General features: G+C 40.3%; 1 pseudogene; it reads left to right on the top strand.

The window, feature by feature from the left end:
• Window positions 1-34,134: 34,134 nt before the first annotated feature.
• Window positions 34,135-71,069, top strand: LOC133751457 (UBX domain-containing protein 6-like; annotated as a pseudogene).
• The last annotated feature ends 1,020 nt before the right edge of the window (window positions 71,070-72,089 follow it).

Raw genomic sequence — 72,089 nt, 5'->3', positions numbered from 1 at the left:
ATGCCCTGAGCCAAGCTAATCTAAAGCCAGGAGCCAGGAGCTTCTTCCAGGTCTCCCACATGGCTGCAGGGTCCCAAGTGCTTGGGGCATCTTCTGCTTTTGAAGGCTATAGCAGAGAGCTGGATTGGAAGAGGCACAGCAGGGACTAGAACCGGTGCCCATATGGGATGCCTGTGCCACAGGCAGAGGATTAACCTACACATCAGTGCCAGCACCAACATAGTTATTTTTTTTTTCTCATTACAGTTGACATGAAAAGGGATGACCTGATTGGGACCAACCAGGAAAGTCGGTGACAAAAGTCTGAATTAAGGTGTTATGAAAAATAAGAAGACATTTGCTCCCAAGGGAGTTGAATTACGAAAACAACTTAATTTAACTTCTAGCCATATTCCAAGACTGATTATGAAAAAGGGAAACTATTCAGGAATGAATGTGTATAATGAATGTGGAGAAACCACTTATCAGAATTCAAATCTCATTAGACATCAGAAAATTCACAATTGGAAGATGCCTCATGAATGTCATGAGTGTGGAAAAGCCTTTTTCCAGAAATCATACCCTATAACACATCAGAAAATTCATATAAGGGAGAAAATTCATGAAAGTAATGACTATGGAAATATTTTTCACCATAATTTAGACTTCATTCAACATCAGAGAATTCACATGGAGGAGAAATCTTATGAATGCAATGACTGTCAAAAAACCTTTTACCATAAATCACAACTCATTAGACATCAGAGAATTCACACAGAGGAGAAAACTCATGAATGTAATGTCTGTGGAAAAGCCTTTTGGTATAAATCACATCTCATAAAACATCAGAGAATGCACACAGGGGAGAAACCTTATGAATGTGGTGACTGTGGAAAAGCCTTTGGCCATAAGTCAGGCCTCATTCAACATCAGAGAATTCACACAGGGGAGAAATCTCATGAATGTAATGACTGTGGAAAAGCCTTTTTGTGCAAATCAGACCTCAACAAACACCAGATAATTCACACAGAGGAGAAACCTCATGAATGTAATGACTGTGGAAAAGCCTTTGTGTCCAAATCAGACCTCAAGAAACACCAGAGAATTCACACAGGGGAGAAACCCTATGAATGTAATGAATGTGGGAAAGCCTTTTATTGAAAATCAGACCTCAACAAACATCAGAGAATTCACACAGGGGACAAACCTTATGAATGTGATGAATGTGGAAAAGCTTTTGGCCATAAATCAGAGCTCACCAAACAGAGAATTCGCATGGGGGAGAAACCTTATGAATGCAGTGACTGTGGAAAAATCTTTTATTATAAATCAAAACTCATTAGACATCAGAGAATGCACACAGGGGAGAAACCTTATGAATGTGGTGACTGCGGAAAAGCCTTTGGCCATAAGTCAGGCCTCATTAAACATCAGACTTCACACAGAAGAGAAACCTTATGAATGCAATGACTATGGAAAAGACGTTTTGTGCAAATCAGATATCAGAAAACAGAATTCACACAAAAAAGAAACCTTATGAATGTAGTGACTGGAAAAACCTCACACCATAAGTCACAACTCAGAATGGATCAGAGAATTCACACAGGGGAGAAACCTCATAAATGTAATGACTGTGGAAAAGCCTTTTTGGGCAAATCAGACCTCAGCAAACATCAGTTTACACAGGGAGAAGCCTTATGAATGTAATGACTGTGGCCTTTGCCCATACTTCACAACTCAGAGTGCATCAAAGAATTCACACTGGGGAGAAACCTTATGAATGTAATAACTATAGGAAAGTCTTTGGCCTTGAGTCAGACCTCATCAAAGATCACACAATTCACACAGCAGTGAAACCTTATGAATGTAATGACTGTTGAAAAGCTTTTTCTATAAATCATACCTCATAAGACACCAGAGAATTCACACAGGAGATAGACTTCATGAATATAACAACTGTGGCAAAGCCTGTGGCAATGAGACACAGCATACATCAGAGAATTCATACAGGGGAGAAACCTCACTTATGTAATGACTTTGGAAAAGCCTCTTTGTGCAAATTAAATCTCATCAAACATCAAAATTCACACAGGGGAGAATGTTTTGAATGGAACAAATGGGGACAACTCTTGGTGAAAATCATATCATCAAACATAAGAATAAACATTATAAATGTAATGATTTGGAACACCTTTAGCCATAATTTAATCCTCATTTCAGATAATCAAATTCATATTTGAAAAAAAAAAAACCTTTGAATGTAATGCATGTGGAAAAACCTTTATCCAGAAATCAGAGCTTATAAGAAATCAAAGAATTCATATGACACAGAAACCTTATGAGTGTAATGAATATTGGAAAGCTCCTTGTAACATCAGAAAATTCACAAGGTGGAAGTGTTATGAATGTAATGAATGTTGGAAAGCCTTTTGTCAGAAACAGTGCCTCATAACACATTATGGGAGTCAAACAAGGGAGAGAGTTTAAGAATATAGTGAATGTGAAGTGCTTTTTCCCAAAATCAGTGTATTTAGTGTGACAAAGCCGTTCCCTTGAAATCATACCCCAAACAACAGGGGCCCATGGAAGGGAGAAAGGTAATAAATATTATAATGTGAAAAAAAGCCATTTGTCAGAAATCAGTCATCAAAGAATTCACATGTTTCTTAAGATTGTAATGAATGTGGAAAAGTATTTTCCTGTAATTAAGGCCTGCATAGAGACAGAATTCACAAAAGCTTATATCCTTCAAATGCAGTAAATTTGAGAAAACTTTTAGTCAGCAATTAGACATCAGCAGATGCCAGGGAATTCATAAAGAAAAAAATCAATTTAATGAACGTGAAATTCCTCTTCCATGAATCAGTCATTAGCTCACATGAAGAGACTCAGCAATTAGAAAACATGCATTCATCGAAAAGTTTTTGTATCATAAGTCATCTCAGTGGGTAACTGAAAGCTCACACTTAGGAAAAATCCTGTCATTGTAATGTGGTTGGAAAAACCTTTATTGTAAGGTGAACTTTTGCAAAATTTAAGATTAGAGAGAGAAGTCCCTTAAATATAATATGTCTGGAAGAACTCTTGGTGTAATCACACCTCAGGAAGTATTAGACAATTCACATGATGAACTGTGACAGAGTCTTGTTAACCATTCTTCCTTTACACAACCTGTGTTTTTGGTTTCCCATTATTGTGAGTGGGACCAAGTATATGAACTGTACTTACATATATAAATTTTGCTAAGAAATATCCAAAAATTACAACAGTTAGTATAGCAGTTATTTGGTATCCCATCTTCATCAATTACAAAGTTATTTTTTGTATAGCAATTTTGTCCACCCAGTGTTCTTTCCCCACATTATTGTGCATACTGGTGATGTGACCACAGGCATGTCAATTAGCATACATTCCAGCCATAATACTGTACTCCAGCAGTGGATGATGGGTGTTGTGTCTAGCTAAAGGGAATGAGCTTATGGTGATATATATACTCATGAGGATTTCCAACTCATCTGTGTTAGAGTACACTATCTGGATTAGAGTATACTATTGAGATCAATTTGAATATTCAAGTAGGTGTTGTCCAGCACATTATTCTTGTTCCATAAAGAGACTACCTCAAATCCTATGAGTTGGGGCCGGCGCTGTGGCTCACTTTGTTAATCCTCTGCCTGCAGCGACAGCATCCCATATGGGCGCCGGCTTCTGGTCCCAGTTGCTCCTCTTCCAGTCCAGCTCTCCGCTGTGGCCCGGAAAGGTAATGGAGGATGGCCCAAGTCCTTGGGTCCCTGCCCCCGCATGGGAGACCAGGAGGAAGCACCTGGCTCCTGGCTTTGGATCGGCGTAGTTCTGGTTGTAGTGGCCATTTTGGGGGGTGAACCAATGGAAAGATCTTTGTCTCTCTTTCACTGTAACTCTAGCTGTCAAAAAAAATAGATTAAAAAAAACCCATGAGTTGTGACACTCATCTCCTGAATTTTTCTTTATTAATGAGCATACAATCCCTTTTAAAATCTTTCATTCATGATCCCCTTTTCCTACTTTTCTTCCTTCAATTCCTTCTTGCCCAGAGACAAGAACTTGGAATGAAATCTGGGTGGTACCCATTGCAATAGAAGTGGTGACTCAAATGTAGTACACTTTTGTGTTAATGTAACTTTACAATGATTTATTTTGTTACAATCTTTTTGGTTGTATTACTCCTTACTTCTACCAGAGACTCTCAGTTTGTTGAAAATGTGTGTTTTCATCCCTTCCCAGTTTTCACGGACCTTTCTGGATTTTCGTCATCTCATTTACATTTACTTTCATCTCAGACCTCAGGATGAACAGGTTATCCAGGTTCAATAGTGACTGGACTAGAAATGCTGTGATGATCATCTAGCTGCAATAGTTCTTTTATTTCCCATCCAGAGGACAATCCTGCAAGTCATTCCTTTCACCTCCATTACATTGTGTTTGTTCAAGTCCACTTGGCTTGTTACAAGTGTTCATCAAATCAAATCTCAAGATAATCAGAGATTTAATAGAAAATGCATGGTGTATCTGTTGGAAATTTCATGGAGTTGAGCGGTTTGCTGGACTGCTGTTTCGTCTGAGTCAACGTAGGATCAACAACAGATCAGTTAGCACCCTGATCCACATCTGAGTGTTAATACATGACAATTATTTCCTTATCATCATTATTGGAAAAAAAAATCTATGTGGTGTGCCTTTAAAAGCCATTTCTTAAGTCTAGATGGAGTGTTATTTCTGCTTTTCCAATGTTTGTAATTACTAAATGAATTCTTTTCTTCTAAAACTCATTGGCATATATTTTATTTAATTTAATCCTGAGTGACAGAGAGGGAAGTTATTTTTAGAAATCCCCTAATTCCTCTGAATTTTAGTTTTGGTGTTTGATTCCTACATGAATTATGGGTTCTGTTGAGTGAGGCAATGATTACATTGCTAACTGATGATGGCATAATCTCTTGCAACAGGTACATTTACCAGATTGGAGTCTTGTTTTCCTTCATGAATTTCTGCTGAGTCAGTGGCTAATGTGAGCCAGCTGGCCTCCGTATCACTTTGAATTCTGTAGAGCCAATAAATTTCTGTTGGCTAATTTGAGATTTGGAATCTGAAGTCATTGTGTATCACTGGATATTGTGTCTGATCTTTTTACTAACCCTGTTAACTTCCCTGTTGGGTGAGCTTTAAGAAAGGCTGGCATACTCAATCCAGATGAATGAAAGAGCTTCGTAGGTTTGTTATAGCAAAAAGTACCTGGCAGTTAAGAACAGGTCATACATATAGCCACTCAGTAGGAACACAGGTGGTCGCAAGACTGAGGGAATAGAACACTGTGGACAAGTATTATATTATGGGTTCAGGTTTAAAGTTAGTTGATTTGCAGAAAGGTCTTTGGTGCAGTACTTATTCAAGCACTTGAGATGTCCATACCCAAGTGTGAATACCTATATTTGATATCACCTCTGATTCTAGCTTTCTGATAATGCACATACTGGGAGGTAGCAAATGATAGTTTAAATATCTGGATCTTGCCATTCAAATGGGAAAAGCAGATTGGGTTTTTGCCTTCTGGTCTTAAGCTATCCTGGCCCATCTGTTGTGAGCCTTTAAGAATTAGACCAGTAAATAGCAGTTCTTTTTCTGCTTCTGAGGGTCTCTGCCTTCAAAATTAAAACAGCCAGATTGTAATCTATTCCTATTCCACTTAGGGTAAAGGATCTGTCCATGGTTTCTTTTGCGTCTGCCTTATAGGTAGGTATACAGTGGCTCAGCAGTGAGGGCCCAAGAGAGAAGACACTTTTGTTGCGTTCAGCCCTGGATTTTCATAAATGGCAATGAATGACAATAAATCCAAAGACTAGATATTGAATAATCAACATTTAAAAATGTGTACTACAATTTAACCCTTTATATCTTCCCATGAGTTTTAGACTAGAACATTTAGGATATTTGAGTGGCCTTAATACCAGTATAGGCTTATGCCCTACTCCAATCTCTATGTGCATAAAATAATTTATGATTATAATAAAAAAGAGATACACAAATAAGTTTCTGTTTTTAAAAAATATTAAAGTATATAAACTTCATGTACTTCATATATACAGATTCAGGAATATAGTGATATTTTCTACCTTACTCTCCCTCCAGCCTATCCCCCCCACTTTTCTTCCTCCTGTCATATACCCATACTTTTTTAAAAAAGATCATTTTCAGTTTATAAGATTAACCCTACACTAAATAAAGGGTTCAACAAATAGTGTGAAGAATAAAAAAAAAATTGTCCAACCATCAAGGAGCTCCTAAAAATGATCACATCCCAAAGTGTAAATTTCACTCTTATAGATTACCTAATTGACCACTGAGTTGCAATTTAAATGGGGATACATATCACTCTCAAATGCTGATGTCATTTCCCTTGGTTAAATTCCCAGGAGCAGGATGGCTGGGTTATATGGCAGGTCTATATTCAGATTTCTAAGGTATCTCCAAACTATTTTACAGTGGTTATATGAGTTTACATTCCCACCAAAGGTGGATTAGCTACATTTTTCTCCATATCCCTGCCAGCATTTGTTGTTGATTTCTGTATGAAAGCCATTCTAATGGGGGTGTGATGAAACCTCATTATGGTTTTGACTCATATTTCCCTGATGGCTTGTGATTCTGAGCATTTTGCCATGTGTCTATTGGTTACTTAAATTTCCTCTTTTGAAAAATGCCTTTTTGGGGCTGGTGCTGTTGCACAGTAGGTTAATCCTCTGCCTGCAGTGCCTCTATCCATATGGGTGTTGGTTCGAGTCCCAGTTGGTCCTCTTCTGATCTAGCTCTCTGCTATGGCCTGGGAAAGCAGTAGAAGATGGCCCAAGTGCTTGGACCCCTGCACCCTCATGGGAGACCTGGAGGAAGTTCCTGGCTCCTGGCTTTGGATTGGTTCAGCTCCGGCCGTTGCAGCCATTTGGGGAGTGAATCAGTGAATGGAAGACCTCTCTCTGTCACTCCATATCACTGTGTAACTCTACCTCTCAAGTAAATACTCTTTTAAAAATTGCCTATTTAAGTCTTTTGCCCAAAATTTGATGGTATCAGGTCATAGATTTGTCAATGAACTGAAGACTGGATGAAGAAATTACGGTATACACACACCATGGAAAATTACATAGCAGTAAAAAAAAAAGTGAAGTCCTGTCATTTGCAACAAAATGGATGAAACTAGAAAACATATTTAGTAAAATAAGCCAGGCCCCAAGTGACACATATCATATGTTCTCCCTGATTTGTGATAACTGATAGAACATCTAAAAGATAATCTATAGAAGTGAAATTGACATTTTGAGATACAATGACTTTGAACTGCCCTAGTCTTGACTGCTGAGGAAGAAGTTTTTATTATTATTATTATTATTATTACTAAGTTTCTGTCTTAGTAATTAGTCTGTTTAGGTTTTCTATGTCTTTATGGCTCAATTTAGGTAGATTGTATGTGTCCAGGAATCTATCCATTTCTTCTAGGTTCCCCAGTTTTTTGCATACAGCTCTTTGTAGTAATTTGTGAGGATTCTTTTTATTTATGTGATGTCTGTTGTTACATTTCCTTTTTCATCTCTAATTTTATTGATTTGCTTCTCTCTCCTTTTTTTTGGGGGGGGGGTTAGTTGGGCCATTTCCTTGTTTTTTTTTTCCACTCTGGTGGCTTTTATCTTTGGGCTAAGTCTTTGTGGAGTAGTGGAGTGCCTGATTTCAGGGAATGCCTAGAGGCATATGCAACTGTTTTCTTTTTTTATACTATTTGTTGAACTTTTTACTTAGTATAGAGTTAATCATATTTATATTAAGTTAATTGAAAATAGATTTTAGTAAAAATAAGAATGGTAATAGGAAAGGGAGGAAGAATAATGGTGGGAGTATGGGTAGGAGGATGGGTATGAGGGTAAGCATTACTAAGTTGTATTTATGAAATGCCTAAAGTTTGTATTCCTTAAGTAAGTGGCAAAAGAATTCTGTAGCACTTACTATTGGTTCAATCAGGGCTGCAGCCAAGTGGCCTTGATGATAGAGTGTGATGCTATTATTGTCTTAGTTGTAGTATTCAGTGGTAGAACAAAACATCTAGAATGGCACTGGAGGGTCATGATTATCCTTTAGGGCTATGGCAGATGGCTGAATGGGGGGATAGTGATTCAGTTTTTAGAGGGCTGGGTTCTCTCAGTACTAATACACAGAATTGACTTCATTCTTCTTGAATTCGTTCTTACCTTGTGTTGTACCTTCCTTTTTTTCTTTCTTTTTCTTCTTGGTTGCTTCCCCTGCCATCTGCTATCTGCCATCTGCCACAGTCCTAAAGGATAATCATGACCCTCCAGTGCCATTCTAGGTGTTTTGTTCCATAAATGTTAATATTTCTTGATATTTCTTTCATCTCTTTGCTGTTTTTTTTTTTCATTTCACACATTTGCACTTCCCAGGGCAATCCCTGCTTTTCCAGAGATTTGACCATCCTCTATATGCTAATGTCTGCTCACTTTTATTGGAGAAGTGGAAACTGATACGGCAGTAGAGCTCTCCATAAAGAAAAGATACCTACTCTTTGTGTCCCCTGAACTCCACACCTGAATATCCAGCTACTATTCTATACCTCTACCTAGATATCTACAGACTCAGACGTTGTCTGTCTGCCTACTGCCTGTCCCCAACATCCTAAAGTAATGACTGGTCCCATCCACTCAGTTTCTCTGAGAGTCATCATTTTCCTAGCCATAGCTAATCAGTTGTCCAATACTAGTGACTCTGCCTCCCAGAGGTTTCTCTAACTCATTCCCCTCTTCCCATACATTTTGTCATGTTTTTGAATGAATACAAAAATTTATATCTGTGCCTTTGACTTCAGTCCTGCTACCTCTAGTGCCTTCCTTTAGTTGTTGATTATGTCACACACTTCAAGGCTTGCCCTTGTCCTCCTTGTCTATTGGGACTCTCAACCTTATTGCTTGCCAGCCTACTCTAAGTTCTCAATACTCTCTAAATTTCCTGCTGTCCCAGCCATATGCTTCAGCTGGCCAATTTCTAACAGATCATCTTAACATCTTTCTCCAGGTCCCTTTGCTTTCCTAGAGCATATGTGCTTTGTCATATGTGAAATTGTATTTTAGTTGCCTATAGTCAGTCTCTCTCTCTCTCTCTCTCTCTCTCTCTCACACTAAATTGCAAGCATCATTTTACCTGTAGGGCAAGGCTTTAAACGCAGTAGTTCCTCAATGGATATATGTGGAATAAATGACCACTAAGCAGTAGAGTGCTTCTATCACATCCTTGCTTAGAAAGAATGGCAGAGGATTCACACGAGCATTGGTAAGGAGTATAGTTATTCAATTTACAGGCCAAAAGGACACAAGAAGAAATCACAGATCTTGCTCTGACAGTCTCAATATGAAGAATTTGAGGACTCAGGCACCACTGACATGAAGCCTCTGATTCTCACTGTCAGCATTGTGCTTTGGGCCTTCCAGGGTGGGGGCTGGGAGACATGGCCTGGGAAGGAGATGGTTCATCCTGGAAGCAGCATAATGTGCTACCTCTAAGAGATCTTTGCCTCTAGGACTAAAATCTAGGACTCCTTTGTAAGAGTTAACATCAGAGAGTAAAGACGGTTAATGTTTATTGAGTACTCATTACATATCATGAACCCTGCTGTGCCATTTACACTTATTATGGTACTTAACCTTCACCACAATACTATAGAATAAGTCCTTTTATAACCCTTTTTAACAAATGAGAAAACTGGCAGGGAGGGATCTGAACCCAAGCCTTCTGATTCTAGAAGCCATACACTTAACTGTGGTGTAGTCTGATCATCTGCTTGTTTGACCCATGGACATGTGATCTCGTCGGAATGTCCTTGCTGCATTCCATTTTCCTCAAGATGTCCTTTGACACCCTTGACTGTTGGGTCATGTTCTGATATTTGTGGAAGTCTGGACTCTTATTTCAATATGGGGACATGGTTGGTCTGTGGGGAATGATTTGGGGAATGATTTGGGTCTACCTCAGTGTTTCTCCTTGCTGGTTTATAAACTAATGGATGTTAGGTCATTTTTGTTAAAGAAAACCACAAAGAACATTACTATGGACATCTCTCCTAGGTTTCTGTGTGAAAGAACATGGGGTGTCTCCTCATGTCACTAAGCTCCTAAGAGCCTTGACCTTTGCCTATGGTTGTGCCACTTGGTCCCAGCACTGAGCCATGTTATCTTTAGCCATATGCTGAAGGAATAGGCTAGAGTCAGAACTCCCTGCCAGTACTGGGTTGTCATTTTCTGTGATAATTATCTGTCACTGCAAGTGTTTCTCCCCCTCCCCCTGCTGTAATTTAGTGTGCATGGTTTAGACACATGGCTAAATAGGGCTTCACAAAGTGAAACTGAACTACCTCTCTTTCCGTGTACAGAAGTAAGGGTAGATAAATGGTCCTCACATGAGCCAGGATGAAGCATGGATGATAGGGAGTGAATGCAGATGATAGACATGTGCCTTGCTAGGGGTGCTGCAGGCTTGCAGAGAAATATTCTGATTGTTGAGCCAGCTTTGTTAATGAATAACAGAAAGAGAGCAGAATCTCAAGTATGATTTTCTCCCATGCATAAGCACAATTGAAAGTCAAGTTTATCAAGTATTATATCTGAAGTTTGTAGGACCCTATGTGTTTTCTATTAGTATGAATGCTCATTGCATGATTACAACCAGCTGAGGGACTACCAGGGTGCAATGTGGTCTTTTTGTCTAGGTCTGTGTAGAGTACATGGGATATTTGGACAACAGAAGGCCCAAGTTTTGCCTTTTACCTAGAAGCTCCGATTTTCTCTGCTCAGTCTCCTATGATCCAAGAGAGATGAATCCAGGAAGTGGTGCAGGGAAGGAGAATAGTGTTGCCCAGTATCTCCCCACCATGGAGAGTGGACTCAGCCTAACAGAGCTCTATAGTGATGTGATTTTCAGATGGTTTTCGCATTAGGCTTATACATACCTTTTCCCTAGTGTAGCATGGTCTGAGAACTGAAATTCCCTATGCCAGAATGGTCTTGGATCTGATCAAGACAGTAGTTACTGGTTCAAGCCCAAGTGTAGACTCCTCTGATGTGAAATGTGGTGGCAATGCTTCGTTCAGAAAGCACAAGAGCCAGATAAAGGTAAGGACAGGGCCTCAGTCCCACAGCTATAAAAACTACTGCATCAGCCTGCTGGCCACAGAGCCTCCTTATGCAAAAGATTGGCTCAGATTCAGCCCAGGCTACCAGTGCACAGTGTCTAGAGTACGGGAGGAGGTTTGGAAGTTTTGGAGGTTGGATAGAAATTCTGGGCCTTAGAGTTGTGGTTTAAGCTCAGTGAGGACAAAAGCCTGAAATTCCACCCTTCCTGAAGTTTCCCCAGAGCCCTTATCACAGTACAGGAGCAGGGGGTTAGCCCCAAGAAGACAACTTGAGTGATGGAGTCATGTTTTAAAAACAGCTGATACAAGCCACATAATATAAATCCCTGCTGCTTCTCCCTCCCTCCTGTGCCATGTGCAACAGTGACCAAGCATGGCACTGATGGCAGAGCTTCTAGATGCCTAAGCTCCTAGCCTGTTCTATCCCCTGCTGATGAATTTTCCATACCATCTCTCCCCTGACAAAGGAGTGAGGATGAGCGACATGGACCAGGCACTCAGCATGGGCCAGGCATTCTCAGGATCACTCCCAGGAGCTCACTAGCTGAGGTAGTACAAAGAGGTCTTATGGAATTAGAAGGGCTGGGAGTGAAGGTGACAATAACAGGTGTCCTCCATTGCTGGGCACTCCATCCCATTTCTTTCTTTTTTTTTTTGACAGGCAGAGTGGACAGTGAGAGAGAGAGATAGATAGAAAGGTCTTCCCTTTCCGTTGGTTCACCCTCCAATGGCTGCTGCCAGCACACTGTGGCCAGCACACTGCACTGATCTGAAGCCAGGAGCCAGGTGCTTCTCCTGGTCTCCGATGTGGGTGCAGGGCCCAAGAACTTGGGCCGTGCTCCACTGCACTCCCGGGCCACAGCAGAGAGCTGGACTGGAAGAGGAGCAACCGGGACAGAATCTGGCACCCCAGCCGGGATTAGAACCCAGTGTGCTGGCGCCGCAGGCAGAAGATTAGCCTATTGAGTCGCAGCACCAGCCTCCACCCCATTTCATAAGGTACTCATGAGCCCATTGCCTGAGGGACCACCCAGCCCCTCATGCCTAGTAGGAGGACTTATATATCCACTGGGTGTCTAAGAGGACCCTGCCAGACCCCTGCCAGGTGCAGCACAGTGGGCTCAGATGCAGAACCCTTTTGGGCAGGATCTCTCAAGGGCCACCCACTGCAAAGACAACTCCCTGTCCCCACCAATCCCTTTTGTCTGCACCCAACCAAGGACATGGGGCCACTTTGCAGTAATAGGAGTGTGGTCTGGAACCTGAAGGTGTAATAATCTGCAGGGATCCAGTAAAGGTTTAAAGGGGCCAGCTCAGCTTGTAGGCCAGGCACAAGCCAGAGTGCAAACACTTGACCCTGTGGGGGGTGGCAACTGCCTGCCTCCTTTCTTCCTCTTCTTCTCCATATGTGCCTTCCTTTCTGTTCATTCATCTGACACCTGCTCTGTGCCATCCATGTCATTTTTTTGATGAGCTACCCTCCTCCTATGGCTACCCAGTGCCAAGTTGCCACCCCATCTCCATGCTGCAGTTTCACCTTTTTTTTCCTTGTGTTTCACCCATGAAATGACTGTGCTCCTGTCCTGTTTACTGTTAGGTGTCTTCAACTCCTGGCAACCTCATGGTGAAAACTTTGTGTGTAGCAGCTCATTGCAGCTCCAGGTATCTGCATGGGAGGTCCTTCGGGCTCCATAATGGCCAAGCCAGGGGATTAAGTCCCTCAACCTCCCACAGCCCACACTGCCTAGCAGGGGGCTTAGTTCCTGCCACATCCTTGTACCCTCAGGAGTATCTGAATACCTGACGTTTGGGAGATGAATCATGCCCAATACTCATAGTAGGGGTTGAATTGTGACCTTCAAAAAAGTATGGTCTTTGATATCATGGCCTAAGGATTGGAATTTAGAAGAAAGCAGGGAGAACTGGACAGACCCATAGAAGCAGCTTTGTGAGGGTAGAGGGCAAGTCCAGAGTTGTGCATCTACAAGACAAGGAACTAATTCTACAGGTTTCCAGCAGACACCAGAAGTAGAAAGAAGGAAGGACCCTTTTCCTACATCTTTGGGAGAGTACCTGGCCCTTCTGACACCTTAGTTGTGGACTTGTGGCCTTTACATTGTGACAGCATGATTTGCTGTGCCAAATCACCCAGTTTGTGGGACTTTATAATAGCAGAGCCAGGGCACTAAACAACAGACATGAGCATCTAACATCACCTTCCTCCAACCTCCTGACCACAGGACACCTCTAGAATCTCTGTGCTCACCCAGTCTCTACATGAAAACTGCCCCTCCCCCATCAACTTTCTATCCTAATTGGCAAAATCTGGGCCCAGGAATCCCTGCACCAAAGGAATGAATTGGTGGATTCCTTTGTGTGCTGTATGCAGATGTTCATAAAAATCAAAGTACAGCTAAACATGGGAAACAAGCAGGGTGATGGAGGTGAGGAAGGATGGCCCAAGACGGGACCTTCCAGGTGCTCACAGCCACCCTGTGAGCTAGAACAGCCAACTCAGCTCCAAATTCCCAGCCTCTGAAGCTCAGCAGGTAAAAGTCACAACTCTCACTCAGCTCCCACACTTACAAATTCCACAACCCTGGACTTGTCAGTGTGTCTCTGTAAGCATGTTGAATTTCCCCTCCTGTTCAGTGGGAGTCATCACATATATGCAAGATAATACCTTTTCAACCCACAGGCTGACATCACCTGTAGTTACAGACATTTTAGTCATGGACAGATCACAAAAATTTGGGAACGGCATGGACCACAACTCAAAATAGGCTTGGCTCCAGTGCTTGGCCTTGTTTGCTGCTCTGTCCCATGAGGACCAGCCCTTACCTCCACACACACTATCTGCCTTACTCATGGGGAAACAGGCCCCTTCACATGGACACAGACATAAGGAAACCTCACCATTTTCCTAGAGCACACTAGAGACAGTTCATATTCCATAACAACTGGTGGGTTACATCCCTTACAAAATTATGTCTTATTACTTAACTCTGCCTCCAGTACCTACACCCCCCAGACAATTGTCAGGGAAGGGAATAACATATCCCCATTTTGAACATGTGTGGGAGCACTCATGTCAATGCTAGGTGCAGGTTGCTGCCTTTCTCAAACATCAATGTCATTGGACCACATGGGTTGTGTCTTGCTAATGCTTATTGTGATAGCAGGTTTTTAATTTTTTTTCTGACAATGTTAGCATTTACTGGGTATAATGTCCATTCTTAGGGCCAGAGCCCCCGATCCCCTCCCTTCCACCTCAGACAAGATAGACTGTCTGCTTGGGGATTTTTAGGGACATTTTTTCGCTTGGCTGTTCAATCACACATGTGTCAGCAGTTCCCAGATCAGGCTGCTTTTGCAGAAAGCCCAGCTACACGCTTGAGATGGGTATCTCTGTATGTTTAAATGCCTCATGAAATAACCCTGTTACTGCAATGTCTTAATTTGTGTGTACAAAAACAAAGGAGAGCTAGGGAGTCAGGGCTTAACACTTGTGACAGGAGTCCTGTCAAATCCACATACATAATAAACTGCGTGTCTTTCCTCCCAAAAGTCTCAAGGGTGGCTTGGTTTCTTTTGTCTATTGTCTGTAATACCTGGTTCCCTGACTGGGTAGCTGACCATGCTAGCCCCTTGTGCCATTGTTTCAGGAAACAAATGGGTAAGAGGTGACCACTGCTGGATGGATGACTAAGTACCATTCTCAAGACTTTCGGGGTGGGAGTCCTCCTGATGGTGAGGGTCACTGCCGTCCCCACTGCTACAGCTAATTTGGACTCAGAGGATTGGGATAATCAGACTTGGAAACATTGGACAATATAAGAGTCCAAGGAGACGAGAGTCTGAGACAGGCCTGCCCCCACAGGCAGAAGGGGGACTTGATCACTCCCCACAAAATCTTTATTTTAGATTTCAAGATGGGTCTAGCCCTCAGAGGGAGGGAATGGTCAGACAGGCATCCGACTGGTCTCTATTGGGGACACCTCTCATTTGTTTGCCTGATGTCTCCCATCATAGGGTGGTTACATAGTGGGTGGGTCTTCTCCTTCTAAGACCACTGTGTGTACAACATGCTCAAAAATTTCAAAAAGTGTCTTGGCAAGGATTATGGATTCAAGCTTACCCAGAAAACACTTAGGACCCACATTCTCCACATTTCTACAGTTTCAATGGCCCACTTTCGACACTGACTGGTTCTCAGAAGGAACAGATGTTGCCATAGCTCAAGTAGTCTGGCAAGTGCTTATGAAGCATCTAGGACAACCAGATCAATTTCCCTACATCAACTCATGGCTGTCCATCCTTCGGACAAGGTCATACTGGGTTTGGCCTCTTTTGGTCTGGGATGCAAGAATTCTCATTCTGACTTTGCCAAAATCCTCATCATAGATTTTCCAGGGCAACACAGTGGAGAATAAAGTCCTGTGGCCATCTTATCAGGTTTTAGTATCCAGTGCTGTATTGGCAGGGCTGTCACACACCCACCAATCCTCTGATCTGCCCACAAGAAATTCTACCTTCTCAGGCTCAATGCCTCCCAACTCCATTTGAGTTTGTACCAGCAAACCCTCCAATAACCCAACATCTCTGGTCAGCTTAGACCAATCCTCTACCAGCCCTCCAGATGCTATTGAGAGAGACCAGGCTACCCCTGATCATTGAGGCAGATGGCACTCCATCTAGGGGTCATCTGCCTTTCATCACTCCTGACCCTTTAAACAGGAAATGCAATACACCCTCCTACTCAGAGAAGCTGCAGGCACTTGTAGAGCTGTTTGAGTCCATTTTCTACACCCATTATCTGATGTGGAGTGATTTCCACTAACTCCTCCTGATGCTTTTCAATACTGAAGATAGATGGAGAATTCTCCTCGAGGCCCACAAAATGGGCTCATGAACAGGCCCCAGCAGCGACATTAGATCCTGCTGCATGGTCAGGTTAATCCTGACCAGGCTCCAGACTGGGATCTTTTACCAGCCAGAAGGAAGATCCCTCCTGGGTCATTACCAAGAGGCACATGTGAGGGGTCTCTGAGAAGTATCCAGAAAGCCCACCAACAAGACTAAAACCATGACAGTGACACAAAAGAGTGAAGAGGGCCAGGAGATTTCTAAGGCAGCTTATGTGAGGCATCCAGAATTCACATCCCTTTCGACCCTTGAAGCCTCAGAAAACCAATGAATGGTCAATAGTGCTTTTGTGGCAAAAAGTGCCCCTGACATTCATTGAAGGCTCCAGAAACTTGAGGGCTTTGCTGGAATGCACACTACTCAACTCTTGGGAGTGGCAAACAGTATCTATGTTAACCAAGACCACACAGAGAAGAGACAGACTGTCAAAACAAATGTCAAGCAGATTTGCTGGCATCTGCCATTACACAGATGCCTTCACTCTCTCAAAACAATTTCACCAACAGAAGCAGAGGGCCACCTAATCAAATATCAGGGCCATTGAAAAAATGATCAATGTGCCTATTGAGAAGAGATAGGCCACTGGAAAAACAAATGCACCACTATGATCCACAAGCCTCAAGATGCAATTTCAAGCCAAAGCCAAAGAACTCATGCTCATCACTTTTGCCAAAGAAGACAGACACATCAGGTTAGTTTGCCATTGGCTCCCATGAACCCATGATTTCCGTGGAAGCAGGGGACAAATCTCTAAAGTTTGTGGTAGACACTGGAGCTGAACATTTGATCATGACTCAACCCATAGCCCCTTTAGGAAAAAAAGACTGCTGTCATCATGAGGGTTAACAGGATTCAAGATGAAAAACCATTCTTCCAAACATGAGTCTACTCCGGGTGCTCACCAGATTGATCACAAGTGTCTCCACATTGCTGAATGCCCAGTGCCACTCTTAGGATGAAATGTCCTCAGAAATCTTGGGGCCCAGACCATTTTCTGCTCCACAGGACTCTACAATGTAACTCTGCCTGGCTACGCAACTGATGACCATGTATCCTCTTTCATCTTGATGGTATCAGATGGACACAAAGATGAATATGAGAAGGATCCTCAGATTAACTCAGAAGATTTTCTGTATTTCCTCAGATCTGGGATGAAAATAACCCAGTAGGCCTGATCAAAAACCATGCACCTCTGGTAATGACCTCAAGCCTGGGGCAGCTCCAATTCAACAATAACAATACCCCCTGCCTCAGGATACTCAACTGGGAATAAAGAACACATCACTTACTTGCATGAGGCAGGTATCCTAATTGAGTGTGTGTTCCAGTGGATCACTCCACTGCTGCCAGTCAAGAAACTAGGAGGAGCAGGATATCAGCCAGTCCAAGGTCTGCAGGTCATAAACAGGGGTACAGTACCATTACACCCTGTGATTCCCAACCCATACACTACTCAGATTCTGCCAAGGACTTCCTGGTATACCTGCCTATACTTGAAGGATGCTTTCTTCTGCCTGAGAGTGACTCCCTTAGTCAGCTGCCATTTGCCTTTGAAAGGGAGGGCCAGACATGGGCAGGAAAACACAGCTGACCTGGACAAGGGTACTGCAGGAATTCAAAAACTCTCACTTTGTTTGAGGAATCCTTGGCAACAGACATGGAAAAATTTCCTGTGGATTCACTAAATTGCGTTAGTCTACAACATGTCAGTGACCTCCTACTGACAGCAGAAAGGCAGGCCAACCATGACTGGGGGACATGGGTACCCCTGACTCTACTGCAAGAACAGGATATGAAGTATAATGGAAAAAAGCCCATATCACCCAGAAAACTGTCAAATATCTGAGGTTCAGGATCTCTCAAGGAATTGGGGCCCTGGGGCCTGAAAGAAAATTGGTGGTATGTAACGTTCCAGGACCCAAGACCCAGATACAAGTCCATGGGTTCTGTGGAACAGCTGGTTACCGCCATCATGTAGAATGTCAGGAATTCAGGAATTGAATGCAGAATGTGATAAAATAACCTAAATGTGTTCTAAGGTTATGATAAAACTTCATTGAAGGAGGTAGGAATGGTGCTAATAACTTAGGTAATTATAAAAGTGAATAGCGGGGTCTGTGTTGTGGTACAGCAGATTAAGCTCTCACCTGTTATACTGGAATCACATGTGACACTGGTTTATGTCCTGGCTGCTCTACTCCTAATCTATCTCCCTATTAATGGCCTGGGAAAAGCAGTGGAAGATGGATGAGGTGTTTAGGCCCCTGCCAACCATGTTGGAAACCTGAATGAAGCTCCTGGCTCCTGATTTCCACATGGTCCAGCCCTTGCCATTACAATCATCTGTGGCATGAACCAGCAGGGGAAACTCTTTCCTTAGTTCTGATTTTCAAATAAGTAAATAAATCTTTTAAAAAAGAATGTGACTACAGTCTAGCAAACTAAGGCAATGGCATTGTGCCCTGTGTTAGGAAGAATTTCCCACCACAGGTGTGGCTTCATAATTTTTACATGCTTAATTTTGTGTACTAAAGTGGAGTAAGTGGAATGAGAGAGATTTGTCACTATTGGAGTGGGACTTTATAAAACAAGAGAAGCACCCAGAATGGTATATGTGTTGAAAAATCAGAGTTGAAGACATCAGTGTGAACCCATGATCAGCTGATCATAGATGCAGAATGTTAGAGACACATTTATAGATTCATGACATTCATAGGTTTCCTTGTTATCAGCCTAAAAGAGCAGCAGAAACCCCAATGACAAGAAACATGCCCAGCTGAATTGTCTTCATTGGGAGTTGACTACCTCTTTTGGAATCATTTCACATCAATTTTGAAACCAAATGAGGCACAAGGGGCTCATGACTGAAAAAGACACTCATATTACTAGAAACTTGCAAGGGTAGATAATCTCAGGAACAGGACAAAGCTAGAGAGAATCTTTATACCCAAAAGATGCAGATAAGTACTATTGAAGAATTTGCAACAGTTCTTAGAGATATATTACAATTCTACATTTTACATAAATAAATCTACATAAATTTTACAATTTTACATAGGGTAAATATGCAGAAAACCCAACAGCAGCTTCTAGAGGTAAAAAGCACAATCTCTGTAATGAGTAATTTCTCCAATGGAAGTTGGACAGATGAGACATTTCAGAAGAATAGATAAACGGACATGAATATAAAGCAACATAATCCATCACAACAAAAGTTGGGGAGAAGAAAAGACCAAAAAGGGTGAATAGAGGATAGAACATCAGTCCAATTATATGTTTAAGTAGCGTGTCTCAAATGGTTAGGTGGAAGTTTGGGGAAATTATGGCCAAAGTTTTCAAATTTGACAAACATACAAATCTATAATCTCAAGGCAATCATTGCATTCCAAACCCATGAGGAGAAAAACTCAATGTACCAAGGGAGATCATAATCAAATTTCATAAACCCAGAAATAAAGTTAAAATCTGAAAACACTACAGAAGAAAAAGGTGCCCTATTCATAGAGGATTATACAAGGATAACAGATGTGTTGTTGGTATAAATGCAAATTGTATGACACTGAGAAAGAAACATCCTTCAAGTATTGAATAAGCTCTTTCTTTTCAATGAGGCAGACACACAGTTATGCAGATCTTTGTGAAGACACTAGTGGGAAGAAAATCACTCTTGAGGTCAAGCCCAGTGACACCACTGAAATTGTCAAAGCCAAAATTCAAGACAAAGAGAGCGTCTCATCTGACCAACAGTAACTGACATTTGTGAGCGAACAACTAGACAGTGACACTGCCAGATTACAACATCCAGAAAGAGTCTTCCTGCACTTAGTGTTCTACCTGTGAGGTGCCATCACTGAACCCTCCCTCTACCAGCTTGCCCAGAAATACAACTCTGACAAGATAAGGCATCACAAGGGGTACACTCACCTGCTCCTTCATGCTATCAGCTGCCATAAGAATAAATACAGCCACCAACTTCTGCCCCAAGAAGTTCAAATAAGGCCTTGCCCTCACAGGTTGGCCCCTTGCCCAAGCCTAGTTGCCCCACAGCAATAAAGTGGCCCTTTCATTGAAAAACAAGCAGTATTAAATGAATGCTCTATGCACAAAACATTTTTCACATGGGTAAACTGTTTTTCAAAACCAAATAAATAGATACTCATGTTATATTTTATGTGATTATGTAGGCAAAAGTGAGTAACACGGTATAAGCCATAACACAATGGTAACCAGATATAAGAATATTTGGTGGATAAATACTCCACTAAATTTAAAAAAGTAAAGTAAATTTTCAAATATCTTGAATCAAGTAATAATCAAGCCACTTTGGAAAGTAATCTTAAAGGAATCATCATAGCACTTTAGCTACAAATTAGAAAATTTATAAAACCAAAGGTTAATGTACATATCATAAAATATTTATTAAAATTAGTTAGAAGACAATTTGGAGAAAATAGTTACTTACAATTAAATTTGAAATGAAAGTAAATGTAAAAATCAATGAATGTAAAACAAACAAAATCATTCCTCCTGTTGGAATAAGTTTTAGGGAAAGTACCTAGAGCTACACTTGGAAAAAATTCAGGGAATGATAATTGTTGAGTCATAACAATCAAGACTTTGAAATTGTGAAAGATAAAACTTACCCTAGACAAAGCAGAGATACCATGTACATCAATGCCACCAGCATAATTTTCCAAATTTAGAGTGACCTGATGAAAACACAATAAAAAATAAACCAAGTTAGTGATAGGTTTATAGTACTAGGACTCACTTAAACTATGCTGTATAATTGTGTGTGTGCGTGTGTGTGTGAAGAGAGAAAGACTAGATAGTTGTAAATTCAAAGCTCCAAAACAAAAATGGAAGTTTATGATATAAAATACATTTCCTTTTTTTTCTTTTTGACAGGCAGAGTGGATAGTGAGAGAGAGAGACAGAGAGAAAGGTCTTCCTTTTGCCGTTGGTTCACCCTCCAATGGCCGCTGCGGCTGGCGCATCTTGCTAATCCGAAGGCAGGAGCCAGGTGCTTCTCCTGGTCTCCCATGTCGGTGCAGGGCCCAAGGACTTGGGCCATCCTCCACTGCCTTCCCGGGCCATAGCAGAGAGCTGGCCTGGAAGAGGGGCAACCGGGATAGAATCCGGTGCCCCAACCGGGACTAGAACCCGGTGTGCTGGCGCCGCAAGGTGGAGGATTAGCCTCTTAAGCCATGGCTCTGGCCTATAAAATATATTTCTAATACTATAAGTAAAACTGAGTAACTTGTTAGGAATAATGAAAGAATAAAAAGCAGATATAAAGGTATTTGGTGAAAGAGTTTATTACAACAAAGTTTAATTTTTAATGAAGTATCTTAAATGATAGATCATTTCATTGTACTCAGTATATTACAGGAATTATGGCAGTGTCTAGAAATACATAATATGAAATTGCATACACCAATGTTAAAAACATAAAGGTAAAATATGTTGCCTGGAAAGGGAGAATGAAGACAGCTGACTTAACACCCTGAACAGCTGTAAACATGAAATGCTCAGGAGAACTTACAGAACTTGAGCAAGCTGATGATTTCACAATAAAAATGCAAATCAAGATTGGCACAGGCTCATAGTATGACCATCTGCTTACTAGGATGTCAGTGATACACACAGGTCACATTAATAGATTTAACGACAAAACCAAAATAAAAATGGAAGCATGTGTTATAAAATGAGATGTGGTATGATTACTGTGAGAAGAAATGAGTAATTTTAAATGGGCTGTGAAAAGCCAGCATAGGGAATTTTCTGATAAGGAGTTCATTATAATTTTATCAATGTTGGAAACTATTTTTAAAAATCCTAGAAAAATAAAAAAAGACAAGGATCATGCCATTTTCTACAATATCTGGAAGTTTAGATTAATATATCTAGAAATATACTATAGAAGCTTTCAAAATCTAAGGCAAATTTAGAGTCCCACTAACATCCAAAAAGAGTAGAAACATGTTATCTGCAGTGGACTAACACGTCTCTGAGAAACTGTACATGACAGTTGCCAGGAAACCTACAAAATTTTGAGTAAGTTGATTAATTCACAATCAAAATGTGAATCAAGCTGGCTACAGATTCATAGTTTTTGAGTTGGCTCCAACTAAGATATTGAAAATATGCGTGGTGTTGGCATAGTGATAAAACTGCCACCTGCAGTGCTGGTATCCCATATGGGCACCGGTTAAAGTCCCAGCTGCTCCACTTCCTAATCAGCTCTCTGCTATGGCCTGGGAAAGCAGTGGAAGATGGCCCAATTCATTGGGCCCCTGCACCCACATGGGAAGACCCAGAGGAGGCGCCTGGCTCCAATTTGGCACAGCTCCAACCATTGTGGCCAATTGGGGAGTGAACCAGCAGATGGAAGATGTCTCTCTCTCTTTCTGCCTCTCCTTCTCTCTCTGCGTAATTCTGACTTTCAAATAAATAAATCTTTAAAAATATGCATTTTTTAATTTAAAAATGATAAAGATTTATAAAGTAATGTAACTGAATGATTTATTATTACTATAATAAAAATGAATATTTTTCTTTGGAAAAAATAATAGAAAAATGCATGAATATAGTCAGGGCGCTTGAAGACTAGACAATTGCATTAAAAATGAATATAAAAGTTTTTCACAAAGTTATAACAAAGACCATACAACCTACTACAAAGTTAAAATGAAGATGCCAGGGGGAAGTGTTGAGTCACAGTGGATTCAGCAACCACTGGGCATGTTCTCATCCTACATTGCAGTGCCTAAGCAGAGTGCTGTCTTCCTGTCCATGTAGTTTGTAGGTAGCAGACTCTTTTCAAGTCCCTTCCTGACTCAGAGACTTTGTTTCTCTAACTATTACAACCTTGCATCTAAATATAATTAAGGGAAAAGAGAACAGAGGGAACCCAGGGCTAATTATGGTGGATAAATAATAATGAGAGGAGGAGATGCAGCTGCATCGGCACAGAAAAGGGCTTTTGAGACTTTATCCATCCCATTCCGCTCTGTCATATGAGGGTGAGCTGGGGATGGAGCAAGTTCTGTTATTTGGAGGCAATATGTGTGTTTTTTTTTAATTAAAAAAAGTCACCAAATAATCAACCAAGATTGACTGTAAGGCCTCCCTGGAATACTTCTCAGAAGAGTTTCATAAACTTCTGGGGCCCTAATGAATGCCACAGTGCATGCTGAAGTCCTTAGACTATGATTCACCATGCACAGACACCACAGCTCCCTGACCCACAGAGCCTGGGCTTGGGAAATGTTCCCCAACACTTAACAGCCTTGAAAAGGATGTAGGAAATACTATGGACAGCAAAGATGATTGTGGAAGTACTCAGGTGTCCAGGGAAAAACTAGGCCTTCGGGCAGGAGTCTGCTTATACATGTCCCTGGGGACACCAACCCCTATGCCCTCACCACCCCCAGCAGGCCCTCTCTGATCCCTACACATTATGTGCTCCTCCCTTCCCCATATACCACCTGCACCTTCCCAAGCCCCCAACACCCCAAGGTCATGTGGTCTGACCCCTACCTCACCTCTGGTCAAATTCTCCTATCCCTCACACTCATCCCCCACCCTCAACCAAAAATATTTAATGGAGTCGCTGGTCCTGAGGCATAGTGGGTTATACCACTGCATGAATTGACAGTATCCCAATGGGCACCAATAAAGTCCTGGCTGTTCCACTTCTAATTCAGCTTCCTGCTAATGTGCCCGGAAAAGCATCAGAAGATGGCCCAAGCACCTGGGCTCTTGAACCCACGTGGGAGACTCAGAAGAATGTCTTGGCTCCTGACTTCAGCCTGCCCCAGCCTCAGCCATTTTGGCCATTTGGGGAGTCAACCAGCAGACTGAAGATCTCTCTAACTCTGCTTTCCAATAAATAAATATTTAAAAATACAGACTGGATATTGACCCAGGGCTGAGTCCACAGGACAACCTCAGATACAGGGATGAAGGGCATGGTGGGGCCACAGACCCTCCCACTCCTGGTTCTGGGCAAAGAACTCTCTCACAACCTCCACAAGCTACAGAGAGACAGTGAGGTCACCAACACCTCTGAAAGCACTTGCAAGCCTCATAGGGGCAGATGCTTAGAGGTGGGGAGGGTCCTTGGCTGGCAAATATATGGTGACCCTCCATGGCCTTGCCTCTGCTGGCTGCTCCTGGCACTCTTTGTGTCCATTCCCAAAACAATCGATGTCCAGCCATGCTTCTTCCCAGCTTTGTTGAACATAGCAGGCAACATTGAGCAAGCAAAGGCCAGGATCACTTCTGAATGATAATTGCCAAGAGGTAGAAGGAGCAAGGAGGGCAGGCACAGCACCAGGACCGCAGGGCATAGTGCCAAGTAGTACAGCAGTTCAGCTATCCAGAGTCCAGCCACTGGCCACTGGCATGTAGGGCCAAGCCAAGCTAGACCAGATACACTGTAGCCACCAGGGACTGTTCCTGTTCAGTCCAGCCCCCCATTAACCATGCAGATATTTCTTCATTTACACAAGACAAACCCAGAGGCATGAAAAGGAATATCCGTGACTGTGTAGGTAGTAAATAGTGAGAAGCCCCCACACATCACAGGAGCTTGTGCCCCTGCCCTGGAGATGGGGAGGAGAAGAGAGACTCAGAAAGAACATGGAGTAGATGAGTAAGATTAAGGTTAAGTCAGGGCAAAGGGATGGGATGTTTACTGGATTTGCTATCCCTTTATGGTGTTCTTATGCTAAAGATGCAATCCAGAAGTGGGGCCTGGTGACCTCATCAATGCCTCACTCTCCCCAGCAAAAGCAATTCTCCTGAAAGCTCAGACTAGTGTCTCTTTGCCACTACAGCCTCAGAGAACTTGTACAGTAACTGCTTATCCCCCAACACCATCGGCCCGTTGTCTGCCAGGCCCTGCTCATTCTAGGCTGCCCATGACCTGGATGGGCTCAGCTGATTGTTAGGACATGGGGTCTTCAATGGTACTTGTTTTATAAAGACACTTCCCAAAGTACAAAATACTACCCCTTACTCAGAGCTTTTCAGACCTGAGAAGGACTTCTCATAAATATCACAGATGAGGGGCTGGTGCTGTGGTGCAGTGGGTTAACACCCTGGCCTGAAGCACTGGCATCCCATATGGGCACTGGTTGGAGACCTGGCTGCTCCACTTCCTATCCAGCTCTCTGCTATGGTCCGGGACAGCAGTAGAGGATGGCTCAAGTCCTTGGGCCCTTGTACCCACGTGGGAGACCCAGAAGAAGCTCCTGGCTCCTGGCTTCAGATCGGCGTGGCTCTGGCTGTTGCGGCCATCTGGGGAGTGAACCAGCAGATGGAAGACCTCTCTCTCTCTTTCTCTCTCTCTCTCTGCCTCTCCTCTCTGTGTAACTCTCACTTTCACATAAATAAATAAATCTTTAAAAAATATCACAGATGAAATCAAAGCAGGTATTTTGAGGATGCTGTGAGCCACTGGGTTTTATGAATACTGGATAATCTGCCTGACTACGGGGAAGGCCATGCAAAAGAGGGCCAAGCAAACCACTTAGGACCTGTGCCCTGTGTCCATCCCTGGGGTGAGTCAGAATGCAGGGCCAGTCATGGGCAGCTTTGGGCCCCTTTCACCTAGAGTGAACATGCACTCCAGGCACTCCAATGTAGGCTAAGTGGATAGACTGTAAGTTGAGCCAAAGGTTGTGTCACCCAGGCAGGAATTTGGACAAAGGGGTGGCCTTAAGAGAATTATCAGAAAATGCATATACTAGGAGCCAGTGTATTATGTAGGTAATAAATGCCTAGATTCTAGCTCAAGTTGCAGACAATGGCTGTCTTCCTTTTTATTGTTATGTTTCTTTACTGAGGAAATCTTTATTTTAAAGGCACTGAGAAACTTACCTGTAGACATTTTATAAGTAAGACACACATGGACTATTTATAATTGGTCCATAAATATTAGGAGCTATGGAAACAGCTCAAGCAGTGATGATGAAATGAAATTACTTCAGAATCCTCCATGAACTGCTTCTAACAAAACACTTCTCCCACTTTCCGGGGGAAATAAGTCAGCCCTGTAGAGACTTCAATTTTTTCATACATTCCAAAACCTTCTGTGACAATCACTTGTGATGCCAATGTGGATGGAAAGGCAAGCTGACTGGAGTCATCGACCAGGAAAGAGGATATTTCACAAAAACTGATATTTCATTCTACCAAAAAACCAAACTGAGTCACAAAGAACTCCATCATATCAGTCCACAGGTTTAAGCCAATGGTGTAATAACCTAGGTCTGCAGGTCTCTGTTTCCAGTGTGTGCACCTGTGGACCTGTCTGCATAGGGAAGAAGAGTGTGAGCAGGGTTGGCTGCACCAGGATAAGTGGTCAGTGTTCCAATTACAAAATTGATTTTAGTGACCTCAAATTCAGTCATGAAACTTCCAGTCTAAGCAAGGGAAACACAGACACATGTACCTCTCTCCCAACTTTTGACAAAATTCCAAAAACAATTGCTTGTTTAGGAATTTTGGAGAGAGGGGGGAGGGGGGGGAGAAAAGAGACTGAAAGAGAGAGAGAGAGAGAGAGAGAGACCGACAGAGGTCTTCCCTCTCCTGGTTCACTCCCCAAATGTCCACAATGGCCAAGATTGGCCCAGGCCAAAGCTAGGAGCCAGGGTCTTCCTCCATGTCTCCCACATTGATGCAGGGGCCCAAGCATGTCCCTAGGCACAGGGAGCTGGATTGGAAGAGGGGCCACTGGGACTAGAACCAGTGCCCTTATGGGGTGTCAGCACTGCAGGTGGTTACTTAACCCATTTTGCAACAGCCCTGGCCTCTCATTTGAACACGTTCTAATCTCTCTTGTTGCCTCCCCAAACTTTTTCCCCCTCACTCCCATCCCATATCACCAACCCTTCTGTTGCTGCAGCTCTCTCCCTTTGGAAACACTCTTGAAGTCTGCCACTAATTATGTGAAAAATGTTACTTAGTTCAAATGGTTCTGTAAACAGGGCCTGAGTGTCATCTAAGGGGAATACATATGCATTTCCACAAAACAGACCCATAAAGATTCTGACATGTTGTCATATCATAAGAGCCAAAAAGAAGCTGCTGCTGGTTTTGTCTAATGCCTCCTCAGTCCTTTCCTACAAAAAACTATTTGTTTCCTAATCACTCAAAATCAAAAGCACCAATGCTACCCTTACAATTCTCTAAAGGCTACTCCAGCACCCAAAGAAAGAAAGTAGCAAGGAACACAAACTCAGGATGCCTAGAGGGTGATAGTCTCCTCATCACTTTGCACTTTTGTTTTTGGTTAAAGATTATTCAAAAAGGAAGCTGGATACTGCAATTGTTATCCATGCCCTCAATCACAGACACCCCCACAGGCATCACGTCTGTGCAGCAGGAGGGGAACACAGAGCACTCAATAAAAAGGAATATTTTGACAAGAGGAAAGGATGCCAATTCATATGCACCCAAACTGAAACAAAGAGCTTTCCCCACACTTCTGATCAGGATCTCATCAATTTCCATGTCAAACTTCCCTTACACTTTGGAAGGCAGACTCATTGAATTTTTCTCCACCCAGGTGTACCTCTGTGTGAAGGATGCATCTCCATGGGGGACTGCACCACCACACAATGCAAACCAGGGAGAACATAGTTATGGTTTTGACAGTCTGAAAAGAATGGATATCCATATCTATTGGTTCTGACTTGGCTAACAAGCTTCCTCCTGCTCTAGGAACCTGGTGCAAGTTTGGGGTAAAAAGATAGAAACACAAAGAAAAGCTGGATCTGTTTGGTGAAAAGAAAGGAATCTTGATATCTGGTTAGTATTGTGTTTAGAGAGTTAGTATTTAGTTAGTATTTAGAGAGGATTTCACTTTCCACTTATATTTGAAGAAATAAATGGGTAGAATCAGCCATATCCTAACCCAGGACAGCTTTAGTCAGAGGATAGATTATAGCTAGCCTGGATCACTTACATATCACTCAGTAAATGACAATCAAAATGAAATACTCTAAAACAATGTCAAACCTGTTCAGTATATATTTCTAAGAAGACTAATCAGAACATTCATCAGTCAACAGAAAGAGAAGTAATGAAAGTGGAGTCACAGTGAGAGTAACAGAGAAATGACAGTGGCTGTGTCACCCCTCAGCAGCTTTCAACCTTAAATGGTCCCCAGCATACAGACACTGACAGAAAAGACACTCAGGACATATTTCCAAACCAAAGATGAGAGATTGCATGGCAGGTTGGTCTTATGATGATTTTACTGAAAAAGTTTGCATTTAGCCAGATATGTTTTAATATGGCAAAGTTAACCCGGTGCCTAATTCATGGAGACAGACTGCAGAAGCACTGCTGACAAGGGAGAGAGCTGCAATATCTCTATAACTCTTCTTAGCATCACAAACAGAAGAAAAAAAAGGGTACTCATGTCGGTGGTTATAAAGTAGATGGAAGCACAAACATTTCAGAAAAGAGCAGAGCAAAACTCAGGTACAGATTTCTTAAGAAAGTAAATTAAGAAATGAGAGGTTCCAAGATGGCAGAGCAGGGAGGGAGCTTACTGCTCTAGCCTAGGAGAAGATAGTTTAACAAAAAGTGGAGATAGTGTTGTCTCAGGGAAGAATTAGGGAAAAAACACCAGAGGAAACTCTACCGAAATTAGAGGGACATGGAGGGCATGGGAGCCCATGGCTCAGGACCCCAACAGCTGAGAGCCTATGCACCAGCTCTGGAAAGAGAGGTGAGACAGACAACAGTAGCCCAGCCACTGGCAAAAAAGCAGCAAAAAGAACATAGAGGGAACAAGGCTTGCAGCCTGAGGTTGGGTGGGTGGGGGAGTGTACCAGCTAAACTAGAAGAGAAAAAAAAAGTATGGGACAGACACATTTCTCTCTCTGATCCCTTTACAAAGGTGTACTGTGACAAGCCAATAGAGAAGGTGCCATTTTCGACATATGTGACAGCTGTGCCAACCCGTCTGCACCCGGCAATCAGCTGAGCAGAGACTCCTAACTCTGGTGGGGAGAAATAACAAGGGGCTATGCGCTTGAGACTGTAGAAGCTTCCAAATTGGGACTGTGAAGACAATTGAGGGTGTGTGGAAGAACTCACTGTGTGGCTGGGATTTTGAGCAGTATCAGTGGGAGATGCCATAAGCTTGGGGGTTCCTGGTACCTGGTGAGAGACATTGCTGGAGAATCAACTTACACAGAGGTCAGCACAGATCCATTGTGTGGTCCTTGGGACACAGCAGATGAATATTATACCTACTGGGTATAATATTCAGGCACTGGTCTCCATTGAGGAGAAGAGCTCAGCTAAGCAGATTATATTTCTCTTCTAATAAAAAAAAGAGAGAAGATTTACCATGCCAAACCTGGGTTTGTCACCATAGGCATACCCTTAACCCTAGAGAACTGAACAGAGCTCTCTGGCCACACCCACTACAAGCCTATAGAGAATCACTGAAGGCAGACATTCCACTGATTTACAGAGTCAGAGTACAATGCTAAAAGTTACTACAGCAAAAAGAACAAGAAGGAGAAGGAGAAGGAGAAGGGGAAAGGGAAGAGGAACAGGAAGAGGAAGAGGAAGAAGAAGAAACCAACAGTATCTCTACAAATGCCAAACAACAAACACAACAATCCAAGAAACAAGAATAAGGAAGACAACATGACACTCCCAAAAGAACACGACACTTAAATACTAGATTATGAATATGGTAAGATAGAAGAAATGCAAGAAATGGAACTCAAAAAATGATCATAGCATTACATAAAAGTAACCAAAAACAAATGCACAAACTACTGAAATCCATGCAGGACATGAAAGAAAATCTGTCTCATGAAATTGAGATCTTAAAGAAGAATCAAAATGAAATGAAGAATTCAACAGAATGTGAAATTGAGATCTTTTACAGAAATCAAAATGAAATGAAAAATTCAATAGAACAAGTAAAAGCTGCAGTGGAGGGCCTTAAAAACAGAATCAGTGAGGCAGAGGAGAGAATATTGGACACATAAAACCTACCTAAATTGAGCCATGAAGACACAGAAAACCTAATAAGACCCATAAACAAGACAGAAATTGAATCAGTAATAAAGGCAGTCATAACAAAGAAAAGCCCAGGACCATTCACTGCTGAACTCTACCAGACATGTTAAGAAGAACTAACTCCAGTACTTCTCCAGCTTTTCAAAACAATTGAAAGAGAGGAAATCCTCCCAAGTTCTTTCTACAAAGCCAGGGTCACCTTAATTCCTAAACCTGAGAAAGATGCAATAGTGAAAGAGAATTATAGACCAATTTCCCTGATGAACATAGATGCAAAAATCGTCAACCAAATTATAGCTAATAGATTCTGAAACAAATCAAAAAGATCATCTATGCATGAAAACTCTAACAAATTGGTTATATAATAAACATTCATCAACACAATCAAGGCAATTTATGAAAAACCCATGGCCAGCATCATACAGAGAGGAGAAACGTTGGAAGCATTTGCACTAAGATCTGGTACCAGACAGGGAGGCCCACTCTCAACATTGCTATTCAATATAGTACTGGAAGCTTTAGCCAGAGCCATTAGGCAAGAAAAAGAAATCAAGGTGATACAAATTGGAAAGGAAGAAGTCAAACTATCCCTATTTGCAGATGACATGATTCTATATATAGGGGACCCAAAAGACTCTACCAAGAAGAATTTGGTAAAGTAGCAGGGTATAAAGTTAACACAAAAAATCAGTAGCCTCTGTAGACAAAGACAATGCCACAGCTAAGAACTTCTGAAACAAATCCCATTCACAATGTCTACATAAAAATCAAATACCTTGAAATAAACTTAACCAAGGACATCAAAGATCTCTAAATTAAAATTACAAAACTTACAGTATTAGTGGTGTATTTTATATTAGGAGCATCCTTTCTGGTTTTGTGATTGCAGTTATTGATATATGGAGTTTTTTAATTTAATGAATTATTTATTTATTTGAAAGAGTTACAGAGAGACAGAGACAAAGAGAGACAGAGAAATAAATGTCTTCCATACACTGGTTCACTCTCCAAATGACTGCAGTGGCCAGAGCTCAGCTGATCCAAAGCCAAGAGCCAGTAGCTTCTTCTGGTTCTCCCATGTGAGTACAGGGGCTCAAGGACTTTGGCTGTCCTCCGCTGCTTTCCCCAGGCACATTAACAGGGAGGTAGATTGGAAGTAGAACAGCTGGGACTGGAACTGGTGCCATAAGGGATGGCAGCACTGCAGGCCGGGGCCTTAACCTGTTGTGCCACATCGTCTGGGCCAAGTATGTGTGTACTTAATATCCTTGGTTAACTAAATCCTTGTATTGTGTCATTCTGGCTTGACTTTCTTTCACAGTGATGTCGTCAAATCACTCAAAATTCTGTTAAGTTTTGCTGGCAACATTAATGTATGGTCTCTCTGAACTCTGCTAGGGTAAGCTTAATCTTACACACTTTAAAGTCACACATTTTTAAACTTTCTTAATTTTTATAACTCCAAAATTATCATTCTCTGAATTTTCCCAAAAAGTAGCTCTAAATACACTTTCTCAGAATTTCTCTAGTAGGTGGAATGAGTTTTATATTCATTGATTTTTACTTCTTACTTTATATAATTACAGTTAAGTATTTTTCACCAAATTCCTTTATTTTTGCATTTTATACAATTTAGTAAATGGAAACTAACCTTTGATTTTAGAAATTTTCTGTAGCCTATATATCTTTAGATACTTGGATAATTCCTTTAAGATTATTATCTAAAGTGGCTTGATTAAAGAGATTAGGATTATTTTAAGTATTCTTTTTAAATGTAATAGAATATTTTACATGAAAGTCATGCATGTCAGTCTCAATCAAATAAAATAGTTGTAACATGAACATACTGTTCTTTTTGGGTTTTGAAAACTATTCTGCCCATATGAAAAATACTACACGGACACTATTTTCATTCAATACTTGAAGGATGTTTCTGAGAATCATGTAATTTGTATGCATGCCAACAATGTATGAAGTTAAAAAAAATCCATCGTTTTCTTTTGCAGGGCTTTTAAGATTTATCTTTATTTCTGGGTTTATGCAGTTTAATTATGATCTGCCTTAGCATGGTGATTTTTTTTCCATTCTGTGACTGCAGTGCAATGACCTGTTTCATTCTTTAAATTTATAGTTTTGTCAAAACTTTATAATATTTTCTAATGATTCTTTTTATTTCTGTGGTATATGTTGTTACATATCCTTTTTCACCTCTGGTTTTATTGATTTGGGTCTTCTCCCTCTTTTTTTGGTTAGTTACTCCAATGGTAGATCTATTTTGTTTATTTTTTCAAAAAAACAGCTCTTCATTTCACCTATTTTTTGTTATTTTACTGGTTTCATTTTTATTTCTTCTCTCATTTTAATCATTTCTTTCATCTTATTAATTTGGGGTTTGATTTGTTGTTGTTTTTCTAGGTCCTTGTGATGCACTGATAGCTCATTTATTTGGTATCTTTCCGATTTTTTCATGTAGGCACTGATTGCTATAAACTTCACCCTTAACACTGCTTTTGCTGTATCCCATTCCTTTTTATATGCTGTATTGATTTCTTGTATGACCCACTGTTAATTCAGAAACATGTTCTTCAGTCTCGATGTGTTTCCACATGATCTAGAGAATCCTGAGATGTTGACTTCCACCTTTATTCCACTTCCCATCTGAGATGATGCATGATATTATTTCAAAGTTTTTGAGTTTGCTGAGACTTACTTTATGACCTAGCATATGGTGTATGCTTTTAGAGTACCAGATAAATCAAACTAAGATGTCACCTGGAATTAAATTGAGTTATTGTTCAGGAACAGTCTCTGGTCCTCCTTTGTTGTACAATTTTATGGGTTATTGTTGCTGAAATTTTATTTTTACTAATGAGAAGAAAGTGATAGGCATGTTGTTGGAATTTTAGTACTGTTACTGTTGGCAACTGAAAGTATTGGCTATTTATGTTTATAACTCAACAATAAGACAAACCAATGAGAAAGGAAAATTATATGAACCCACTTCATAAAAGACCAGATACAAATAAAAGTGCATGAGGAGCCAGCATTGTGGCAGAGCAGGTAATTCCTCTTCCCATGATGACAGCACCTCATATGAGCACTGATTCACGTCCTGGCTGCCAATCCAGCTCCTGGCTAATGGCATGGGAAAAAAGCTAATTACAGTCTGGTTCAAAGAGGAAGCACAGTTCTTTGATACCCCTTTCTTGGTTGCATTTTACATATCATCTAATGTTGAGCACAATATGATAAAAATACTTTCTTGAAGAAAAACCAGGCAAGTCACAGGGCAGAATAAAATACCTTGTCACACTCAGTAGAATGGATCATATGTTTTTAATAATTTATTTGTATTAATATAAAGAGAACAGATTTCATGTATTTCAAAGGTACAATTCTAAGGATATAATGCCATTTATCTCCTTCCCGCTTCCTTCCTTTCTTTTTGAATTTTTGGGGTAACATTTTTATTTACTTTATAGTCACAGGCAAAATGCAGCACTAAATAAAGAGTTCAACAAGTCAAAAGGAGAAAGACCGCAGTTCATGGGAGTAGACAAACACTATAAATAATAATCAAATCCCAACATGACAGTTTCACTCATATACAATGAATTTGTTTAGTACTCTGTTTATTAGTGACTACACATCAGAGAGAACATGATGTTTTCATTTTGAAGTCATCAACTCCCTGTATATTTTGGATGGTTTCTGAGTAACTGTTATGTTCCTAGCTCTTCAGAATCTTCTAGGCCCTAGGGTCATCATACTCATTGACAGGAAATTTATATTTACTTTCGTGAATATTTAGAGAATGAAAAATTATACTATGTTAGATTTTTGAAATTGTCCAAAATGTAGTTCTCTGTGCCCATATTTTTCCTGTAAATATAATAATTGAGACCTCCCTGACTGGGCCGTGTCCCCTCCCCCGCTGGGCCCCCGCCAACATGAAGAAATTCTTCCAGGAGATCAAGGCAGACATCAAATTCAAGAGTGCGGGGCCGGTCAGAAACCCAGACTCCCTGGGGGAGAAGGCCCCCAAGGAGAAACCCAACCAGCTGCCTCTGAGGCAGCCCCGCCGGGGACCCACAATGAGGCGCAGATGGCGGCGGCTGGAGCAGAAGCAGCCCCGGGCCCAGGGCCCCAAGTCCACGGGGAACCAGGTGAGGGAGGAGCTGCGAGCCCAGGCCACTGTCCGCGGGAGCCCCGAGGCACAAGGCACTAACGCGGTCCCTGAGGCCAGAGAGGAGGGCACAGCTCACCTGGCGGTGCTGGCGTGAGCTTCACCTGCCCACTCCCGGGGCCGCCCTGAGCAGGGACCAGCGGGAGGCCGGCATCAAGGAGGCCATTCTCTCGGTGGCTGTGTCCATCATGAAGATCCACACGTTCAACCAAGCCCGTGACCGGGTGAAGCTGGGCGTGGACACCACTGCCAAGTACCTGGACAACCTCCACCTGCACCCCGAGGAGGAGAATACCGAAGACCAAGCTGCAGCACAAGCTGTTCCCGGAGCGCATCAACTGCTTGGAGGGCCGCACAGGTGTTTTGAGGCCATCGGTTCCAGAAGGCCCTGCTTCCAGTCCTGATCAGGAGAGCCCGGAAGAGTTCTAGGTGCTGAGCCAGGCGGTGCTGGCCCAGCCGCAGAGCCTGCACAGGCGCAAGGAGCAGCCGCTGGCCGCCGAGCCCTGCGGACCACGCCGCTGGCCTCCAAGGTCAAGCTGCCCGCGGTCTTCCTCGGCCTCAACAGGTGAAGCCGGAGCAGAGGTTCAGGGCCGAGTGGTGGAGCGGCGGAGCGTGCTGCGGGCTAAGGCCAGGCGCGAGGAGGACCAGCAGAGGGCGCTGCGCAGGTACAGGTTCCCGCTGCTGCGCGTGCGCCTCCAGGAAGGCTGCCTGCTGCGGGGGCCGGGGGTGGGGGGGCGTGGGTGCCCCGGGAGGGCCGGGGGCGGGGCGCGGGCTGTCCAGTCGGCCCTGACCGTCCTGCCCGCAGGGACCTTCTGTGCCCGCGAGCGTCTGGGTGTTGTACAGCTTCATCCGGAGACCTTGGAGAGCGGCTGGCTGCCCTTGGAGCTGCTGGCCTGGGGGGCAGGAGCTGCTGGAGGAGGAGAACCTGGCCTTGAAGGAGTGCGGGCTGGTGAGCCGGGCGCCCCTGGGGAGGGGTGCCCAGCCTGGCCCCGGGCCCCGGGAGATCAGACAGCAGGGCCGCGTGCTGCCTCCAGCAGCGGGGTGAGGCTTGCTCTGCCCCCCAGGTGCCCTCCGCCCTCCTGACCTTCTTGTGGGACTCAGCTGTGCTGGAGGACCTCAGGGCTGCTGGCCGAGCCCCACCCGCATGGCTGCTGAAGCCCGAGCTCCTGTCCGCCATGGAGCGGCTCTTGTGCAACAAAAGCAGAGTTGGGCTCAAAAAAAAAAAAAAAAAAAACAAAACAAAAAAAAAAAAACAAAAAAAACTACAATAATTGAAATTACTGAATAATACACAGTGGTATACAATTTAACATCATTTCCCTGAGTACCATATACATTTCTAGATTAAATTCCTGCAAATTTTACATTTTTTTTTGAAAGGCAGAGTGGATAGAGAGAGAGAGAGACAGAGAGAAAGGTCTTCCTTTTTGCCATTGGTTCACCCTCCAATGGCCACTGCGGCCGGCGCACTGCGGCCGGCACATCATGCTGATCCGAAGCCAGGAGCCAGGTGCTTCTCCTGGTCTCCCATGCGGGTGCAGGGCCCAAGGACTTGGGCCATCCTCCACTGCCTTCCCGGGCCTTAGCAGAGAGCTGGCCTGGAAGAGGGGCAACCGGGATAGAATCCAGTGCCCCGACCGGGACTAGAACCTGGTGTGACGTTGCCGCAAGGCAGAGGATTAGCCTGTTAAGCCACAGTGCGAGCCAAATTTTACATTTTTGTAAGTGAAATTTTGGAAATAATTTTCAATCATGTCCATTACATCTGCTTGGGATTCTTTAACTTCTTTCCCAAAGTTCTATTTTCTAACCACAACAATAAAATAAAATGCAAAATATCACACCTATTTTGGGACAATTTTGATTTGCATGTAACGAGATTATTTACACTTCCGTAGCAGTGCTCTGTAGCAGTGCTGTATGTCATTGCCACGCTATGTTGTTGCAATTTTTTTTTTTTGACAGGCAGAATGGACAGTGAGAGAGAGGGAGAGAGAGAAAGGTCTTCCTTTTCCGTTGGTTCACCCCCCCAATGGCTGCTGCGGCCGAAGGCAGGAGCCAGGTGCTTCTCCTGCAGGTGCAGGGCCCAAGGACTTGGGCCATTCTCCACTGCACTCCTGGGTGTGTGCCAGCGCTGTAGGCGGAGGATTAGCCTATTTGTTATGAGACATGTTGGTTTCTTGTTTTAAAATATGACAATTTTCTTTTTATTCTTTAAGAGTTAATTTAATTGGGCCGGCACTCACTAGACTAATCCCCCGCCTTGCGGCGCCGGCACACCGGGTTCTAGTCCCTGTCGGGGCACCGATCTTGTCCCGGTTGCCCCTCTTCCAGGCCAGCTCTCTGCTGTGGCCAGGGAGTGCAGTGGAGGATGGCCCAAGTCCTTGGGCCCTGCACCCCATGGGAGACCAGGATAAGCACCTGGCTCCTGCCATCAGATCAGCGCGGTGCGCTGGCTGCAGTGCGCCTACCGTGGCGGCCATTGGAGGGTGAGGCAACGGCAAAAGGAAGACCTTTCTGTCTCTCTCTCTCTCTCTCTCACTGTCCACTCTGCCTGTCAAAAAAAAAAGAGTTAATTTAATTGATATCTTCATCCACTTCCTGTATATGTGTTTGCTACTTTGTTATCATGCCTAAAGAATGACTCAGTTCTGTTCACAGACATTTTGAATTATTTTAGCATACTATGTGCATCTAAGTCTTATTTCATGTCCCATTTCATCATTTTCATCTATATTTCTCATCCATCTTCCTTGAAGAGCTAACGTCAGACTTTCACTCTTGAAATTTTCTTGCCATTTTCATTGTGAGTTCATCATTTCAAACAAAATTCCATACGTCAGCTCAGAACATTCATTTGCACATTTCCTGAGAACTGTATTGAAATAGTGGACCATTCACCCTTCCAAGAATACACATGCTTTAGAACATTTTATAGATTCAATGGTACACATAATTCAATGTTGATCTTCAAAATTTCCACATGCTAGATTAACACACTTTTATCTTTGTTTCAGAATTATTATGCTAAGTAACATGCATTGGTCTAGGGGCCCATGCTGTGGTGTGGCAGGTGAAAGCCCCAGCCTGCAGCTGTGGTATCCTATATGGGTGCCAGTTCAAGTCCTGGCTGCTCCACTTCTGAACCAGCTCCCTGCTAATGTGCTTGGGAAAAGAAGAGGTTGGCCCAAATGCTTGGGCCTCAGCACCCATGTGGGAGTCCTGGTAGAAGTTCCTGCCTCCTGGAATCAGATTCTAGCAGCCTTTGCCATAGCGGCCATTCAGGGAGTGAACTGGCAGATGGAAGTCCTCTCTCTATCTCTCTCTCTCTCTCTCTCTCTCTCTCTGGAATTCTTTCAAATAAATAAAATAAATCTTTAAAAAATTTGATCTGCATTATATTCCTTTAATTATGTACTCTTTTGTAAATATAATATTAGGCCTATTTTAAAAAAATTTTCCCCTATGTCTGCTTAAAATTCTATAAATACAAATTACAAGTTTCTAGTCACAATAGTTAAAATGTAATGTACCATGCCATATCTGAATAATTTATTTTTAAAATTACACTTCAGTTGAACATGATCATCAATTTATGTCACTGAATACATACTTTATTCCATTTCTATTTTTGAATTCATTATTATTGCCTTTATTTTTTCATTAATAGTGTAACTTATGTCAGTGATAGAACAAGTTACCTGTGGCAATCTTGGGTTAATTTATCTTTGTAATGTAATCAACTTTATCTAAATTTTTCCAGTTTTCAGACAATGTTCATGCACAACATTGCATTGAATCATTTTCCATCAGTGTCATCATTCTCCTTTGCAGGACAGATGTTTTGTTAAATTTCATGGACTCTTTTGGAACTACACACTTTCACTTGATTTTGGAAATATTTACAAAGTCATTTCTTCATATCAGTGTTATATTTCAAATATATTTTGTTAAAATAGTTGAAATATTCTTGTTTTAAGTTCTGTTAAATTTATTTTCTTTTATAACTTTATACATATATATATGTATATATATATATATATATATATATATATGTTTCTTTTCCACAAAATCCCTGTATACTATTTTGTCAAAAATGCATCATTCCCTACGACTTCTACAAAATTATTCCCTACTACTCAATATCAAAATACATGTTAATCATAGCCCTGAAAGCATTTGCTCATTCTAGTCAGGATTCTCTTTTTGAAGTCATCAAGTAGCTCACATTTCTCTAAGTTGTCTCACTCCTTCCATGTACATGATTGTACAACATTGTGTCACTACAGCAGACTCTTTCAGATGTTCAAGTTAATGTATCCTGTTTACAATTTGTTATTTTTTAGTACTCAAAAATCAAAATTGGACCCTAAATATTTATTGATCAAGGTACTTGTATGCCCACTAAAAGTTAATATATTAGTCAGCATGGTCTTTTCTAATTTAAGTTCCTGACATTTCTATTATTTTAATGTAATTTTAAGTTTTATATTCCTCTATGCCATCTCTATATGATTTTGACTCTTTTTCTACCAAAGTACTAAACTGTACAACATATAATCATAATGAACTGTCTTATATAGAGTGTATATCTCTTTATTTTGTCTTAGAATTTACCACTGCCACCTGAATGTGTAATTAATGACCCGAATTATGACAATACTGACACAGGGAAACAGTAGGTGCCAGGGTTTGGTTTATGATTCTGTGGTTATAAACTCAACTTAAATGCTGGAAATTGTCCTAGAAACTGTCATGAGTACAGGATTTCAGCACCTTATGGGGCCAGTACCATCATGGTCATCAGCATGGGATACTACATCTTTCTGGATGTTGCTGGAGCTGTAAATTATTTTCTGATTTCGGAAATATTCCAAAATACATGTCCCTGCCATTCTACAATTTCTCCAGTTTATTCTGGACCCTTTTATGGAAATACCCATCCATATGTTTGTCTTTAAATTATGTCAAACACTATAATACTCATTGTTACTTAAGGCAAAGCAAATTTTCCCTTGCCATGTGCATCAGATTTGTATTTTTATTTTCATATTAATTTATTACTTTGTGTATATCAATATCCACATGAAATCTAATCTTAGCACTGCCAATATATGGCCATTCTTTTGGGCATTTACCTAATAATGCCATGGATTTACTCAAAATTGTTCAGGTTGTATTAGTAACCTCCATCTTCATGTTCTATAAAATCAGTTTTGGATATTACATTGTTTCACTTTCAAGTATACATGTGTTTTCTAGCTTCTTTATTTTTAGATACTCAAAATTGGCCATTCACTTTAAATATTCCATGCATTAGGTTGAGACACTGTTATCTTAGCTCTAAGATTATTGAATTCAATGGCATACAATTTACTTGATTTAAGAAAGTACAAATTTCCTGTGGCTTAAATGTTTATTTAGGTCTGTTTTTATCTATGTCTGTTACATCCCCTTTGGGCCTTATTTCTGCTTCTACCAAATTTGCCTTTGGTATATCCAATAGTCAATATACCACACATATAAAATTGTCCCATTTCTCTACTTCTCATGTTGTATTTGATTTTGTTTACTGTAGCCTGAGTAAACAGTCAATAATCTAATTGGTGCCAGTTCTAGTGCAGGAAACTTCAGGCTACCATGATTTGCTTTATCATTGTTAGGCCATCAACTCTCAAATTTCTGGTAGTTGTCCAAACAAATTTTATATTCACAGTACCTGAGAACAAACTAGGGCTGTTCCATCAGTCTCATTAGCTGGGGAGTTCATTTTTAGCCTTATATATACACATGTAACTTGAAATTAACCATTTACTTTGGAAATTTAAATAAATTTTTTTGAACCTTGAATTCATTGAACTCACTCTTTTTCACAAATATTCTTGTCTAGGCTAATCCCAGCCCTGTGACCATTGTCTATGATGATTTAAATTTTTATTGTGAGGTCACCATCACACCCAACATTCTATAAGTTGTCTTGGAAACATTCAGGTGTACAGTGTCTCAGAGCCATCTTAGCCAAGCATAATCATTCTCTCTTCTCAAGGTAATATATGCATATACATGAAAAAATAATTAGCTACATATAATATTTGCATATATATATTTATATATACATATATATATATAACTTCTGGATTTTTATAGAATTCTAAATCATTGATTATTCAGTTTTTTGATTATTCAAATTTTGCACTGTGTGTCTAGATATTGGCACATTTTCTGACAATTATGTGGGTAAGTGTCAGGATCTTGATGTGGTTTTGACCTCAAGATTGTATATATTCATCTAATTTTAGAGGTTGGTAGAGAGGGAGAGACAGAAACTATGAGCTACAGCTGGTGGCTTGCTCCCCATTCTTGTAATGACCAATAGCTATATTATTATGGAACTCTAAATTGTATTTTTTAGTTAATAGATTTTATAGTTATGTATACATTTCTAAAGTTTTGTTCTATATACAAATATAAAAATAAATAAACTATATATATGGGCTATTTTTCACAAAAATCTCTTTAATATGCTTGTCACATTAATATTGATTTTTCTCAATTGAATGTTACTAATTTTGAGAATATGATATAAATTTTATTCTAACCAATACACCTCTTTGTGTATCTGGTTTTGTCTTTGAATGTATCCTTATCACCTGTGTAAATGATTAGTGGTCTAATGAAAGCTCATCCTAGAACTAAACTTATCCATATGTTACTTGGATTTTATATTGGAAGATCATAAGCATACTCAAAATTTTATTAATTTTGTTGGCCATTTTTATGTATATAGTTCATCAGAAAGACTTTGGCTCTTATTCTCATTCTCCCTTTTTAGGTAATATACTTTTAACTTTGGTAGTTTTTGTGCATAAATATAACTGTAGATGCCAGTATCTTTCATTTAAGGGTTTTTTTTTTGTTATAAATGGCATAATTTCCTTACTCATCATTGTTGATTTCTTCTTTTATTTCTCAAGTTTAATGCAAATTTAATACATGTTGGTTGACCCAATCCTGTTGTATATGCTTGTTATGCTATTGCTCCTACATTATTGCTGTCACTTCCTATAATCAGATTATGGGTTATATCCTAATATGCACATTACCCTTAATCCTCATCTTTTATTTCTGTGACATGTATACATCATGATATAGTGTATGCTGATCCTAGTACAGAAAACTGTAGCTCATCCTGGTTTATTTTTCATTGTGGTTTCATCAATTTGATGAAAATTATTATTTTTTCCATTTTCCTTATACTGTTTATTTAACTCTTTTACTTAATTTGGGGCTAACTTTACAAACATTAATTAAACTGAAAGTAGATCTTTGTAAAATTTAACAGTGGTAGTGGGAGAGGGAGGAGGATGAAAGGTTGGAACATGGATGAAAGGGAGGGTAGGGTAGAAATATCACAGTGTTTCTAAATCACTATATATAAAATACATGAGAATTGTATAACATAAATAAAATTTTAGAAAAAGAATGAAAATAAAATTATCAGGATTATGAAGAGACATATATACACAAGGATATTCACTTGATACTTCCAATGGAAATAAACCAAAAGTTGAAAATGATAGAATAATTAAAGAATTAAGGCACCAAAAATATTCCCTGATTTTCCATCCTTGATTTTAAAATTTTTCTCATGGTAAAATATTTACTGGATTATTGTTCACCAAATTCCTTTATGTCTATTGATCACTCTATTATTTATCCTATATTCTAATTACAATCATCAAAACATAATTCATGTGTAAAATGCACACTTTTTAATTGTTGTCTTTATTCACTGTGTGATCTGTTTATATCATCAATATCCCATTTGAGTGGCTTCTTCTTATGACATCATCATGATGGAAATTTTTTGAATTCTCTCTGCAACTATTTCATGCCCCAAATTCTGAGCCCACCTTAACCCAATCTTTCTCAGTTCCCAGAGGATTTTTTTTAGCTTTTCTGGAATTCTGGAGGACTATAAAATTTTAATTTTAATTTTCAAAGATTTAGATACAAATATATTTCCATCAATGTTTATCTGGTAATTTTCAAAATGTTTGCTTTATTTCCGTTTATTCTTCCTTTTTTGCATTTTAAAGAATTCAATGGACTATTTTTATGAAATGATCTTATTTGTACTTATTGTAGTTTCACTCCCATAAAAAGTTTTCTAGTGATTGTTATCACAATATATTTGTACCCTAATAGAGAAAAGTTTTTAACTTGTACTTTGTATTTGAATTTATGACTATTGTCCAATTATATTATCTAATCACAGTATGTACCAGTGCTAGCACCGTGAACATGTGGGCATGTATGTTGGCTTAGTATTTTGTTGTCAGTTCTCTCAAAATTTTGTAAGGAACCTAAGAAATGTTTATCTTCAAGACATCCCATATCCATCTGAGACCAGCATTCTCTTTTCCTCTTTCAAGGATGTTTTCAAGTCTTTATTGATTTTATGGATTTTCTTGATGCTGGTGTTCCTTTAAAATCACTAGGGAAAGGAAATTTTCTAGATTTTAGTTTCTGAAAGTTTCATGTGGTTTTTACATGTAATAATAAGGAATAATTAATTGTTCACTAAAAATTTGTCACGTTTTCTTGGCATTAATTGCGTTTTTTTTCTTTTTTTTTTTTTTTACAAAATTACTCTATCCACTTACAGTTGCCACCATATCATTTTTGTCATAGCATTTAAATTCCTTTTTTTTTCTTTTGCCTTTGAATTTAATGCTATCACTTATATATAATTTCAGTTTCTTAGGTATACTGGTACTTGCATTATGAATATGTGGCTTTTTCATTGTAGGTTTATCAGTCCCATGGAAATTTTCTAAGTTATCTTGGAATCTTTCCTGTACATAGTATCTCTGAATGGTCTAACATCAATGTACTGCTTCATGCTATCAGAATCACACAGTTTTTTGCTATTTGGAAGTTTTTAGGGATCTCCAAATTTATCACTACTGTTTACATTTTCAATAGCATTATGTTTTTTAACTTTTATTTAGTAAATATAAATTTCCAAAGTACAGTTTATGGATTACAATGGCTTCCCCCCTATAACTTCCCTCCCTCCCGCAACCCTCCCATCTCCCGCTCCATCTCCCAGTCCATTCACATCAAGACTCATTTTCAATTATCTTTATATACAGAAGATCAATTTAGTATATATTAAGTAAAGATTTCAACCGTTTGCACCCACAAAGAAACACAGTGTAAAGTACTGTTTGAGTACTAGTTATAGCATTAATTCACATTGTACAACACATTAAGGACAGAGATCCTACATGAGGAGTAAGTGCACAGTGACTCCTGTTGTTGATTTAACAATGTGACACTCTTGTTTATGGTGCCAATAATCTCCCTAGGCTCTGGTCATGAGTTGCCAAGGCTATGGAAGCCTTTTGTGTTCGCCGACTCTGATCTTATTTAGACAAGGTCATAGTCAAAGTGGAAGTTCTCTCCTCCCTTCAGAGAAAGGTACCTCCTTCTTTGATGGCCCATTCTTTCCACTGGGATCTCACTTGCAGAGATCTTTGATTTAGGTCTTTTTATTTTTCCAGAGTGTCTTGGCTTTCCATGCCTAAAATACTCTCATGGGCTCTTCAGCCAGATACAAATGCCTTAAGGGCTAATTCTGAGGCCAGAGTGCTGTTTAAGACATCTGCCATATTTTACATGAGGAAATCTTTATGTCAGGGTTCTTCTGTTGGGTTACATTATCTTAACTTCCTGTGATATGCAATCATTTTTAAAATATGATTTAAAAGACTATTTTCACTAAATCTCTTTGCTTAGTTGCCACTTAGTAATTATTCCTACCAAACTGCTCAGTGTTTTCCTAATCACAATTTATCCAGTGCTATGAGCATCACTTTTCAATTATTTTTATTTGACTTTATTACTGTCACCATTTTATAACATCAGTTAGTACCCAAGTTGTAGGCAAGTGTTAGCATTGTGGGTTACTATTTTTACTGAGAGTTTATTAACTCAGGGAAGGTGTCTAAGCTTTCCTGTCTACCTTAAAGTGCACATTTTTTCTGTACCACCTATGTTCAGTATATTCTTTCCCCCATTCAAGTTCATTTCCTTTCACTGTATCTGGATTGTGATGAATTCAGTTTAACATTGGAATTGAAATAGTCCACAGTGTCCTTCTAGATACAGTTGTCTTAAAGTTTTTTATTGATTTATGGAGTGATGTTTTCTTGATTGAAAATCCTGATCTATATTTATTCTTAAATACAATTTTAATTGTTTTTTTTTTGACAGGCAGAGTGGACAGTGAGAGACAGAGAGAAAGGTCTTCCTTTTTGCCGTTGGTTCACCCTTCAATGGCCGCCGCGGTAGGTGTGCTGCGGCCGGCGCACCGCGCTGATCCAATGGCAGGAGCCAGGTGCTTCTCCTGGTCTCCCACGGGGTGCAGGGCCCAAACACTTGGGCCATCCTCCACTGCACTCCCTGGCCACAGCAGAGAGCTGGCCTGGAAGAGGGGCAACTGGGACAGGATCAGTGCCCCGACCAGGACTAGTACCCGGTGTGCCGGCACCCCAAGGCGGAGGATTAGCCTAGTGAGCCATGGCGCTGGCCTAATTGTTTCTTTTTAAAAAGAAGTATGTATTTGAAATGCAGAGAGAGAGAGAGAGAGAGAGAGAGAGAGAGAGAGATGTTCATCCACTAGTTCACTCCACAAAAGGCCATAATAGCTGTGATTGGGCCATGTCGAAGCCAGGAGCCAGTTACAGTCTCCCACATGGGTGCTAGGAGCTCAAACATTTGTGCCAAACTCCACTGCCATCCCAGGTACATGAGAAGGGAGCTGGATCAGAAGTGAGGTAGTCAGGACTCAAACTGGTGCTGGCACTGTGGACTATGTATCAACCAACGGTGGCTGACTATCAGACATTGGGCTCATTTCTTGTGATTGATTTTTCTGGCGTCTGTCTTTAGAAAAGTAACATATTGGGGGACAGTACTGTGCTGTAGCATGTGAAGCCACCACATATGGTGTCAGCATCCCAAACTGGAGCCAGTTCATGAACTTGCTGTCCCGATTTCCATCCAGCTCCCTGTTGATGTGCCTAGGAAAGTATCAGAGGATGGCCCAAGCACCTGAACCCTGAAGCCATGTGGGAGACCCAGAAGAGGCTCCTCACTCCTGGTGTCAGACCAGACCAGCTCTGGCTATTGCAGTTATTTGGGAAGTGAGCCAGTGGATGGAAGATCTATCTCTGTCTCTCCCTCAGGTGAAAAAAAAATTTAAATAAAAAAATGTAACAGCAGATATACAGCAGGGAGAGTTCAGGCGATACAAAAGGATCAGTTCCACATCAGTAGACACATGAAAAAAGGAAAGCAGTATATTTTACCTATAGCAGATACCACAACCACTTTACTTTTCCCTTTCTTCTCTTTCCTATTCTCCAGTTATGAAGTGGTTTGCCATTGGAGCACTGGATTCAGGACTTCAGAGGCCTTGGAAGATAGGATCTGGATAGGGAGAAGCCCTGAAGAAAGAAACTATGGGTGAAAGAGAATATCATTTTGGGAGCTGCCCAGGCCATACTTTTTCTGCTTCTTGCTCTTGTTTGTGCTGTTCAGTCATTTCCACTTTTTCACACTGCTTTGGCTTGATGAGTGTGTCTGGATGGTGGGTTAGGAATTTGATGATGTAAGTTCTACCAGTTTTGGAATCAAGTATCTATAAATTAATACACTATAGTATTTCTCTGACAGATATAGACTTCAGTCACTAAGTAAACCTTAGTGGGTCATGAGACTAAAATCCTATGCATATCTATTGCACATGAAGCCAAATTCTCATAATCAGTTGGTAATTTTGTTATGACATTTACTGCCTCCTGCTTCATAGCACCTGCTTATGTATGGATGTTTCAAGGCTAGAAGTGAGTTTATTCAGTGAAGTGAGTAAACTCAGATAATTAAGGAGCTTTGTTATCTTCTCTTGAAGAGGTTCCCATCCATGCTCCTGAAGCTAAATCCTTTTTCTAAGATTTTATTTAATAAATATAATTTTCTTAGGTACAGCTTTAGAAATATAGTTGTTCTTCTCCCCCACCCAAAATCTGTCCATCAACTCCCACTCCTGTCCCACCTCCTACTCCCTCTCTCATCCCTTCATTAGGATTCATTTTCAATTAACTTTATATACAAAAGAGCTACTCTATAATAAATAATGATCTCAACACTTTGCACCCACACACACACAAACACAAAGTATAAAGTACTGTTTGAATACTAGTTTTACAGTTAATTCTCATAGTACAACACATTAAGGACAGAGGTTTGACATGGAGAGTAAATGCACAGTGACTACTGATGTTATTTAACAATTAACACTATTATTTAGGACATCGGTGATCACCCGAGGCTCTTGCCATCAGCTGCCAAGACTATGGAAGTCTTTTGAGTCCACAAACCCTGTCAGTATTTAGACAAAGCTGTAAGAAAAGTAGAAGTTCTCTCCTCCCTTCAGAGAAAAGTACCTTCTTCTTTGATGGCCCCTTCTTTCCACAAGAGCCTCACTCATAGAGATTCTTCATATAGAATGTTTTTTGCCACAGTGTCTTGGCTTTCCATGCATGAAATGCTCTCATGGGCTTTTCAGCCAGATCGGAATGCCTTCAGGGCTGATGCTGAGGTCACAGGGCTGTTCAGGGAATCTGTCATTCTATGAGTCTGCTGTGTGGACTGCTTCCCAGGTTGGAACATTTACCTTCTCTTTAATTCCATCTATTGTTATTACCAGACACTTGGTCTTATTTATGTGATCCCTTTGACATTTAATCCTATCTATGATCGATTACACACAAAATACGATCATCTTAACACATAAAATGCATTAGTACCACCTAGTAATAGGATTTGGAGTTCTATGGCAAGCTTTAGCTTTACCCTTAGCAATAAGTCCATGGGAATGTGTGTCAAACTGTACAGCTCCTCCCTCTCTTATTCCCACTCTTATTTTTAACAGGGATTAAGTTTCTTTTTTTAACTTTTATTTAGTAGATGTAAATTTTCAAAGTACAGTTTCTGGATTACAGTGGCATTTTCCCCCCCATAACTCCCTCCACCTGCAACCCTCCCATCTCCCACTCCCTCTCCCATTCCATTCACATCAAGATTCATTTTCAATTATGTTTATATACAGAAGATCAATTTAGTATATATTAAGTAAAGATTTCATCAGTTTGCCCCCACACAGAACACAAAGTGCCAAATACTCTTTGAGCACTAGTCATATCATTAATTCACATTAAACTACACATCAAGGACAGAGATCCTACATGGGGAGTAAGTTCACAGTGACTCCTGTTGTTGACTTAACAAATTGGCACTCTTGTTTAAGGCATCAGCAATCTTCCCAGGCTCTAGTCATGAGTTGCCAAGGCCATGGAAGCCCTCTGTGCTCGCTGACTTTGATCTTATTCCGACAGGGTCATAGTCAAAGTGGAAATTCTCTCCTCCCTTCAGAGAAAGGCACCTCCTTCTCTGATGGTCCATTCTTTCCACTGGGATCTCACTCGCAGAGATCTTTCATTTAGGTCTTCTTGTTTTTTCCCAGAGTGTCTTGGCTTTCCATGCCTAAAATACTCTCATGGGCTCTTCAGCCAGATCCGAATGCCTTAAGGGCTGATTCTGAGGCCAGAGTGCGGTTTAGGACAACTGCCATTATATGAGTTATGCTGTGTATCCCGCTTCCCATGTTGGATCTTTCTCTCCCTTTTTTATTCTATCAGTTAGTATTATCAGACGCTAGTATTGTTTATGTGATCCCTTTGACACTTAGACCTATCATTATGGTCTATTGTGACAAGAAATTGATCACTTGGACTAGTGAGGTGGCATTGGTACATGCAACCTTGATGGGATTGTATTGGAATCCCCTGGCACATTTCTAACTCCACCACTTGGGGCAAGTGAGCTTGAGCATGTCCCAAACTGTACATCCCTGCCTTCTCATATTCCCACTCTTATATCTAACAGGGATCACTTTTCAGTTAAAATTTAAACACTTAAGAATAATTGTGTGTTAATTACAGATTTCAACCAATGGTATTAAGTAGAACAAACAAAAATACTAAAAGGGATAAAGTATTAAATTGTACATCAACAGTCAGGACAAGGGCTGATCAAGATATTGTTTCTCATAATGTCCATTCCACTTCAACAGGTTTCCTATTTGATGCTCGGTTAGTTGTCACCAATCAGGGAGAACATATGATATTTGTCCCTCTGGGATGGCTTATTTCAATCAGCATGATGTGTTCTGATTTCTCCATCTTGTTGCAAATGACCGGATTTCATTGTTTCTTACTGCTGTATAGTATTCTATAGAGTACATGTCCCATAATTTCTTTATCCAGTCTACTGTTGATGGGCATTTGGGTTGGTTCCAGGTCTTAGCTATTGTGAATTGAGCTGCAATAAACATTAATGTGCAGACAGCTGTTTTGTTTGCCAATTTAATTTCCTTTGTGTAAATTCCAATGAGTGGGATGGTTGGGTTGAATGGTAAGGTTATATTCAGGTTTCTGAGGAATCTCCAGAATGACTTCCATAGTAGCTTTACCAGTTCGCATTCCCACCAACAGTGGGTTAGTGTCCCTTTTTCCCCACATCCTCGCCAGCATCTGTTGTGTAGATTTCTGAATGTGAGCCATTCTAATCGGGGTGAGTTCAAATCTCATTGTGGTATTGATTTGCATGCCCTGATGCCTAGTGATCCTGAACATTTTTCATGTGTCTGTTGGCCATTTGGATTTCCTCTTTTGAAAAATGTCTATTTAGGTCCTTGGCCCATCTCTTAAGTTTTGTTTTGATGTTGCGGAGTTTCTAGATTTCTTTATAGATTCTGGTTATTAACCCTGTATCTGTTGCATAGTTTGCAAATATTTTCTCCTATTCTGTCGGTAGCCTCTTCACTTTCCTGTTTCTTTTGCAGTACAGAAACATCTCGATTTGATGCAATCCCAAATGTTAATTTAGGCTTTGACTGCCTGTGTTTCTGGGGTCTTTTCCAAAAAGTCTTTGCCTGTGCCTATATCTTGTAGGGTTTCTCGAATGTTCTCTAATAATTTGATGGTGTCGGATCATAGATTTAGTTGAGTGAATTTTTGTGTAAGGTGAAATGTAGGGGTCTTGCTTCATGCTTCTGAATGTGGAAATACAATTTTCCAAGCATCATTTATTGAATATACTGTCCTTGCTCCAGGGATTGGTTTTGGATTCGTGATGAAATATAAGTTGGGGGGGGGGGGGGAGCGGCAAGATGGCGGAATAGGAAGGGAGCACACTGTTAGTCTGGGAGAAAGACTGGTTAATAAAAGTGGAGATACTGCAGGGTCAAGGAATAGTAGGGGAAGAAACAGCAGAGGAAACTCTTCTAGAACTGGTGATTCACAGTGGACCTGCGTGGAGAGCATGGAAGCCCAAGTTCGGGACACCAGCGGCAGACTCAACACACCAGCGCTGGAACGCGAGGTGAGCCGAACCTAAATAGCCCGAGACACCAGCGGGCAAGCGGAAAGAGGAGACTAGAGGGAATGAGGCTTGAAACTCTGTGGGGAAAAGTTCACCTAACTAGAAGAGAGAGAGGGAAAAAAAAAAGTGACCGATACGGACACGAGTTTCTCTCTCTCCTCTCACCCCTCAAAGGTGAGCAAGACAAAGAGCAGGCGCCATTTTGGACATACGTCATAAGCAGGGTGACCTCAGGTCTGCACCGGCCCTGAGCCTAGCAGAAAAACCTGACTCTGGGGGGAGGGGTGAAATAACAGGAGATTAGCATCAAACTTGGCAACCCAGTGGGAGACTGCAGGAGAATTGGAGCCCACACTGAGGGCAGCACAGATTCCCTGTGTGGTCCTTGGGAGAGAGCTTCCAATCTCTGGCTCCTGTGGCTATAGCATTTACCTAACTACCTCCAATTACGTTCAGCTGTGTGGAATTACTTCCCTTTTGAATCAAAAAAAGAAAGAAAGAGAGATTTACCACACCTAACCTGGGAGTGTCATCTTTGACACTCCCTCAACCCTGAGGAACCAAACACAGCTCTCAGTCCACACTCATCTCAAGCCTCTAAGGCTCCACCGAAAGCAGACAGTCCACTTAATATAGAGCCATAGTATAACAAGAAAAAACACCACAGTGAAGAAACCAAATATCTCCAACATGCCAAACAACAAACGCAAAAACCAAGGTAACAAGAACAAGGAAGACACTATGATGCCCCCAAATGAAAAAAGACACCCTAATTCAAGATTATGAAGATGATGAGACAGAAGAAATGCAAGAAGCAGATCTCAAAAAATTGATAAGAACATTAAGAAGTTCTCAAAAACAAATTCTTGAACTACAGAAATCCTTAATGGACCAGATAGAAAATCTCTCTTGTGAAAATGAAATATTAAGGAGGAATCAAAATGAAATGAAACAACTAGTAGAACAAGAAACTGTGATAGTGATGAGAAATCATAATGAAATGAAGAATTCAATATATCAAATGACAAACACATTAGAGAGCCTTAAAAACAGAATGGGGGAAGCAGAAGAGAGAATATCAGACTTAGAAGACAGAGAACAGGAAACGAAACAGGCAAACCAAAGAAAAGAAGAAATTAGAAATCTAAAAAATATTGTCGGGAATCTACAGGATACTATTAAAAAAACCAACATTCGGGTTCTAGGAGTTCCTGAAGGCATGGAGAGAGAGAAGGGATTAGAAGGCATTTTCAGTGACATACTAGCAGAAAATTTCCCAGGTTTGGAGAAGGACAGATGCATCTTAGTACAGGAAGCTTGTAGAACCCCTAATAAACATGACCAAAAGAGATCCTCACCACGACATGTTGTAATCAAACAAACCACAGTGAAACATAAAGAAAAGATCCTAAAATGTGCAAGAGAGAAACGTCAGATCACTCTTAGAGGATCTCCAATTAGACTCACAGCAGACTTCTCATCAGAAACCCTACAAGCTAGAAGGGAATGGCGAGACATAGCCCAGGTACTAAGAGAGAAAAACTGCCAGCCCAGAATACTATATCCTGCAAAGCTCTCATTTGTGAATGAAGGTGAAATTAAGACTTTTCATAGCAAACAGAAACTGAAAGAATTTGTTGCCACTCATCCTGCCCTGCAAAAGATGCTTAAAGATGTGTTCCACGCAGAAACACAGAAACATGGTCACCAATATGAAAGAAGGTAAAGGAAGGAAACCTCACAGCAAAAGATCACAGGAAGCTCAATTTCTCTTTGACATAGAATTAAACTCTGATGCTCTGTTAAAGCAATGTGTTAAAGTAATCTATTATGTTCTCTTGATGTCTGTTAAATTCTAATTGTTCAAAAACAGCTGAATTTTTATTAAGAGCTATGGGTTATTTCAATATGTGCTTATTTTCAAAGATTTGAATAATCACCTGTAACAATGATCAAATTTGGTCTATATTATATCATGATTTTAAGGAATCTTATTTCAACTAGATATTTTGGATTTTGAGCCTTCTTGGCATTCTTGACAGGCATTCAAAATATTAGAAGTACTGCCAAGATGTCATGTGGTACCAAACTTTAAGTTTCTATAATGGAAAATGCTATTAATACAAATGTTTGAGAATTAAAAAGTCTAATGATCTTGTGTTATTAGACATGATAGTTATATAAATGAGAAAGCCCCAGAGGCCTAAAGGGTTAAATAATAGTAAAATCCTACAGGTGCTTTCAAAAATACTGTGAAGTCAGCAAGTGCCTCTTGTTGGTTGATGAGTTTATAATTTTAAACATGGTGACTTAAAGTCTTTTGTCATCCACAGTTATATATGATTTGCTGCTCATAAAACTAAAGCATTATTGGTTCTGTGTTTAGCTGTCCTCCTATAGGTTCCTATGGACTTTTTCCAGCCACTTCTATTGTATTCAGTACTTTGGGATGGCTCTGTAAAGAGATGAAGCCAATAATGTATCAACAGTACCAATTGAGAGAAAGTATGGTTAACTGAGGTTACTAAAAACAAAAAGCAATTCAAATCAATTGACAATCTACAAAAAGAGTTAAAGATTTTAAAAGCTATTATTAAAATTGCTATATTGGTCTATTATGCTATGTTATATGTGTGTACATATTGTATGTCCACATGGGGAAATTTTATTAAGAGTTTTATTTTAAATGGCTTATAGATAAGATTGTCCATAAATTTAAGCTGCTAAAATCAATCAAAGATACATTTTAATTTGTGTGACCTGAATCTCTACATAATATGTTTTAAACGTATTGGTAGAAAGAAACTAAAAACATTTTATATGGTTGTGCTTAAGTTTACTGGTTAAACAAACTACACCATGTTAGATATTTAAGAGGTGTTTTCAAATACATGATTCTTAAAATTTATAGAAGGCACTGGACCTTCTGGTAAATGTTTTCTTAAGTTGTGATCTAATGGTTGAAACTGTTTGCTAAGTATTCATGTGATATTGCTATTGTCAGCAAGCGATCTAGGACTTGCTCCCTCATTTCTCTATTCTAAGCCCAACTTGTTCTTTCATTCCTCTATTCTCTTCAAGGTAGGAAACTAATTCTATTATGAAGGAATCTGTAGGACGCACAATTTAATCTTTAGACCTTATAAAAGAGATGGCTAACATTTTTCTGTAATAGCATAGCCAAAATAAGAACTTTAATAATAATCTCATAGCTAGATTCACTTCGCCATCAGTGAAGTAAACAGTAAGTAGAAAAAACCTCCCTTTCAGATCAAAGGGAAAGAAAGTTTTAAAGTGAGAATAGAATTTTCCTCATGGGCATTGTCTACCTTAGAAAAACTACTACAGAACATGCCTGTGACTATAGACTTGTAGTTCAGGCCACTGAAGATTAGAGATGGGACTTGGGCACTCACTTGACTTGCATCCTCTGGTCTGCTTTAACACAAACCAGGAGGAAAAGGAAGCTCGGCATCAGAAGCAATGGGTGGCAGGCCTATTCATGGCTGATCTGTACAGCGATCTGCCCTCAAGGAGACCCAACAGGCCAGTCCACTGCAGTGGCTTTCAAAGTGGTAAGCCTGGAATTCAGCAGAAGTCAACTTGTGAAGAGCCCTGGCAGCTCTGCCAAGAGTTGGATCACTGGAAATGGACCTGCCCTGGAGTCGAAGGATGCCCAGGTCAGAGCCACAGATCTTATTGGCTCTAAGCTGAAAAGCCCTTCACTCAGCCCAACTTCCAAAGTGACCACTGCAGCTGAGGGTATGGTCAAGTAGGGTCAGCAACATTGCAGGCAGAACTGCAAATTTCTTGTTAGAGATGCCCCCTGCCTTTACCTGGCCAGCTCTCCTCCCAGGCCAGCCAAGTAATGAAAGTCAACAGAGTGCCTTCCCCTAGGAGGTTCACAACTCCCTTAGGATATACCCCATGTGAAGAGATAGATAGGTCGGGGCCTCTGAATTTACAAGGCCTAAAGCCCACCAGATTATTATCAAACCCCTTCTATCAGGTTCTATTTGCCTCTAAATCAGAAAACTTAATTGTAGCTTAGACAGCACCTTTCTTAGCTCCTCTAATAATGACTCTGTCCTTAGTTCTAGACCCTGTCTAGCACACTTGGGCCTCATTCCTTTGTAATCATAAACTCTACTCTACCACCAATGGCTCTACTCCCAACCTGTGTGTACTGATGGTCCTCTTCCCCACTTAATGCTGTATAATTGTTCAAACCTGGTAAATGCCACTCTTAGGATCATTGGTTACTATCCTCACTCTGTCTTTTATGACCTTGTCTAAAAATGATCAGAGTCGGCAAACTTGGAAGGCTTCCATAGCCTTGGCAACTCATGACGAGAGCCTAGGGAGGTTACTGGCGCCATAAACTAGAGTGTCAATTTGTTGGGTCAACAACAGGAGCCACTGTGCACTTGCTCCTCATGTGGGATCTCTGTCCTTAATGTGCTGTACATTTTGATTTAATGCTATAACTAGTACTCAAACAGTATGTTTCACTTTGTGTTTCTATGTGGGTGCAAACTGTTGAAATCTTTATACTAAATTGATCTTCTGTATATAAAGATAATTGAAAATGAATCTTGATGCAAATGGAAGGGGAGAGGGAGCGGGAGAGGGGAGGGTTGCGGGTGGGAGGGAAGTTATGGGAGGGGGAAGCCATTGTAATCTATAAGCTGTACACTGGAAATTTATATTCATTAAATAAAAATTTTAAAAAAAGAAAAAAAAGAAATATAAGTTGGCTATAGATGTTTGGATTGATTTCTGGTGTTTCTATTCTGTTGCATTGGTCTATCCATCTGTTTCTGTACCAGTACCATGCTGTTTTGATTACAACTGCAACAGGGATTAATTTTCAATGACTTTGTACACCTATGATTAATTTTATGCTAAGTAAAGGGTTCAATCAATGGTATTAAGTAGAAAAATAAAATGAATAAAAAGAAATAATAAACTCTTCCTCGACAATCAAGAGAAGGGATGTTCAATTAATTGCTTCTCATAGTGTCAAATTCACTTCTACAGGTTTCCTCCTAGGTGCTCTGTTAGTTTTCACACATCAGGGAGAGTATATGGTATTTGTCCCTTTGGGTCTGGCTTATTTCATTAAGTATGACCTTTTCTAGATTCATCCATTTTGTTGCAAATGACTGGATTTCAATTTTTACGACTGTGTAGTATTCCATAGAGTACATATCCCATAATTTCTTTATCCAGTCTTCTGTTGATGGGCATTTAGATAACACAAAGACCATATCATGTCCTATAATATATGAGAGGATAGATTCACATATATAGATTATACGGAAGCTAAAAAATCAAAGGCAAATTTAGAGTTCCATGAACATCCAAAAGGAATAAAACACATGTTACCTGCAAGGGTAAATTATTACAATGGCCTAGCATGTCTCTGGGAAACTGTGTCCATGACAGATGCCAGGAAACTTAGAGAAATTTGAGTGAGTTGATGACTTCACAAAATGCTAACCAAGCTGACCACAAACTCACACCATTAGGGCTAGCTCAGCCTAAAATGCTAAAAATATGCAGCAATAGTTATAATTTCAAAAAATAGAGATTTAAAGAGTTGTGCAATTATAAAAACATTATCAGTGTACAAAAAATGAATAATTTGATAGAGGAGATAATGGAAAGATGAGTGAAGAAGCACAGATCATTACAACTGAATTAAAAATAAATATTAAAAATTTTCCACAAAGCTATAACAAAGATCACACTACTAAAACATTAAAATAAACATGCCAATGCCAGGGGGAAGCTGTTCTGGCCCATTGGATTAACCCACCATTAGGCACTGCCTCATCCCATATTGAGTGCCAGATTAGAGTACCATCTATTCTGCACTACTGATCCAGCTTCTTGCTAATGCATCTTAGAGGCAGCAGATGATGGCCTGAATAGTTCATTTCATGCTATCCAGATGGGAGACCCAGATGGAGCTTTTGGCTCGTGATTAAGGACTGACTCAGGCACAGGTTCTATGGCAACTTGATGGGTGAACAGACAGATATAATCCCTCCTGCACCTATCCTTTCCACTCTGACCTTAAAATGAATGCTTTTTTAAAAATAAGGATTTGAGGTTGGTGCCGCGGCTCAGTAGGCTAATCCTCCGCCTTGCAGCGCTGGCACACCAGGTTCTAGTCCCGGTCGGGGCACCGATCCTGTCCCGGTTGCCCCTCTTTCAGGCCAGCTCTCTGCTGTGGCAAGGGAGTGTAGTGGAGGATGGCCCAAGTGCTTGGGCCCTGCACCCCATGGGAGACCAGGATAAGCACCTGGCTCCTGCCATCAGATCAGTGTGGTGCACCGGCCGCAGCGCACCTACCGCGGCGGCCATTGGAGGGTGAACCAACGGCAAAAAGGAAGACCTTTCTCTCTCTCTCTCTACTGTCCACTCTGCCTGTCAAAAATAAAATAAAAAATAATTAAATAAATAAATAAATAAGGATTTGACTATCTAGAAGTATGCCACACACTTTTTAAATTAAAAGGTAATTTTAAATTTTCATAAACATCCAAAAAATCTGCAAAATGTTGCCTAAAAAAAATTAATGGCCAGGTCTTGCCTTAAATTTCTCTGAACACCGTGTACATAAAGGTTGCAAGGAAGAGTTATAGTTTCAGGGAGTTGATGGAGTCACAATGGAAAAGCAAGCATGAATGGCTGTGGCTTCAAAGTACCAGGATTAGCTTACATTAGATACTAATGGCACACAAAGGTGGTAGATACCATGTCATAGGCAGAAACCCCAAATGATAAGGGGGTGCAAATGTTATGAAATAGAAATTGTGATTCTGTGAGAAAAATAAGTGATTTTTTAAAAAGTAACAGTTGGGGTTTGCATTGTAGTTCAGTGGGTCAAGATGCCACCTGTGCTACCAGAGTCACATTTGGGCACCAGTTCAAGTCCTGGTTGTCTCAATTCCAATCCAGCTCCCTGTTAATAGGAAAAGCAGTATAATATGGCCCCATGTGTTTGGGTGCTTGCCACCCATGTGGCTAACTCAGATAAAACTCCTGGCTTCTGACTTCAGCCTGCTTCAGCAATAGCTTTTGTGGCCATGTGGGAAGTGAATCAACAGATAGAAGATTCTCCTCTCTCTCTCTCTCTCTCTCTCTCTCTCTCTCTCTCTCTCTCTCTCTTCTGCCTCTCCCTCTTTCTCTGTAACTCTGACTTTAAAATAAATAAGTCTTTTTTTTGTTTTTTTGTTTTTGTTTTTTGTTTGAAAGGCAGAGTTAGTGAGAGAGAGAGACAGAAAGGTCTTCCTTCCATTGGTTTACCCTCCAAATGGCCACTACAGTCAATGTGCTGAGCTGATCCAAAGCCAGGAGCCAGGTTCTTTTTCCCGGTCTCCAACATGGGTGCAGGGGCCCAAGAACTTGGGCCATCTTCTACTGCTTTCCCAGGCCATACAGAGAGCTGTATTGGAAGTGGAGCAGCCAGGTCTTGAACTGGTGCACACATGGGATGCCTGCGCTTCAGGCCAGGGTGTTAACCTGCTGTGCCACAGCACAGGCCCTGAAGCTTCTTAGCTTGATGTCATACCATCTGCCAATTTTGGCTTTCTTTGCCTGTACTTCTGGAAGAACAAGCACTTGGGCCATCGTCCACTGCCCTCCCGGGCCACAGCAGAGAGCTAGACTGGAAGAGGAGCAACCGGGACAGAATCGGCACCCCAACCGGGACTAGAACCCAGAGTACCAGCGCCACAGGCAGAGGATTAGCCTAGTGAGCCACTGTGCTGGCCAATAAATAAGTCTTTAAAAATGGAACAGTGGAGTGACAAATCAGTGTAAGACAAGCTGCTAAAAATATTCCATTATAATGGCATTAAAAGGGAAAATGAATGAAATATTTTCAGGAAACATAAATCTAGGATATATGACTCCACTTACCTCAATAGCAATAAAGAAAACATGACAGAAATACTCTATTGAAACACTTAGAAATCAAAGTTCTCACAAAAATAGAGAAGAGGCAAAAATAATTACAGAAAAAAGTGAGTTATCAGAAGGCCTGAGATTTTTTGAAATATGTGTTCATGACATCTTAATCATCATTACTGTGAGAAGAAATGAGTAATCTGGTAGAAATAATAAGAGCAACAACCATATATAAAGGCAGTTGCTGAAAAATAAACCATTATAATTATATTTAAAAAGGAAAAATGAAATAATCACATTTACTTTGAGAAGAATCATAAATGAAAGACAATGATCTCTCTCTCTCTCTCTCTCTCAGGAATTTTTACTTCTCTTGTATTTAACCTTTGTTGAACTCTTGCTGAGCTCTTTTTAAATGTTCATTTCCCTTGTGCTGAACATGGCTACACCAATGGAACAGAACAGAAACTCCAGAAATCAATCCACACATCTATAACAAACTTATCTTTGAAAAAAGAGCTAAAATCAAGCCCTGGAGCAAGGACAGTCACTTTAACTAATGGTGCTTGGAAAACTGGAACTCAGCATGCAGAAGTATGAAGCAAGACCCTCACCTTACAACTTACATAAAAATCCACTCAAAATGGATCAAAGACCTAAATCTACAACACAATACCATGAAATTATTACAGAATATTGGGGGAACCCTGCAAGATATTGGCATAGGCAAAGAGTTCTTGGAAATGACCCCAGAGGCACAGGCAATCAAAGCCAAAATTGACAAATGGAATTATGTTAAATTGGGAAGCTTCTGCACTGCAAAAGAAACGTTCAGAAAAGTGAGGAGGTAACTGACAGAATTGAAGAAATTATATGCAACTGATAAAGGATTAATACCCAGAAACTCAACAACAACAAAACATGTAACAAATTTATAACATGAGTCAATCATTCTATTCCTTGTTATTTACCCATGTAAGCTGAAAATATACATTCACACAAAACTGCACAGTGACAGTTCAATGCTCTCTACACAATACATGGAATCTATTCCTTCTATATTACTAAATTTGTAAAAGTTCTCACCAAAAAATGATTACTATGTGAAGTAAGGCATAGTTTAATTATTTCAAGTGTTCTATCTACATATCTTCTTTCTATATAATTTAGACACCGTAAACACAATTTTATATGTGAATTTACATTAAAAAGACATTTCTAAAAAGCAATAATTGCTGTAGGATTTCAGAAGGGAAAGAGATGAAGAGGTCTAACACAGTGTAGTATAACCATTCTATATTACACTATCATATATGTAATATGAACATATATAATACACATTTTTCAAACGTCACACAACATAAAACACCAAGAGTAAACCTTTTTGTAAACTATGCACTTAGTTACTAAAAAAGACCAACAATTGACTTATCACTTGTAACAAGTGTACTACACCAAAGCAACATGTTAATAATAGGGGATATTGTGTGCAGGGAGGAATATATGGGAATATTCTGCACTTTACAGTAGATTTTTACATAAACAGTTTCCTGTTTTAAAAATAAATTCTATTTTTAAAGTGATCATGATAAGCCACTTCCAACATTCATGAAAATTGCATATGGTAAGGGAAGGTAGATAAAGAGCAAATCATATGAATAAAAATGGTGATAAATGCTATGGGGATGAGCAAAGTGTCCATCTTGAGAGATAATAATTGGGGGTGGCTGTGAATTTCTAAGCCCCATGGTTAAAGAAGTTCTCTTTAATTACATCTATAGTGAATTAAGATCAGATGTTTCTTAAAAAGACTCCTGTTTCCAGACATTTTCTTCAAAATTAAATTTTCAACTTGTGTGAAAAAAGAAGTCTTAAATGGAGCAATTCCCAACTTATCATCCTATGTCTTTACCTGGTTCTTTCCAATTCCTCAAAGATCTTTTGAATATATTAATTGAATCATCACTTCCATGATGAAGTTTTTCAAAGCTTTTTTGGGATATAATTCATAAAAACATGCACACCCTTAATGTGCACAACTTCACGGGTTTTACCATGGGCATTTCCTATGAAAACATCAATGTAATTAAAGATATGGATACATCTCTCTTCAAAATGTTTACTTCTTGACTGTTGCCTGTTTCTGTAAGAATTCTTTTTACCAATCTCTCCTCATTCAGAATACACAGCAGTATTCTGACAAGTCTTCCAAGGCCCTTTGTGATCTGGGCCTCTCATTCAGGCTATTACTCTTAGTCCTACCCAACTTAAATGCTATTCTTACCAAGTTCCAACACTGACCACTTTTTCTACAACTGCAACAAATTACCTATATCTAAAGACAGATAATTGCAACTCACTGTCAAAAATAACCCTGTCATTATTCTTCTAAATGGCTAGTTACATAGCACTAGGAACAGATTTTAAAGAAATAGGTAGTGATAAAATTCATGCTTTTCAGTTTTCTGTCCAATATCTCTTATTACTCTCTCCCTCCCTTCATGCAGATCTTCCATCTGTCCCTTCCTTATTCATGCTCAGATGTGCATCTCTGATCTCACTTCATTCCCCTTAGGAATTACCAATGTCAAACATATTACCATTTTTCTTATTACATGACATCGTTATTTCCAATTTATAACCAGAAAGTAACATTGAGAAGGGCAGAAATTTCATCATCTAGATAATGCCTAGATAATTATGAAACTTGATATACATTTGGTGAGTAAGTAAGAATATAAAGTAAAAATAATTTTTGTTAAAATTTTAAGCAACTTTAGAGGAAGTGAAAATTACTTTGTTTTAATCCTCTGATGAATTTATCATATAGCCACAACATACTTAAAATTTGCCTTTCTTTTCCTAGACTTTCAGCTTTTCCAAATATAGATATTATTTTCTATTCATTGAAATACAGTCAGGACTCAATCTGAAGTTCACTAAATGTCAATTTAGGGTGGGTAAAATTTTAAATTTTAACACCAAAAAAAGACACAAAGAGACTGATGTGTATTTAAATTCCAATACTAGATTTCTAGAACTAGGCTACATTCCTTCAAACTGAAATTAATTATCCCATTTAGTTCTCCACAGGTTGTCATTATAAATAACGAAATGATGTCTTGACTTAGAAAATAATTCCCTTGAGTATTGCATATATAGGACATTTTCCATCTTAATTATTGTGAGAAAGCCAAAGTAATTGTGATTATCATGAGATTTTTGCTGCAACTATCAGTGACAGATGACTGGGCTATTTAATTTCTTTAACTCAACTCAGATGAAATCTACTCTCTAATAAATTTCAGAAAAAAGCTGGATACATGGGAAGAATAGTGAAGAACTGTGAGAATTAAGGGGGACCTCAAAAGTCAGACCTTGGAAATGGCACACACTAAAGCAGAAGAAAGGATTTTATAGCAGGAAGTTAGTTCCAATCAATTTCTACCCATGGTACTCATACAGAAAGGAAACTGGATCATGACCTCTCTACACACTGGGAGAATTTTTCTAGATCAGTCCCACCTGCTGCTTTGAGATGGGGAAACAGCTAATGCTGCAAGGAAAAATTGAGCTCCACATTATCAAAGGAAATGCGGAAAAAACAAGGCAAGAATTAGAATAAGACTACACTCTACTGATTGAGTAGACAGTTTAAGGTAGATACATAAAGCCAAGATGTCATTGAGAAGGGGAATAGGAATAACATGCAAAGTTGTGTGATCGATGTTGTAGCTTCCACAAATGTAGATTTAATATTCCGTCTGGTTTTATTTGGATTCAGATGTCTGAAGACTTTCAGAGATAACAAGAGTTGTACATAAAATCAAAGCCTGGGATAATTTCTGACAACTAACTGAGAAAAGTCATTGGAAAAAAACAGAAGTGTGACATTATTTCTAAGCTTTTGTTCTCAAAGTTCTCCAACAGAAAAAACCTCTACTTTTATATACCTGAGAGATAAGTGTATAAAAGAAATAAAATATGAAGTCCCTTTTTATGTCACTGTGTAGGAGAGTGTCCATTAAAATAGAAATGAAAATAGGCCTTCTTGGAGTCCATATCTAAAACACAGGAACCTGGCAATGCTAGTGTCCTCCTAACTATTAATTCTCACATTCTGAGTAAAAACACTGATGACTCAATTAGCCTATGTCATGTACTGGATATTATTATTATATTTCTATGTACTTTTAATGCATGAATGGCTGTGGAGATAGTATTAGATATCCTGCAACTTTACTAAACTCTTACAACTTTGAATAGTCTCTTACTTGAGTCTTTTTGTCCACCTATAGATAGAATCATATCATTTGCAAACAGGGACAATTTGACTTCCTCCTTTCCACTATGTATCCCTTTGATTTCTTTTTCTTGAAAAATGGTTCTGGTGAAAATTCCCATAACTATATTGAATAGCAACGGTAAAAGTGTGCATGCTTGTCTGTTTCTGGCTCTTAGTGGAAATGCTCTCCATTTCTCTGCTTCAATGCGATGATGGCTATGGGTCCGTCATATATTTCCTTGACTGTGTTGAAAAATGTTCCCTTTGGGGCCGGCACCATGGCTAACTTAGTTAATCCTCTGCCTGTGGCACCGGCCTACTATAGGGCGCCAGTTCTAGTCCCGATTGCACTTCTTCCAGTCCAGCTCTCTGTTGTGGCCTGGGAGAGCAGTGGAGGATGGCCCAAGTGCTTGGGCCCTTGCACCTGCATGGGAGACCAGAGGGAAGCACCTGGCTCCTTGCTCCTGACTTCAGATCAGTGCAGCAGCACCAGCCGTGGCAGCCATTTGGGGTGTGAACCAATGGAAGGAAGACCTTTCTCTCTGTCTCTCTCTCTCTCAGTGTCTATAACTCTACCTGTCAAATAAAAAAATGTTAAAAAAGAAAAATGTTCCCTTGTATACCAAATTTTCTTGTATATATAAACAAGGCCATGGCTGAGAACAAATTTATAGTATCAGGACCATTCACAGTATCTATAGAAACTTTGAATACCCTGCAATAAATTTAACAAATTAGATATGAAACATCTCTTCAATGGCAAATAGAAAACATTTTAAAAGAAATAAAAGAAGACACAAAAATGGAAAAATCTTCCATTTTCATTGATTGGAAGAATTAATATTATCAAAATGCCCATAATATTCAAAGCAGTTGATACATTCCATATGATCCCAATAAAAAATACCAATGACATTCTTCTCAAATGAAGAAAAAAATTTTAAAATTTATAAGGAAACACAAGAAACATCAAATAACTAAAATAATCTTTACAAAACTAAATCTAGAGGCATCATAATTCCAGATTTCAAGACATATTACAGGGTATTTGTAGTTAAAACAGCTTGGTACTGGGACCGGCACGGTGGCTCACTTGGTTAATCCTCTGCCTGCGGTGCCAGTATCCCATATGGGAGCCACATTCCAGTCCCTGTTGCTCCTTTTCCAGTCCAGCTCTCTGCTGTAGCCCAGGAGGGCAGTGGAGGATGGCCCAAGTGCTTGGGCCCCTGCACCCACATGGGAGAGCACGAAGAAGCACCTGGCTCCTGACTACAGATTGGTATAGCACCATCCATAGCGGCCATTTGGGGAGTGAACCAATGGAAGAAAGACCTTTCTCTCTGTCTCTCTGTCTATAACTCAAGTTGTCAAAAAAAAAACAGCTTGGTACTGGGACAAAAAAGAGACCTATAGACGAATGGAACAGAATAGAAACTCCAGAAATTAATCCTTGCAGTGATAGTCACTTAATATTTGACAAATGAGCTAAAATTAATTCCTGGAGAAAGACATTCTCCTTAACAAATAGTGTTGGGAAAAAATGGATCTACACATTCAGAAATATGAAATGAGATCACTATTTTACACGTTACACAAAAATCAACCACAATAGATAAAAGACCTACATCCATTACCTGACATCACCAACTTACTAGAGGAAAATATCAGAGAAACTTTGCAAGACATTGGCATAAACCAAGAGTTCTTGGAAAAGATTCCAGAAGTACAGGCAAAGAAAGCCAAAACTGGCAGATAGGATGACGTCAAGCTAAGAAACTTCTGCATTGCAGAGGAAACACTCAGAAATACTTTATCCTTTTTAGTATTTGTGGTTGTTATTGTTGTTGTTGTTCTAGTACTAGTGGTTGAACTCTGTAATTAACACACAATTATTCTTAAGTGTTTAAATTTTAACTGAAAAGTGATCCCTGTTAAATTTAAGAGTGGAAAAGGAGAGGGAGGGGATGTACAATTTGGGACATGCTCAATCAGACTTGCCCCAAATGGTGGATTTAGAAACGTGCCAGGGGATTCCAATACAATCCCATCAAGGTGGCATGTATCAATGCCACCTCACTAGTCCAAGTGATCAATTTCAGTTCACAATAGATGGCTCTGATAGGTCTAAGAGTCAAAGGGATCACACAAACAAGACAAGTGTCTGCTAATACTAACTGATAGAATCAAAAAGGGAGAGAAAGATCCAACATGGGAAGTGGGATACACAGCATACTCATAGAATGGCAGTTGTCCTAAACCGCACTCTGGCCTCAGAATCAGCCCTTAAGGCATTCGGATCTGGCTGAAGAGCCCATGAGAGTATTGTAGGCATGGAAAGCCAAGATACCATGGAAAAGAAAAAAACAAGAAGACCTAAATGAAAGATCTCTGTGAATGAGATCCCAGTGGAAAGAACGGGGCCATCAAAGAAGGAGGTACCTTTCTCTGAAGGGAGGAGAGAACTTCCACTTTGACTATGACCCTATCGGAATAAGATCAAAGTCAGTGAACTCTGAAGGCTTCCATAGCCCTGACAACTCATGACTAGAGCCTAGGGAGATTACTGACGCCATGAACAGGAGTGTCAAATTGTTAAGTCAGCAACAGGAGTCACTGTGTACTTACATCCCATGTGGGATCTGTCCTTAATGTGTTGTCTGATGTGAAGTGATGCTATAACTAGTACTAAAACAGTATTTTTACACTTTGTGTTTCTGCGTGGGTACAAACTGATGAGGTCTTTACTAATTATATACTGAATCGATCTTCTGTATATAAAGATAATCGGAAATGAAAAAAAAAACCTGGTGTTAAATTGGAAATGGCATAGAAAATTAATTAATTTTTTAAAAAAATATTATGTAGGATCTCTGTCTTTAATGTGCTGTACACTGTTATTTAATGCTATAACTAGTACTCCAACAGTATTTTTTTTTCACTTTGTGTTGTTATATAGGGGCAATCTGTTGAAATCGTTACCTAATATATAATAAACTGATCTTCTGTATATAAAGAGAATTGAAAATGAATCATGATGTGATTGGAAGGTGAGGGGGAGCGGGAAAGGGGAGGGTTGTGGGTGGGAGGGAAGTTTTGGGAGGGGGAAGCCACTGTAACCCATAAGCTGTACTTTGGAAATTTATATTCATTAAATAGAAGTTTAATAAAAAAAAAGAAATGTGAATAGGCCACTGACAGAATGGGATAAAATATTTGCCAACTATGCCCTGTAAAAGTATTAATATCCAGTATCTATAAAAGTATCAACAAAGTCAACAGCATCAAAACAAACAACCCAGTAAAGATATGGGCAAAAGACATGAACAGACATTTTTCAAAGCATGAAATAAAAACTGCCAACAGACACAAGAAAAATGCTCAGGCTCATTTGTCCTAAGGAAATGCAAATAAAAACAACAGGGAGATTTCTCCTCACCCCAGTTGAAACTGCTGGAGAATTTAAAAAAATAATAATGTTGGTGAGAATGTGGAGGGAAATTAACTCTAATACATTATTGATTGGTATGAATACTAGTACAAGCATAATAGGATACCATCTGAAGATTCCTCAGAGATCTAAAAATAGAGCTACCATATGACCCAGCCATCCCACTCCTGGTAATTTACCCAAATAAAATTGAATTGGCATTTGAAAGTGTTATCAATACCCCCATGTTTATTAAAGCTCAATTCACAATAGCTAAGCTATGATCAACCCAGATATCTTGTAACTGATAACTGGATAAAGAAAATGTCTATACACTATTGGTAGTATTAGGCATATAAAAGAAAAGCATGAAATCCTGTCTTTTGCAACTAAATGATGCAACTGTAAACCACTATGCTTAGTGAAATAAGCCAGTCCCCAAATGACAAATATGTTTTCTCTGATATGTGGTAGTTAATACAGAATACAAAAAAATGTAAAAATGAAATGAACATCTTGTGATTTCACTGTAGTTTTTAGCCCTTGTTTATACTTTGGTGAAATTGGGGTCTTTCTACTTTTTACTTGTTGACTATTATGGTTAGTGCTGCATTAAAGCTATGATTATAGTGGATTGAAATAATGTCATTATAAAAATTTTTAAAAAGGAAGAAAGGAAGGGAATTGGAGGGAAAAGGGAAGGAAGGAAGTATGCTTACCTTCTTAGAATTGTACCTATGAGGGCAGCGCCGCAGCTCACTTGGCTAATCCTCCACCTGTGGCACCAGCACCCCAGGTTCCAGTCCTGGTTGGGGTGCCAGATTCTGTCCCAGTTGCTCCTCTTCCAGTGCAGCTCTCTCTGCTGTGGCCCGGGAAGGCAGTGGAGGACGGCCCAGGTCCTTGAGTCCTTTACCTGCATGGGATACCAGAAGGAAGCACCTGGCTCCTGGATTCGGATGGGCGCAGTGTGCCGGCCATAGCGCACCAGCCACGGCAGCCATTGGGGGGGTGAACCAATGGAACAGGAAGACCTTTCTCTCTGTCCCTCTCTCTCAATGTCTAACTCTGCCTATATAAAAAAAGAATTGTACCTATGAAATCTGTTCTCTTTATATTAACAAAACATTTAAAAAGTGTTAAGTATTTATATTTGGCAAAAGAAAACACAATAAACTGTTCAATTGAATTTTGAGTGAAACGTAAAAATAAGAGCAATTTTATTATTGAACTATAGAATTTTCACATTTGGAAATTTTGGCATCTTGCTACACACTAGATTCTCCTAAAATTAGTTACAATTGGAAGAAACTGCCACAAATTATAGATGCTACTTTAAATTATGCTAGAGAGGCAGTTCTTTTCTCCAGGCCCACTTACTACTAATTGCAAGTGCTATAGCTCTTATCTCAATAGTGTCTAATGCTCAATATTTAATGATAAAAATCACAGAATCACAGAATAAACAGAACAAGACTTATTGTACCTCTGCATGACACACTGTGGTGGGTAAAGACCACCATAGATGGCAGCAGTAACCAAAGCACGATTGATTTCAATAGCATCTTCTGTGCTGCAAACAGTAGCTTGCAACCATGGTTCATTATGAAAGAATAAAATGTCTGCTTTCTAGCTTAGTCATGTTGTCCTACTTCACATTTAAATTTTAAACATCTCTTTTCAATTCATTTATATTAATTGTTACCTGTATTTCACTGAGTTTTTTTAAAAAGATTTATTTATTTGAAAGGCAGAATGACAGAATCCACTGATTTGCTCCCCAAATGATTGTAATAGCCAGGGCTGAGCCAGGCTAAAATTAGGAGTCAAGATCTCTATTCTGAACCCCACATTGGAGTTAGGAGCCTAAGCACCTGGGCCATCCCCTGCTGCCTTTTCAAGTACATTACTAGGAAGATAGATCAGAAACAGAACAACGGGGCTTGAACTGGCACGCTGATATAGGATGTCAGCACAGCAAGCAGTGGCTTAGCACACTGTTCCACAATGATGGTCTGGTCCCACAGCTGTTTTCTGGTGTCTAACATGACTTTCATCATGTTATGCTTCTTGTCTAAAACATGTGATATAATAAAGCTTTATATGCAATATTTTCTCTTTAGAAATGAGTTCATATCACACTTTTGAGATTACAGAAATACAAACTGGAGATAAGTAAAAAAAAAGAATAGAAATTAGTGGGTAGAAACAGGTAACTTGCTATATGATATTCAGAATATTAATTTTTCTGAGCGTGCCTTCCTTTTCAGTACCATGAGACTGACAGTACCCCTTATGATGAACTAGGCACATAAGATAGGGTTAATTTACTGTGGTTATTTTCATGTTAGTTAATCAGAATACAGTTTGTTCCATTTGCCCTAGATTTTAAATCACAAGCTGGGAAACTTTCTATGGAAAGACTGATAGAAAATATTTCAAGCATGGCAGTACACACCATCTCTTTTTCAGCCATGCAGGCCCACTGTTGTACTGTGAAATCAACTAAAAGCAATTTGTGAAGAAATAGACAGGTTGTGTCTCAATTATCCATGCTTCATACTGACAATCTATGTTCTAAAGCACAACACTTGGTGTCATTAGCTAAAAATCACCGGATTCAACATGTTTATTTTGTTTAGCATTTATCTGTACATAATGATTATTTGAGTTGCAATAAAATGTTACTAACAGAAATGAAGTAATCATAATGAAGTGTACAAAGAATTTTGTATATGCAAAATTACATCCATCTCAGCTTTTATGAGTCAGATGCTGGGGAGCATTTTAAACATGTGTGAACAGACAGCATCATATCTAGACCTCAACAGTCTCAACTGGGCAGGATGGAGTCTTCTGGAACTGAACTAAACTCACTGCCTCTCCTGCTCTTGTTCTGCTGTGCTGCTGTCTAATCGACCTTGACCCTGAGCTGAATGTGGATCCTGTTCCAATACTCCTTCTTCTGTCTTTATTCACTTGCCGTTGTTCATTGCAACATCTTATTCTGACCCTGCCTAGACGGTCTCTCTAATCAATGAGTCCAAGAGATCAAAAATAAACATCTGTGATCTGGACTATATATATATATTTTTTTTCACTTAAAATGGGGTACCACCCCTTCTGCCGTTCCCCTTCCTGAGACACCCTTTCCTGGCTTAGACAGTTGGCATCATTCTACTAATCCTTTTAAAACCTACCATCCTTTTGACTTTTCCTCATAAAAATCCCCCTCTACACTCCATACAGGCAGATTACAAAATTAATATTTGAACAGTAAAACATTCATATTATTAAAGGAAAATATCTTTACCTCAAGAAAATACTTAAGACACACAAAGCATAATTTGAGAAAAATGGAGAAATACAAAAATAATAATATTAATATTAAGTTTGCATATTCTTCCTAAGTTACTATAAAGAGAATGAAGATGAAAGTCTAAAACTAGAAGGTATTTGCAACACATTTACTGATATCAGTAATCAAAACATATAAAGTAATATTAGCACTATAAAACAAAGATAAGCAATTAAAAGACAGACTGAAACAGAAAATGAAAAGCAAGACCTAACATACCATTGCCTCCATAAACACATTTTAAACATAAAGGCATATGAAGGAGATGCATTTTAGGACTAAGAAGAATAAATTAAAGTGACTCTTGTACAACTTGGTGGCACTAATTACTGACACTAGTCTACTATGGAAAAGTCACTGAGAGATTAAATATTGAATATTCTTGTGATAAAAATAAGCATATGATGTAATACACACAGAAGTTAGCTTGATTTAGCTAATTGACTTGCACATTCTATGAGTTTCCAAATAACATTTTTAACTGACAAGTACATTCACTTTTTCTAATTAGAGATATACAGATAAGTATCATGAAAGATAAAAAAGAAGAGTTTAAATGTAAAGGCATGTAGAAAGACACTGAAACACCAATTCAATGAAACAGATCAGCCACACTCATTTTAGACTAATCACATCTTAGATCAGAGAAAATGAGAAAGGAATAGAGATTATATAATGATAAAGGAGGCAGTTATCTGAAAGAAATAAAAATCCTTAATATGGATGCACCTATTCAGAACATCAAATTACATGAGGCAAAAACTTAGAGTTGCAATGAACAGTACCAACACACTACTGATTATCAGCATAAATAGCACAGTATAAATACAGAACTAGTGGTAATGAGTATTTACCAACATATAATCATGCAGAGATGCTACTTAATATTAGATGCAAAAGATAAATAAATTAGAATACTCCAAGTATTGGAAAATCACAAGAATAATATACCTGTATAAAATGTCAGTTAATTCACATATGCCAGCGCTTCCTGCTAAATTTAAATGTATCCACAAACTACACGCCAATTTTTTCCATTATGTAAACAACAATTACTATGCATTATCATGAACAAGAATGACGCTGTCCACGTCTTCAAAGAGTAAAATGAAAGAAACCAAGTCTCCTAAGCAGTGAGACGCACGAGTGAACTGGCCAAAGCACAGCCTCAGACAGCAGCAAGTGTGCAAACAAGGGAAAAAAAGTCTTTCCAGCACAGCATCAATAGTTCACACCAAATGTTTGAAAATCGAAAAAGAAGAAAAGCCAAGCAACATTTCCCTTTAGTAGAAATGGTAGGTGCAAAGCACACCAAAAGAACAAAACCAAAACCAGGAATCCCCCTCCCCCCCAGGAAGCAGGGGTGAGTGAGATCAGGAAGACATTGGAACTGACCAAGGCTCCTCCATACACCTGGGCGGTCAGTCCATGGGTGCCTCCATTCCTATTTCAATCTAATAGAAAACGACGATGTCAATAATTATCTTTCCTTTTCCAGACATTATCGTCCTATGGACTCATGGTTAATCCAAGAAAATGAGACACTTAGTCACAAGCATGGAACATTCCTACCTTGCTGGGCTAAGGGAATCACAGGGCAGCGAGATTCTACAAAGGATGAAAGGAGACCAGCTCAGGGAAGACGCCTTCTTCATCCCATCTGAATGGCTTGTGAAAATGTAATCCCCATTTTCACAGTGAAAAGAGGGTCCTGTATGGTCATTACGCCTCTCCCTCAAGAACGGCTGAGGACACCGTGCATGTGGTCTCTCCAGGGCTTGGGGTCTCCTGCATGCTCCTCCTGAGGCCGTGTGCGGCGCTGCACAGCCTCAGGGCTCAGCCAGCCAGAACTCACTGGCTCTCCACTTGGAGCTAAAATAAAACTGCTTTCTTTCCAGTTTACCCAGTCTGCGGTACCGTGTTATCAGGCACAGGAGACGGACTCAGTCCGTAGGAAGAGCCCTGCTACAAGGACCCCAGACAGAGAACTCCGGGGACTCAGGTAACCGCTCGGGAGATGGTGGGGGCGCAGGGACCACAGCTTCTCCGGGCAGGAACCCCGCAGGTGCAGGCCTGGTTCTCATTGCTCTCAGACTCACCGCACAGTGGGGGAGACCCGGGCTGCAGGCACGGGGCTCCCAGAGAGGGCCCGGGGCTACGCTGGAGTCGCTGCTTGGGGGGACAGACGGGTCGGGATGACCGGGGTCCTGGGTGCTGGCCCAGCCCCTACACTGGACTGGGGAGGGTCCAGGGAGGAGCCGTCCCCACAGGGCGCTCGGGTCTGGAATTCTAGAGCTGACCCCGGGGAGGCCTGGGCTGACCGCGGTCCTGTTCAGCGGATTCCTGCCAGGGACACACGTGTCCCCACTGACGCCCAGCCCCACTCACCGTCCCCAGCTCCCAACGTGTCCCGACCTCCTCCTTGCCGGGTCCTGAAGTGAAGACAGACCACAGAAAGCAGATCTGAGCCGCTCACCGCCTGTCTCCGCCGGTCAGCAGGCCACATCTGTAATCCCGCGAGATTTCCTGGGGTTGCTAGGAGGGCGCCTGCTGAGGGCACAGTTGGCACAGCCGCTGAGTCAGCATGACGTCACAGAAGACGCAACCAATCAGAATCCTCCGCCCGTGGGGGCCCGTGGGGATGGAGGTGTGAGTTCCGGTCTGAAGCCCAGCGCCTCCCTGTGGGCCCACTCCTGGAGGCCCTCCTGCCTCGCCTGTCCAGCGCCTGGAAGCAAGCTGTGGGTTCAAGCTCGCCTGGCCCGCTGCAGGGGAGTTACATCCACGGCTCTGCCTCTGGACTCCATCTGCTGATGGTTTTCTTCCTGTCCTCAACGCACTTTTCTGTTACACGGTTTGTACTCTTTTAAATACTCCTTTAACTGATGTGTGTTTACAGGTACTGCATGGATTGTCCTCTGCTGGCTCATGTTTTCTGTTATAATTTGCTTCCCAGTCTGCCCTTTGTTGTTTAATAACATTTTCTGGATTTTGGTGTGGTTTTTTGGTGGTACATAGTAACTCAGAATTTTATTTATCCAGTAATTCGAATCTTGGACCCAGTAATTCTGTAAATGTTGTATTTGGGCCTGTATTACGTTGAGCTATCTGTGCATACATAGTGTGACTTATGTATATTGTGGTGTAAAAGTAGATCCTTGAACCTTGTGGTTCCAGTTTGTTTCCATGACCACACCTCCAGTGCCATGTGGTTCTGTATTG

The sequence above is a fragment of the Lepus europaeus genome, chromosome 22 (genome assembly GCF_033115175.1).
Source record: "Lepus europaeus isolate LE1 chromosome 22, mLepTim1.pri, whole genome shotgun sequence".
NCBI classification, from domain to species: Eukaryota; Metazoa; Chordata; class Mammalia; order Lagomorpha; family Leporidae; genus Lepus; species Lepus europaeus.
The sequence above is the reverse complement of the archived record's forward strand: the minus strand, read 5'-3'. Positions and strand labels throughout refer to the sequence as shown.